Source organism: Tympanuchus pallidicinctus, unplaced genomic scaffold, assembly GCF_026119805.1.
Source record: "Tympanuchus pallidicinctus isolate F22 unplaced genomic scaffold, pur_lepc_1.0 scaffold5, whole genome shotgun sequence".
Taxonomy (NCBI): Eukaryota; Metazoa; Chordata; class Aves; order Galliformes; family Phasianidae; genus Tympanuchus; species Tympanuchus pallidicinctus.
The window spans coordinates 8,912,293-8,983,760 of record NW_026294769.1 but is presented as its reverse complement, the minus strand read 5'-3'; the positions used below and the strand labels follow the sequence as shown (position 1 = coordinate 8,983,760).

The 71,468-nt window shown below is 40.3% G+C and overlaps 3 protein-coding genes across 5 annotated transcripts in view; 2 read left to right on the top strand and 1 right to left on the bottom strand.

Annotated features, from left to right (window-relative positions):
• UBE2QL1 (ubiquitin conjugating enzyme E2 Q family like 1) overlaps positions 1 to 14,467 on the top strand; it is a 16,846-nt gene extending 2,379 nt beyond the window's left edge. Inside the window, exon 2 of the mRNA XM_052703550.1 lies at positions 13,147 to 14,467. Coding sequence (XP_052559510.1) covers positions 13,147 to 13,278 — 132 coding nt within the window. The 3' untranslated portion in view covers positions 13,279 to 14,467. The remainder of the gene's footprint in view (positions 1 to 13,146) is intronic.
• Positions 14,468 to 38,510: 24,043 nt separating this feature from the next.
• Positions 38,511 to 54,099, bottom strand: NSUN2 (NOP2/Sun RNA methyltransferase 2). 2 transcript variants are annotated; one of them, XM_052703504.1, is made up of 19 exons: positions 54,020 to 54,099; positions 53,567 to 53,724; positions 53,392 to 53,496; positions 53,184 to 53,289; positions 52,158 to 52,229; positions 51,678 to 51,762; positions 50,717 to 50,909; positions 50,341 to 50,415; positions 49,083 to 49,213; positions 47,736 to 47,809; positions 45,674 to 45,804; positions 44,973 to 45,069; positions 43,865 to 44,034; positions 43,263 to 43,355; positions 42,705 to 42,840; positions 41,491 to 41,571; positions 41,127 to 41,265; positions 40,115 to 40,154; positions 38,511 to 39,287 (listed from the first exon to the last, which is right to left on the bottom strand). In XM_052703504.1, the coding sequence occupies exons 2-19, from the start codon at positions 53,620 to 53,622 to the stop codon at positions 38,882 to 38,884; spliced, it is 2,190 nt and encodes a 729-aa protein (XP_052559464.1). In that variant the 5' UTR covers positions 53,623 to 53,724; positions 54,020 to 54,099; the 3' UTR covers positions 38,511 to 38,881. The 2 variants fall into 2 exon arrangements, with proteins under 2 accessions (XP_052559464.1, XP_052559463.1); XM_052703503.1 differs by lacking the exon at positions 54,020 to 54,099 and adding an exon at positions 53,795 to 53,994.
• Positions 54,100 to 54,161: 62 nt separating this feature from the next.
• On the top strand, positions 54,162 to 70,902 carry SRD5A1 (steroid 5 alpha-reductase 1). 2 transcript variants are annotated; one of them, XM_052703555.1, is made up of 5 exons: positions 54,162 to 54,547; positions 56,521 to 56,687; positions 64,400 to 64,501; positions 66,031 to 66,181; positions 68,458 to 70,902. In XM_052703555.1, exons 1-5 carry the CDS (start codon positions 54,234 to 54,236, stop codon positions 68,522 to 68,524), a joined length of 801 nt encoding a protein of 266 aa, XP_052559515.1. In that variant the 5' UTR covers positions 54,162 to 54,233; the 3' UTR covers positions 68,525 to 70,902. The 2 variants fall into 2 exon arrangements, with proteins under 2 accessions (XP_052559515.1, XP_052559516.1); XM_052703556.1 differs by lacking the exon at positions 54,162 to 54,547 and adding an exon at positions 54,809 to 55,026.
• Positions 70,903 to 71,468: the final 566 nt, after the last annotated feature.

Genomic DNA, 71,468 nt, shown 5'->3' with positions numbered 1-71,468 from the left:
AAGTTCTGTAGGTCACCTTGGGATATAAAAAACGCCTTCCAGGAAAAAAAAAAAGCAACCTTTATTTACGTGGAGCCCATTAAGGTGTACCAAAGTTCTGCAACTTCTCCTACTGTGTCACACAATTTTATTAACTCATCTCTTATTACAGTAATTATACTTGTTATTTTTAACAAAAACCTAGGAGGACAGTGCTAAACTCTTTTTTTTTTTTTTTTTTTTTTTTTTTTTTTTTTTTTTTTTTTTTTTTCCCCCACAACAGTTCAGTCCATTTCTGGAGTATCAGATGTTGAATGTTAAATGGTTAAGATTTACTGACATCATAAAATGACTCAGTTAAGAAAAAAATTGAGTTATTGAATTATATGATATATAACTACATATTTATTAATATTTCTTTCAAAATCCTGTAAGAGTTTTCCCCAAAGTCATAGTAGTTTCTGATACCGAAGGATGTTTATGAGGGCATCGTTAGTAGACACATTTAATATATAAGAATTTCAATAACATTCTTTCAGAAGTTCAAGATGTTAATTATAAAAAGTACAGTGTGTGTGGGGTGAAATAAAAGGGTGAAATAAACGGCTGCTGGTAACTTAGTAGCTCACTAGCTGTGAGATGCGTGTTCCTAAGTCTCACAGTGTGCGTTCCAAGCTAATAGGTGATATTAACAATAAATTCAATTTCTCAGTTGCAGATGTGTAATCTGCGATGGGCTGCCGCTCTGTAACTGTAGCCAGGCTCTGTGTAATGGGAGCCACATTTCTGTAATCACACTCTGGTTATGTAATCTTGACTCAATTGCATAATACGGCTCAAAACACAGCAGACACTCCTGGATCCCTGTTTTGGTTTTTATTGTAAAGGTAATATGCTTTTGGCTGTAATTTTTAGAAAGAGAATACAGCAGCAGAAATAGAGCAGTCGGAAGTAGAGGGTACTGTATTCCTCTGAGCTGCGGGGCTGGTTTTAGGTAAGTCCTATCATGCTGTAGGCAGTCTCACTGCCCGCAGTGGCTCTTCCTGAACAAACAGCAACGGCTTCAGTCAGGGTCATGGATGAATTTCTGAATTAAAAATCAGCAGTAGTTAATGGTGGGTGCAGCACAGCTCGTGCTGAGGTCCAGGGCAATCATCCTCAGAGGCAGCCTTGCCATGTGGGTCCCACTGGGAGCACGAGGCTGTGGGGACCTTTGGGAGAAACGTCACCCACGCATGGAGTGGTGATGTAGCATGAAATCATCATAAATAGTCAAGGCTGTGACACATCTGAGGGTGCGTGTCTGTAACACGAACGCAGATGTGAGTAGGCAGGGCTGAACTTTCCACCAGCATGCATCTTTCTTTTTGACAGTTTGAATGATAAATTGAAGGTGGTTGATTTCATTCACTATTTCTTTCCATTGCCATTTTGCAATACTAACTACAGCACTGCTGTTCTGTGCTGGGTTTTAGTTCTTCAGAGAAAACTGTAGCTCTTCTTGGTATATCAAATTGTTGACCTCTGAATGTATAGAACCTTTTTATTTATTTATTTATTTTGTTAATAAAGTGGTGGAAAAGCTCATGGAGCTGGCACGGAAAAGACATCTTGAGACAATCAAGACTCTCGACAGTTTCAGATTTTTTGACATATTGCAAACCTTTTCGCAGAGCAAAAGAAAAATTGAGATAAATTGTTTTGATGTCTCTCAAGTGAAACATCTAATTCAGGAGTTTAGTTTCTAGGAAGACTTCAACACGGATGATCCACAGCTTGAGAGGCTAGGTCCCAATTCCCAAACTCGAGCAGGAATTTTAACCTGTATTGGATTTTTGTGTAGCATGGGTGTTTCTCCAGGTTCCCCAGACAGGATCCAAACACCTCGAGTAACATTGCTTGGAAAACGTTTTACATTATGGGATGCGGAGGCACTCGTATTGGCCCAGTAACTATTTTGGGTTTCTCTCCATACCCTTGTTTCCTATTGGAAACCTTGAATTGCATTCTTTTAGGTAGCTTTTGTCTGGAAGAAAATATTTTAATGGAAGAGAGATAATTTCTGTTTGAATGAAACAATTCACCAACCTCAAACTGTGCTTTTTTCAGTTTTTAAGGGAGGAAAAAAAAATGTTAATTGCCAAACAAGTTGGGGTTTGTTTGGTTGGTTGGTTCAGCTATTCAGCTGAATAAGTCAATTATTCACACAGCCCTAGTCAGTATCTTGAGGGGAATTCTCAGTACATCAAAGACCTAAGCCTGTTTATCTGTCTGGAATCCAGAATCTTATTTTATAAACTTGGTGTTGTCCTTAACTCAACTGCAGCCTTGGATTCAAGGGGGCGGCTTTATGTTGAGTCAACCCCTCTGTGGCTTCACCCCCTTGGGCAGACACTTGGCCCCACTGAGCCCCAGTCAAGGCTGCCATCAGTCCGTGATGGGGCTAGGAGCTAACCCAAGGAAATACTAACCTGGGGTGATGTGAAGAAAGTAATGTGAATGCCAGTTGTTGGTTATCTCGAAGGCAGCTGTTCAGCAATCCTGCTCAGCAGGACCTGCCATGTCTGTCCTCTCACCTAGGCTTTGGGAATGGCCTGCCGAGTGGTGCCCTCACAATAGTCTTTAATTAGTCTTTTAAACCCTTCTCCTTAATAGAAATTAAGGAGAGGGGTTTAAAAATGCATCTGTCGCTCTCAGTTTCCTGATAACAGTGTAGTTGTGATGGTAAGACTAATAACATGAGTAGCTGGGTGAAGGCAGTGGCAGCAGCGCCAGTCATATGAGAGCACTGAAGGAATGGTAGGCTGCTTGTGATCCTACTGACTGACATGTGTGACCCAGGCTGGCATGGGGCTCAGGAGCTGGCTTGCATCTGAAGATGCTGTAGATGATACAGTCCCAAAGGAAAAACAGACTTTGTCCAAAAGTGGAAGAGGATTTTAAGTCTTTTAATGCACTAAACAAAATACTAGCACTTTATATTTAGAAGAAAAAGATACTGCAGCTTGTTTCCTTGGATAATGTTAGCAGGCAGTTGGAAAAATGAAATAAATCCATGTTGTTTCTCTTCAGAGAGGAATAATTTGACATTGGCTTGGTAGCAGCAGCTTCAAAGAGGACAAAACAATTTTTATTTTTTTTTTTTGAGAACAGCTAATACAGCTGCATAGGGTGCCTTGAGGAGTTTGTGCCTAAGCTGGCAACTGTTTGGTGCAGGCCTTCTTGTCCTTTTTCTGAGTTTCCTGGCTCTCTCCATGGAGGCTCAGGTTAGGTCTACCAGCTGCAGGTAGCTGTCAAGTCTGCAGGCAGGCTTGTGGAAAAAGCTCTTTCTGGAAAAAGCCCTCATTCTGCCGTATTACAAAATATAAGGAGTGTAGGGATTTTCCCAGGGCATACTGAATGGGGAATCCGTAGTTATGAGTGCTCTTACTGATGTGAACCTCTCTGTAATGTTTTAAATCAAAGCCAAATGTAGGCTGTGATTTAGATGTAATTTCCTGTAGCAAAATTTTTTGAATTCAAATAATTTTTATTTGTGCATTGTAATGTTAGATATATCTCAGTGTAGCCTCTTTGCTTGAAGAGAGATGTGCCTTGCATGAACATTAAACTCATCTCTCCTTCCATTTTAAAAACACTCTATCATAGCTGACTTCTACCAGGAGAAGTGGGCTTATTTTATGAAAAAACAAACACAAAACATAGCTGTTACTCATAGTCTAAACTACTCCCTCTCCATCCTCCCAAACAAAAGTGTGAGAGAGCAGATAGCAGATGGGACTTGCGTGGTGTCCAGGATGTCAGCAAGCTCCAGGTCTTTCAGATACGTATAGCAGAAATTAATTGCAAATCCATGAGCTTTCCTACTCCAGATACTCAGTTTGAGGACTGTAGCCTTGAATAAACCAGCTGATCTCAAATGCTGCAGAAAGTTGTAGAGGACTCAGTGGCCTCTCAGTTATTTGGGGCCATCTTCATATTAGGACCTTAAAAATAAAACTGTGTTGCTTTTAGCTTTTGATTTATTGCCTGAGTAAATGATGCCGGTTGCCTTCAAGGTTAGGACTGCCACTGAATATATATTGACTAATATACAGAGATTACAGAGGAGGCAAAGAATATATTACAGGGTTTGTTCCCCATGAAAAGGTATAAATGCTGTGTGAAGAGGTAACAAAAAATATTGTTTAGTTATAGAGAGGAAAATCAGATATATTGGCCTTCAAAGGTTTCTCTTTTATTGCAATTGAGAAATCCCTCATTTTCAAGCTGAAGTTTAAGAGGGAGCATAATATTTGCCACATTGAGGTGTTGGGAATGATGAATGGGCTGGAAAAAACACTGTTCATGTGTACTCTGATATATTGCTCTTCTGAGTATAGACTCTATTATTATGCAAATATATTCTACTGAGAGGAATGAAGACACAAGAATTCTAACTCGTTGAAGTAGGAGGCAGCTTTAATTCTTCTAAAAAGCAGAGGGAACATAATCTCCATTTTACCCCTTCAAAGCACAGAAAGGGAGATTTTCAGACATTTTAAAATACGTTTAGCTATCATTCTCAGTGTTAAATAGTCATCAAATAAGAAAAATCACTAAATTGAAACAAACCGCCCATTTTAGAACATGCTTTTATGGATAGTGGAACTGATTCTTCTGTGCAGTACTTGGCTGATCTTTTGAATCAAAACTCAAAAGAATCAATGCTGTGGTTTGTAGCAAAATTAGACTTGCTCAGGAGAGCCAAATTTTTCCTTAAGCTGTAGAAGGAGTCCTCGTTTTCTTAAGAGAAAGCGTGAGGTAGAGTGAGCTGTAGTGTGTGCGTGTTCTGTCAGATACTTTGTGGAAGATTTGTATTTTTTCAAATGCAGAAAGCCTAGTCCCTGAGGGGTGACATGGTGTTCTCACGGAGGAGTAACCAAAGCAACCTACTTTCTGCTGTGTGGAAGATTGTTGTTTGTTTTTGTTTTTTTTTCTTTTACAGGCTAGACTTGAAAATAGGCTGTTTTTCTAGCATCTGCACAGTGCCCAGGGATTTCCGTGCATGACCAGAGACTGCCAGATTGAAGATTTGTAACTGAGATAATTCTGGTCCTCATGGTAGGCGTCTTACTGTTAGGCATGTCCCCCAGTGAGAATCCGCAGTCACAACGTGGGGTACTGGTTAGGTAATTTAATAGGAGCTGTGTTTCTTTTTCCCGCCTGAGCTTTTTTGCACTGATGAGAGACAGTGAATATCTCTTTCCTTGACACATTCAGTCTTTCACATACGGTTTCCTGTTCACAAATCATCTTTTGCAATTGTCAAAAAAGGTAATGCTGATGTTAGGCACCGGGGGGGATGTGAGGATTGCCAGGTGCAATCACTCTGCAGTTAAACAGGGAGAACTTTGGAGGCTGTGGTGATTATCCTGTCTGAATGGCTCAAAATATATGTTAAATTTAATATGTGCAGGATCCAGTTGTCTGACTTGTAAATTGGATGCCAGTTTTCTGTCGTGCTATGAAGAGCATGTGGCTTAGGGCTGCCCTGCCTGACACCTCATTCAGCCTCATGCTGTGTTATCATTTCTGCAGAGCACTGAACGCTCCTCCTAGCAGGTTTTAACTCTCAGCAAAAACAGTGGTAATCACACGAGTTTGGGAAGTTCCAGGACAAGCTGCATGGGATGGTGCATAAGCTAAAGAGAAACATAAGTATGCCTCAGCGAAAATAAGTATGAACTCTGTACTGATCTGTGAAGAGCAGGCAAGTGGGCACCATGCTTCAGATTCAGAAGTGCTTCCTGTTCTGAAATAGGATCAAGAAGCCAATCTAGTTTTTGCCCATTTCTGTTAAACAGCGGACTGAAGAGTGGTGCATCAAGCATATCTGTACTCAGCTGTGTGCAACAGATGTGTGCTACATGCCTTCCTCTTGCACATGCAGAGCCTGTCCTTGGAAACTGTCGTCTTATCCCCCTTCATGGATTTGTGCATGTTGTTGAAATTGAAGCTCCTCATTGATTTCATTCTCTTTTCCACGAGTCTTCAGAAGCCCTGGGATTTCTGCAGTGACTTCTTGGTAAGGTTAAAAATCAGTAAAGATCCCAGATCTGCATGCAGAGATGAGTGAAAGTAAACCTGAGGAAGGAAGAGTATAAGCCTGCGTTATGAAATGGCCCAGAGCTCAGATGTTTCTCATACTTAAGTTTTATGAGCTGTAGAATGACTGTGTTTCTCTTGTTTCTAGGTTTGTTATGAGTGGTAGCAACCCTCATCCATTTGCTGTAGGACTTGTTTCCTGAATATGCACCCTTACAAAAGAATCACAAGGAAAATGAAAATGTTGATTTATTTTGTCAGATTGTCTGTGAGATTCTTTAAACATCAAATTTCCTATAATTTTGACAAAATTAAGTATTCCTATAAAGTATACTCAGAGTTGAAGTGTTTAATAATTATGTGGGAGGGAAATTAGTCTTCAGTTAATGATTTCAATTTCCTTGTTAGAGCATTTAAGCTGAACAGTGGAGATTCAAATCTAGCATTTGGGTTTTGGGGCTGACTTCAGGTGCAGCTATGGGGAAGTCATAGCTTTTCTGTAGTCTTCTCTCCCATCTGTGAAGTACAGATAACCCTTTTTCCAAAGGTCCTTTAAGGATATGTGCTTAAAGCAGTTGGAAACAGAGGTTCTGACTAAGATGTCCATGTGCATCAATATGAAACGTATCACAGTCAGGAGATGAAGGAACAAGCTCGCTGGCTTGTGACACTGGTCCTACCCAATTTGGTCTTACATCATTTAAATGTTCCCAGAGGTAGTCTGCTTTTTACGTTTGTTTGTTCAGTTTCTATTGCTATGGTGTACCTTTGTAAAACGTGCACTGTCAGTAACTGTGCAGCAATAGCATGGAGAGAGGTACTCCAGGGAGCTTGGCAGAAAATTGACACAGAAAATGAGCCTTCTGCATTTGGTCTAGCAAGTTCTGTGTGGTGGCATGGCTGTCTCGTGATGGAAGCCCACCTTATTTCTGATCTAACTTGTGTTGTGACTTCGGGGCTGGAGGCAAATTTCAAGGATGTAGTTGGCTGACAAGATTTTCTTGTTCTTTTGCCAAAAGAATGTTTGTCTGACTCTTAAATGCACAAAATTCCTTAACCCTCAGCTGTGCTGGAGCCGTGCTACTGACTGCTGTCCTTAGAGAAAGGCAGGGAGGAGCAGCACAGTGTGCTGTAGCAGTCAGAGATAGGACGTGTAGGTGTTTGTATTGATTAAAAGATGCTTGCACCAAACAAGAGAGTGTTAATAATTGCCCAGCTGAAACTCAGACTTCTTTTTCCTGGACAAAAAAGGTACATTCCCAAACGGAGCTATTGATAAGATGCTTTAAAGCTAGAACTTGCTGAGTTTCTACTTCTTTGTATGGATTATCCTTAAAAAGGAGATTAAAAAAAAGACAAGGAAATACAGCTTCAAAAACCATACATTTGCAGAAAAACATCATGCTTTTAATTCACTTACTCTGCAGCAGTAACACTATTTGTCTGCATCATTTGCTGTAGTGCTTTGTTGTAGCTATAGGCAACACTTACCTGTTAATGCAGTATAAGTTGTTTGCAGTTTCTTGGACCTGATCAATTGTGTTTATGTGAAGGAAAAAAGAATTAAACCATGTAATCAAGAGGAGGAAGTGTGTGTATTACAATTTAGCAACGATATGGCAAATTGCAGTCGCTGCCCTGAGAGCATTGACAGTAGCCCACTTGAGCATTGCTCTGCTTTTGAATGCTTCTCTAAAGCTGGTAGAAATGTTTTCCTCTGGAAACTTATTTAAACATTCTAGAACAAGACTGGTTCAGTCTTAACTGTCTGATTCCTCCACTGCTTATCTGTACAGATTTGACTGTGTTTGCACTGTAAGTGGCTTTGCACAGTTGAGGCCCAAGGCCATTAATCAGTCACCTGAGTGGAGCGTGTTACAGACCAGAGGCTCACACTGTGCTCCAGCTCTCCAAAAAACCTCTAGTTTCGAATAAGCTGTGGAGGACAACAAGGCCATGCGGGCACATCCTTCCTGTCCTTGGAGGGATCACCATGGATGTTGTATGTGGCACAGTGACTTGCTACAGCCTTTTGAAGTCTAAACCTCTACTTTTTTCTCTCTCTCAACATTTACCTAAAAGTGATTCACTACAGACTGCTTCTTTCTTGGCATGGAAAGCTGTGGTATGGCACAGCTGATGAAGAGAGAAAATGCAATTTTGGCTATGCAGCCTTGTGCTGACTCAAACACATGGACTGCATTTAACCCTCTGTACGTAGAACAAGTATGATTTTTCTTGGAAGACCAGTCTTAAGTTGTTTGCATATTGAGGATTAATGGATGGAATGCAGGACCAGGGGTTTGTGTAAAGGTTAGTGCTAACTCAGAGGCCTCTCAGCTTCTTGAGTGTATTAGATGTGTGCTGTTTGTAATGAATGTTTCTTGTTAACAAGCAAAGAAAAAAAAAAGAAAAAAAGCCTGTGTGTCACTGAAGAGTTTGCTTTGGCATATCAGAGATGTGTCAGGGCTTGAGGCTGTTTTCAGAATCACCTTGGTTATGAAAGGACTGGTGTCTGTTTCCAATGAATCTCTGCAAAATTGAGGCCCGGTACATGGGGCCTGCATCGCAGCAAGACTGAGTGAGACCTCTGTCCTGGAGGACTCAGAACATGGCTGTGCAGTGCTGCTGTGGGCTGGGCCTGTGCTGGTGGTTCAGCTCAACTGCTTGCTTGGGTCTGGAGACCTCCAGAGGTCCCTTGCAGCAGCACGTCTGTGACTGACTGACCGACCCTGTAAGAGGCCAGTTCCCTGTCTGTAGTCAGATAGTGCTGAAATTGATACAAGGTGGAAGAGCACCACACTGTGCTGTGCCAGAGCTGTTGAGTTTCAGTCTGGGAGCTACTCTATTTGGTTTGATGAGAGAGATAAATCCCTTCATTGCTGCTAGAAAAATTCCCTTGAGGCCATTCTGAGACTGGAAGTAACAGAATGAATGTCAGGACTATTTTTCATGGCACATAGGCTAGAGGTGGGCAGATAGATGGTTGGAGTTGGATTCCAAGCTGGAGAGCTTCACGTTTGGGATCTCTGTACAGGGCTTAAATCTGTCTGCAGACCACTTCATGACATGATGCTGTTAGATAAGAAAAGATATGGCACATTTCTGATAGTGGTGCCAAGGTGACTTTAAGCAGCTACTTGACATTGAGTTTAAATATTGGTGAGGATGTGCGTCACTGTCACGCCATGTCCTCCAGGAGAGGACGTGCTGATTGTGCTGATGGTTGAGGAGAGTGTGGAGGCTACTGTGGCATCACTGAGAATTAGAAAAGCTCCAGGATTTGCCCAAAGCAGCTTGCAAATGTGGATGCCAGACTATACATGAGGCTTACTTATGTTCTTCTGCTGCATATGGAGGAATACTCAATATGTCCAATATCTTGTGAAGGTGACCTGCAGCACCTGCCAGTTACCTGGCAGTTAGCAGGGTTGTGGACTAGATTCTGACCAGGTTTTTAGTCACAACTTGTGAATTTGGACGAAGAGTGACACTGAGAGCCTGGCACAGCAGGAGCACAGATTCAGGAGGAGGCTCAGTGCAGCACATGCCCTTCTGCATTTCAGCATGGCTGTGTAAACCATGCTGCGTCATTACTTTCACCTTTCATGTTTCTAGCTTGTTAAAATTGCATCTCGGTAAGTACATGAAGTTACAGCAGATGGCAAAATCTGAAATGTTCTCTTCAACTCTTTATTTTAATTAGATTTTCAGTTATTCCTTTATGTAAAGCTCTCTGTGAGTGTCTGAAAGTATTGCGAGTACTTAAATAAGCTCCTGGTGCGACTTCTCATAGCTGAAGTTGACATTAATGGCTTTATGAAAGGTTTTCTTGGATTTTCTCTGTTTTTAAATCTTTTGTGGAATGTGCTGATCTTGTTCAGCTATCAGTTTGATACTTTTCTTGATTGGGTGCCAGGCACCTCAAAACATCAGTGATGCAAATGATCTACGTGCCCTGCCACGGCAATAGTGACGCGTGTGGTTTGGAAATCAGTCACAGTGCAGTTGTGCACAATTGAGCTGTGGCAGTGCTGTATTTGCGTACTGTATTTACCATCCTTTTCATATTTACATTATGCAGCAGCTCACAGTCTCCTGACCAGAATTAACATGACTGTACATTTAGATAGCAATTGGAAACCAAGTTGTACTCAGAGCTGGCAACAGTGTCTGTTAAAGTTGTTTGATGATATTTTATAAATATGCACAAAATGCCGCTTTCAGTTAAAACTGAGAAGAGTTTTGTGGGCACAGCAAAAAGGTAGAAGTCCTTAACATGGTAGGTACCACTCTAGCGTCAACTTAAAATCATCCAAATTATTTCGTCTGACGTTCCACCCTTCTTTCTCAAATTTATTTGAGGCACCAGGAAGGGAGACTTTCAAACCACAAGGTTAAATTTTAAACAAATTATAAACACCTGGCAGGTATTGGTTAATAAGAGATGGTGGTGATCCTATTTGCTGTATAAACTTATGGGAATGAGTTGACTGCATGCAGTACAATTAGGTGGTCTTTGATGGCACAGTTTACACTTAACCTGCATGCAGTACGTGATTGTGTTTTTGAAATGGCTCCATTTTATTACACTAAAAGGAAGTATGAGAAGAAAGTCATGGAACAATGCTCATTTTGTCTCTTGCAGCTCCAGTGACGTTTTAGGTGGCACTACGTCATTCTGACACCAAAGAATTCTTTCCTTTTTCAAAGCAGTAAGCAGTTGACACTGAATGTGAGTGGTAGCTGTTCTGAATGCCAAGATCCTATTTCTAGGTATGGAGTAGTATTAAAACTTGCTTAAAACTGAAGAAGACACAGATCGCGCTGTGCTAGATGCTGTGCAAACAATTCAGAGAGGTGTAAAAGCTTTAAAATTGTAAGAAGTTTTGCGTGTAAGATGAGATGGCAAATTGATCTAATCTGTAAACAAAGTACTGAATCAGGTTTATATATACATTGAAAAGTATTTAATGGGTGACATTTTGAAGATGTAATTTCCCTTGCTAATTTTGTCTTCTGTTGCAATTTGCGTTTACTTTTCCTATATTTCTCCAAGCGTGCTTCCAATGGAAGCTTGGAGTAGGAAAAAAACAAACAAACAAAACAACAGAAGATGTTTTGTAACTACTGCAGCATATGGAATTTAATAAGTCAATGTGAATGCGTTGTGTGTGCAGCACCCAACTGGAGCAGTAATGCTCCAGGGAAGAGCAATATCAAAAGTAGCACTTGTGAGATTTTGAAAATGTTACCTAGTTTTATTTAATTACTAATTGTGTCAAAACTGAAAAAGGAACATTTTTTAAGAAAACTTGTTTGCAGGATTAAGTGATTACCCTTCAGACCATCCTTATTTGCAAAATATTAATCCCCAAGTTAGAATGGGGATAGGGAAGTTGTCTTGCTGTTTAGCCTAGCAGGTTATTTGAAGAGAAGGTATACTGCCAATTTGTAAGTGGGGGATAGGAAGAAAAACATCAAAAGGTAAAACAGTTGTATCTGAGAAAACCAAGGTGGTATAAATCAACAGTGAAACTGAGTTCCTAATCTCAGGTTTTCTGGAAGAGAAGTCAAAGCACACAGGAAAATGACTTTTAAGGACAGGAATATGAAACGGCTTTTTTTTTAATGTCCTGCATGTATTGTTTAGTTATAACAATAGTGGTACTGAACAGAATGGTATCTGTGCATTATTTTGACAAATGATATGGCTGCGGAGGAATCTTATTTATTTTTATACTTTGAGGATAGAGCTCATTGTTTTCTTTTTTCCCTCCATATTGTATTCTTTTTCTCCCCACAGCTAGTCATTTTCTCAGTAATAATGTTTGCATCTTTCTGAGTGAGAGTGCAAAAAATAGGAGCATGCTAACTTGGATCCTATGGTATTTGCTCATCAAATACGATATATTCTAAAAAACTGCAGGCTGACAAGTTGGAGAAATTACTGTACTTGATTTTAATGAACATCTATTTTGTGACAAATCCAATAGGCATAAATGCTTTCAAAGGTATTAGTGCGGTAGAATGGAATAAATTTACAGCTATATTTCTTTCTTCTGCTGCTTTGTAATTGACACAGACCAGTGTGCAAAATAAGGTGGGCTATTAATAACACACTAAATGTCTATGTTGCCATGCAAGGATTTGAAATTATATACCGCCGTGTGTTTAGAGGTAATATTTAATTGCAAAGTAATAAAAGTGCAGTATCGTTAGATGCGTGTGTATTCAGGTATTATCAAGTCAACGTGTTGTGAGGCAGTAGTATGTAAATGGAAATTCTTTTATGTAGGTTGGAAGCAAGCAGGTGCTCCTGCCTGCAAGAAATCCTCGGGCTGTTTGTTTCTGACAGGTCAGAGGAGAAGATAAATGAAGCGTGTTTCCCGGGAAAGGCACATTTTGTAGTGACGTTCTGCATTAGCAGCAGAGTGCGGTGTGTTGGATATGGGTAGCACGGAGATGGAGCAAGCAGAAATGCATCACTTCTGTGGTGGTTTTCCAGTCATCAGCTGCCCCGTAGTCAGTCTCACCACAGACCGCTTTACAAGCCTGGCATAAAAATTGCTCGGAAATGTCCGTCTGTCTCCTCAGCCCCATTCTGGTTCCTGGAGCATGGGGGTGACCTGCAGAGCCCCTCAATTTAGCAGCAGGAAAGGGCCTGGGGCTGCACATTGCACGGAGCGCCTGCTTAATGCTGCTCTTGGACTGCACAGTGAGGGCTGGCACAGCGAGTGATCTGGAGCAGGCATCCCTGCCTTCATTTGCACAGTTCACATGCAACAAGAAAGAGCAGTGAGCCCAGAAGGGCAGTGCGCCAGCACAGGGGCTGGCTGGGGAGAGAAAAGCCCCGCAGAGGTTGTTTTGTTTTGTTTTGTTTTTTCTCCATTACCGCATTATAATGTTTAATGATCTCTAATAGCGTATTTGCCTGCCCCACTTCCCAGTTTGGGAGCTATGCTTTCTGGGATCTGCAAATGAGCGCCTAATGCCTGGAGGTGTTGAAAACTTAAGCTGTGGTTTCCAGCTGCGTATATTCACATGCTTAATGAAGGTTTTCTCTTTTGTTCGGTGCAGGGCCGTATCTGCAGAAAAGCTGGCAAATCAAAAAAGTCGTTCAGTCGAAAGGAAGCTGAAGCAACATTTAAGAGTTTGGTGAAGACCCATGAAAAATATGGGTGGGTCACTCCACCCGTCTCTGATGGCTGATGTTAGCAACCCGCACTTAACACAAATGCTGAACAAAAGTACTGTGACATCTCCTCAGTGCTGTACACCGCCCATCCTTTTCTACTTCAGCTTCAGTTACATACCATGAATGTCAAGGAGACATCTAAGTTATTTATGAACAGATGTGTTTACAGAGGGAGAGGAAAAAAAGATGCTGTTTAGGATTATGTTTCAAGACTGGAGAATGGTCGTCATTGAAGTCACTTGAGAGGATATTGAGATTGCATCATTTGCCCCCATACAGCCCACATTGTCTTCAGCTTCTTTCCATGACAGCAGCACCAAACAGCAGTACTGGAAAGTCTATCCATTACTGCTCAGTTCATTTAAATGTAAATGAAACAGTTAATATTTAATAGGGAAGCAGTGCATTGCAGGTACATGTTTGCTGTGCTGTTTATCTTTGTCTCCTAGCAGGTCAACATAACTTGAAGATTTGTCTTTATGTGGAACTGTGGTCTGCTGTGACTAAATTTAGACCTCATTTGTGCTCTATATATGACCTTTAATTCATAAATGAAACCGGAATTAAAATGCTGAAAGGTTCTAGTGTTGACAAATTATTAAGTGGAATCACCCAACCAGTTACAATGTGCTGTCTATGCTGATACTGTGATGTGCTGTTCAGAAATAAAGCAGTGCAGTTAGCTGAAGGTTAGGTGGCTTTTTTAAACACATCCACACCAGGGTTTGGAGTGGTTGGTGGTAGCAGAAGCATAAATACCCTAGCAGAACCTTCTGCAGTCGCATGTGGCCCCTCAGTTCTTCAAAACGGCAAAACAAACAAGTGGAAATGGACAAAGCAACCTTAAAAATTGTCTGCTTACTTTTAAACTGATATGCCAGTAACGGAGTAAAAATTTTTGAAGCAAATGAAACATGGTTTGTAAGATGATTTGCATGACTGGATTTTTCTTTTTTCTTTCTACTCAATAGACATTGTATGTACTTAGAGCCCAGTATCTGAGAAAACCCACTGATGTATATAAGTGTCCTATTATTTAATCATTAAGATTTAAGTTTTCTGGTAAACAAATGGAAAAACTTCCTTAAGGGACTCCATAAGCTGAAGGTAATGTTTAGAATGGTATAAGAAAAGCATTAAAAATGTGGATTCTGAATGGAAAATCATATTGGACACATGCTGAATAAAATCACCAGTATCATTTTTGTTGCCTCAAGAATTTAATCATTTTGGCCAACCTTTGTATTCAAAATAATAGATTTCTTATTGTGAAATTTTGTGATGGCAGTATTTTAATTGAAAGCAGGACAGTATCCTTTGTAAGAATCTAATTAGGAGGGGGAAGAAGTGCATGCTTGAAAATGCTTTCCTTTGCATGTCTAATACAAAGCCAAGTAGAAGTGGCTGATGACTGGGTTCTGGTTGTGTTATAGCAGCAGCAGAGACCATACAAAGAGTCCCGGGGCTTTGATGTAAGACTGCACACAACAGAGAAGACCCCAAAGAGGAATGAAGAACAAAGGAACAAGAGTGCAAATTAAGAATTAGCAGAGCAGATAGATACTCCTGCAGTATTGGTGCAGAATCACTGCTCAGTTCATCTGCTTTGCCAGTGTGGCTGTTTGTCAGCTAGATGAAGAAGAAAACAATCATAGCATTCACCAAAATGGCTATGCAGGTCAAAACCACGCAGTCTTGTGAACGTTGCTGGTTTCTCACACTTCCCCTTTTTGCCTCTTCTTTCTCCTCTGACTGTTTGGGACACCCACATGTTGTGCCTTGTCTCAGTTATAACTGGAAATGCTTTCTACCATAGATCTACACAGATCTTGCTGTGATTTATCTCACCCTGTTTTATACTTGAAGACAATGCTGTAATTCAGTGTATATGTGCTTTCCCTCTCCAACTGGGTGTCGCTTCTGTGCATCCAGCTGCAGAATGTGTCCTTTGAGAGAGGAATAACATTTCAAGTAATTTAGTTAGCCATTTTTAAGAATACTCTTTTGCTCTCTGCTAGGAAGAGGAAATGAGAATGTTTAGTTAGGCATTGTATAATTTGCAATCCCTAGTGGGAGTTACTGAAAATGTATAGAGAGATCTATCACGGGAAAGCTGGAAAGGTTTATTTCCCTTCTGAAAAGCTCTTGTCTCATCAGTACGGTAAAATACTGTTAAAAGCAGCATGAAGGTGTGGTGAAATCTTGGGGGGGGATGTTTCTTTCTCTGCTGTGTTTCAACCTGTCTCATTTTTTCTGCCAGTGAGTTATTCCAAATCTTCCTGAGAACCGTATCTTTAATATTTAATTAAAGGGTTAGCTAAAAGGAAGATAGTGGGTGGATCGCTACCACTTCCCTCAAACCTACTTATTATGTATCTTCTTAAATGTGCTTTAAATAGTTAGAGCAAACGTTGTTGCTAAAAATCAGAGTTGCTTTCTGGCTGTAGGAGGTTCTTTGTATCACTCTGAGTCTCGGAGCTGCAGGAGAGGCAAATCAAAATGTGGAGTGCTTTGAAGCTGCAGCAAAAGGGGAGCAGAGCGTGTGTGATAAGCTACAGCAACAAATAGTCCAAGGAAGAAAGAAGCAAAAGTACACTGCATGAACTAGGGCAGGATGAAGTTCCTGCCGCACCAAAAATAAAAGTGTTCCTATTGAAGAGACAGCTTACAGCAGGAGCGACTTGTGCTAGGGGAAGTGCAGGGAAAAGGGAACAGCAGGGAGCACAGAAGCATTGTGCTGCTGACCGGGGAAGGAAGGCAGATTGCTAGGAATGTAGGTAATTAAAAGATTTGGAAAGAGGGTTGAACTATTTTAAGGGAAAATACTGTATCGTTATTGGCTAGCTGTATCAGTAGTTTATGCCTCAGTGCTATTGCTGAAGAATAGGTTTTAGGTTTTTTTGTTCACAACAAGCCAAAAAAAAAAAAGATTTAGAAAATCAGGAAAGGAAGGTGTGTGGAAGAAAGCAAGGGAGCAAGATCTAGGGGAGAGGGAGAGAAATGTGAAGTGAGGATATGTAATCAGACAGCTGAAACACCAGAAAGAAGTAGCATGGTCACGGAAGGGGGTAAAATGGAATCAAGGGAGGAGAGCACAGCGTGGAAGCAGGAGGCACCAGGCAGGAGTGCTGGACAGCCATTTACATAGGACCAACTAGCTGAGATGGGACCTACTGCAGGAGTTGACTGCAGAGTTGCTCCTGGTGCCTTTATGTTGCAGGAACTTCAGTGAAAAAGATCCTGAAATGTCCTTTTTGTTTCCGTCCTAGAAAGTGCTGGCTATTTCCTCCTCATTCTATCTTCCTCCTGGCAGCTGAGAAGGATTACAAGTTTTGGAGCAGTGGTGTGAAACTCGAATCGGGCCATCAGCTCACTTTCATGGCTGAAAAATAGATCAAGTGTCATTCCAGATCCTAAGCTTGGAGAGGCCAAAATCAAAACAGATTGCCAGTCTTCTGCTTTATCAAAGTTTCTTGGTAGTCAAGAATTAGCAGCACTTCTTTTGCTTACAGTAAATGTCAATATTCCCACTCAGTCCAAAAACTTCTCAGGGCTTCTTGCAAAATCAACAGTCAACACAGGTCCTTCAGTTCTCATTAGACCCATTTAATCAAGAATATTATTTTCCATCTGCTGCCCCCAGAACAGATGATTAATTTGAACGTAGCATCTGGGGAGGTGTGAAATGACATTAGGAAATTGCTTCCTGTCTATTTTAGAATGTGTCCTTTTGGAAGACCTTCTTTAAGTCTGGAAAAGCTACTCAGCTGAATGCAGGCATGGGATGAAGAAAGCTTATGGTAAAAGGAGGAAGTTGGCTCTGAACATCTAAATGCTGAAGGATATCTACAAAGAGCAGAGCTGATGATTTATATGGGAACATGGTGCATATTAGGAATTTGTCCTAAAATCTCTAAAACCAAACCACAACACTCAAAGACTTCTTGAACTTGCCTTATTTTCTCTCCCAAAGGCAGTTTCTCCATTCCAGACTGCACTTCAGTCCCAAGTTCAAAGAAAGATAGTATATATGGGCTGTTTATTTGAAGCTCTATCATATAAAAAAGGAGCTCAATTAATTCTCTTTGTCCTAAGCAGTAAATAAGATCTTAAAATGGTCCTTCTTATATAAATATCATAGTTGGGACAAAGGCTTTCTGGTATGACAAATCCAGGTGATATGACTGCATAATACATATGTGGTTTTAGAAAACTCCATTGAGATGGCTGAGTATGAATGCATTTTTCTTGTTGGGGATGGTTTTAGAGCTGAATGCTGGGCTGTGGAGCTTTGCGGGTGTTCTGAGGATTTACTTTTTAGTGTTATGTGGGCAGGTGTGATGCATGCTTAGGGACCTGAAGGCCTAGCTGTCTGACATTGGGAAGCATTTGCGTAGTCAGTGTGAAAGGTCTGACCCTTCCACTCAGTAGGCAGATGCTGATGAAGGAAGGTCCCTCTCAAAGTGTACAATGAATTACGCTAACAGAATTAAGCAGGCCAACCTGCCAGCACAGTGGAATTTTCCAGTCCTGCTCCCTCAGCAGCCAGACAAGCACCAACCTATATTAGATGGTTTCTACTACACACAGCACATTTCAGAAGATGGCAGCCAGTAGAGACGCTGAAGAAAAACTCCTGGACACGTACCTTCTCCAGCCTTTCCATCTGGGTGAGCAGGCCTCTGAGCCTATCCAGGCAAAGTGCATTCTGCTTTATATCCATACACCAATCTTGCAAATACTTTTCAAGCATCTACATTAGCTGGATTGAGCCAAAGTGTTCAGTGCATTCCTGACCTGGGTTCTGCTCTGCAGAGCAGATGGGTTACTAAATTTGCACCGGAGGTTTTTGTGCGAGTTAGTGACACATTTTAAAGTTTTCCTCTGCTCGCTCTGAAGAATAAAGTGGCTGTCAAAGTAGGTCTGAGGACAAATAGGTTGAAAGTGAGTCAGCTGCTATTATCAGCACAACTGCACCAGAGAGGCGGTTTCATTTTGTACATGAAAGGCTAGAGGTGAGGGACAGCCGCAAGAGCAGCCAGTAGGGACACTGCAAGAAGTTAGAAAGGCAGAGTTGCCTCCCTTTCTCCCCTACTGTATTACTGACTATTTAATTGCATTCTCTTGAACTGAAATTGCTCTACTTTGCAAATGTTACCTCTCTGTAAATTTCTTCAGAATTTTACTAATGTGCTAAGGGAACCTTAAAACAAGTCATGTCGATTGACGTTTAAAACCTGCCTTTCACTCTAGCAGCATGCAAATGCCATGCTGACACCTGTCATATTCCACCAACAGCTTCCTCACGTTAGCATCTTGGACAAATCGGTGATGACGGCAGTTAACACACAAAAATAGAAACTGCAATTTGGGTGTCTGAATTGGTCTTGTCCCTGATTGCTTTGTCTTTCAGTTTGATTGACTTCAGAACAGAATGTCAAGAATACAGCAGTGAAACTGCCGTAGTGTTATTTGTTTATTTATAACAGCTCCTTTTGTTCACGCTGCTAAATAAAGTGGTGATAAATATTCATTGCAGTTCTGTTTCACCAAACAGGAATTGAGAGATAACTCCTCAGACTCAGAAAACGTTGCATTTTATAGTAAGTGTTTGCCACCACACTTAGCATGCATTGTCTTTTGTTGTCAAATACTCGTGTTTTCTTACCCAGTGACCTCATGTGTTTTAAATTACATTAATTTACTAACAGAAATACTTGAAGTATGTCTCAGTTCTCCTCACAAAATCGATGAAACGTAACTGAGCCAAATCTAATTGTTGTCTGCATGATTTAGAAGAATTCTTCATTTGCCATTTGCATAAGAAAGATTCATAGACTTTTGCCAAATATTCTTCTTTTGAAGTTTCTCATCACAACCCAGAATTCAGCACAGAAATCCATGCTTTCACGAGTTACCACACATCTTGGGAATGAAAGCCCTAGGAGGAATTTGAACCATTTCCTCATTGTTGTTGGTACTGTTTGTATCATCATCTGTGTGCTGATGGAACAAACTACAAACCTCATACGGGAGGTGATTTTGTAACTAAATATAATCATTAGATGAATATAATTTTGTAGTATAATAATAGAACTTATGATGATCTCACCAAATTTGGATGATTAATGTTCTGGAAGGCAAAGCTCAGTTCAGAGGAACCTGAACAAACTCAAGGAATGGGCCAACTTCATGAAATTTGACAACAGGAGCTAAGTCCTGCAGTTTTGGAATGGAGCCATCCAATTGATCAGTGCAAGCTGGGGACTCTAGCTAGCTCCCACTTTATAGATTTAGAGGCACTGGCGGGCAGCAGATTTGCAAGGGATCAATAGCGTGCCCTTATGTGAATGAGGGCATAGCCAAATGGTCAAAAGAAGCAGTTCTTTTCCTTTGTTCATCATTTATGAGGTGACATCTGGAATACTCTCCAGTTTGGGCCCCCTAGAACAAGACGCTTTTTGACTAACTGGAAGGAATCCAGTGGAGAGGCACCAAGATAGTTAGGGGTCTGAAGCTTGTGACGTGTGGAAAGAGGCTGAAAAGGTTCTGCTCATCCAGGAAGGAGAAGGCTGAGGAAAGTCTGACTGCAGCCCTTCACTGCCTAGAAGGTAGATGGAGCCATGCTCTTCTCTGAGATGGAGAACAAAAGAGCAAGAGGCAGCAGATAAGAGTAGAAATAGTAGAAATGAAGCAGAGTTCTAGCTGGATGGAGGGAAAAGCCTCTTCACCACACGCAGTTAAGCTCTGCAGTAAGTTGCCCAGAAGTAATGGACTGTCTGCTGTGGGAGATTTTGGGGCATCAGCTTGACAGTGCCCTGAGTAATCTGATGCAGCTTTGAATTTAGCCCAACTTGAAGCAGGAGTTTGGACTAGAGAGCTCCGTAGGTTCTTTGCAAACTAAATGTATCTATGATTCTATAATATTATTAATTTTGCTGTTCAGTAGTATTGGGCAAACAAACTGCATGGCCAAAAATACGTCTGCCCTGTATTGCTCTACCTAAAGCTGCTAGCTATGCAACTTCAGGTCACTTTCAGGAGGCTGCCTTATTTACAACTCACTGAATTAAATGATTATAATAGTGATAAATAGCATTTTCCATCCTGTTATGCTTGAGAAATAATTTGTCAACCACAATCAAAAACACAGCTGAGTATAAATGAAAAGAAGCTAAAAACTTGCATACAAGCAAATTCAAAAATTAATTACGCTGGCACAAATGAAAGGAAAACACCTGGTGATTCGTGAATTACCGCATTAGCACATGCTTCTTCCTGAAGCTGCAGAAGAACTTCATGCTATGTGACCTCCTTGATAGTTAGAAGGTTGGAAGGAGGGTGAACAGGCAGAAGGTGCTGCATATGGTATCATAAAAGCAGAAGATGAGTCAGCTACTTGAGCACTCCATGCATTCTCATTTACCCAGAAGCAGTCAAGCAGCACAGTTCTTCAGGCTTCCTACCTTCTTCTCTCGGGAGAGGAACCTCCAGGAAGAGCCAGCTGTTTGTGGCTAAGTACCAAGCAAGGCTGAAAAGATGTCGGTAGAGAATACAAAGGGAAGCATGCAAAGCAAACCTGGAGCTTACAGATGGCATCTTCTGTGGGGAAATGTTCTGAATTCTAATAAGCAGGTTACCATACTTGAGGTTGCCTGATGTTGCAAGGCTTTCATGATTGCTAAGGAGAGCCAGTCTTGAATTCCTAAGGCCAAAGCCCCTGTCATTGGTGTTACCCTTGTTTTATAATCTGCACCCTGTAAAACTTTGCAGATACATGTTTGGGGCAAAACAAAACAAAAGGAAGGAGATTTTGCTGGCATTTCTGACAGGGATTTCCACCTGGAACGTGCTATAGCGTGGCACATATACTTGTAACAACTTTACATCATGCTGCTGGACAACACATCCCAGTGTGGTTTATACACGCGGTTCTCCTGCCTACTTGGTCAAAAAAGAGCAGTGTAGGGACCCAGACTCGTCTTTCCTGCTCCCTGATGTGCTCTGCCTGGCTGTTCCCAGACGAGAAAGCTTTCTGTGGATGCATTTATTTTGACACCAGTTCTGAGATAAAGTTGTGTTGTCAAGTGCCCCTCCCTCACAAACACTTGGAAAAAACAAAGAGACTGAACAAAGAGCTGATGTATTCGAAGTGACCAGCCCTAGAGCACAGCTGTTAACACTGCAACAGTGAGTAATGTTGTGATTCAGCGATGTCCTACTGGGAGCAAAGTGGAATAACACTGGAAGCGCAGTTGGTTTGGCCACTAAGCATTGCACAAGCAGTGCAATGAGAGCACAACTGGTGCCTGCCCTGCACATGGTTTCCTGCAAGGAAGGTGTGTGGAGTTGCTTGCCTCCTCTCCATCACCAAAGAAGAAAAATCTGACTCTTGGCCTGACCTTTTGGCCAGCTCCTCTACAAGCACTCAGTTGTTATTCCCAATGTGTGTGTGTTTGTATATACAAGGGAAACCTGGACCCAAATCAAGACCAAAGCTGAAACAAACCATTCTGTTATTCTTTCCACTGTAATACCCATAAGGCTTTCAAAATTGACACATAACTACGTCTACATTTTCTGCAGCATTTGAGACTTTATCTCAAAGCCATTTCTGCTTCTTTCTGTACTGGCAGTACAAAGTTGGAAGTAATCTGAAGAGAGAACATATTTCTTGACATGAATTCTACTAGAAGATGATGTGATCAGGTTGCTGTCTGCTCAAAAAATCATGCACCAGTTCTCAAAGAGAGAAAGTTGGACATTGCCTAATTCTGATGCAAGAAACTGGGTATGTATGGTGAGGGTCTGCCATGGTGGTGAAGGAGGCACCAGAGACAGTGCCCACAGCAGCACACACGGTGATCGTAAATCATGGCAGGTAATTGTGGTCTGGGAGAGCTTATGGTTTCACTGGAAGGAAAACAGCAGAACTTATTGAGGCTTCCTCAGGCACAAACTTCAGATTATCCTGCTCATTTCTTTGGAAAGCTACTGATGGGAGAACACGAACTTCTGGTAGGTAAGCAAATCAGGCTGGCAAAGACGGGAAGTCAAGTGCCTAGAAATTTAAAAGATTAACATGAAATTCTTGTTTGTACCTTTCTCCTACATTACTTCACATGCCGGGAGCAGCCAATACGTACTGCACTTTTCCACCTTCCCAGCCTTTTCCCAAGAGATTCTGGAATCTGTCTGAATTGCACCCAAGGGACCTTGTCACTGGCACTATCAGGGGCCACAGTGGACTCCTTTTAAATGAAAAAATGGCAAGTTTAGGTAGGAGGGAAAGCATTCATAAACATCTGTATTCCCTCCATTCCTGGCTAGGCAGGAATCTGTAAACTTGTCTGACTCACTCCTGCTTTGCATAGCTGCACCTGGTGATGTCTGTTTCTAGGTAAGTTTTGTACAACATACCAGCTGGAATGAAAGTGTGCGCTTAACTTAATGAGCACAAATACTCATTGCTTTCGCCATTGCATGAATCAAAGAGCAGACAGCCCTGCTTTACAAGGCTTTTTTTGATTTTGTTATGTGGTGTGTAACAACAGAGAAATTAAGAAAGTATTTTGTTTATCAACACCTACATTCTTTTCTCCTCTAGTACTGATGCTATAAAGCAAATGATGAAACCTTAAATATACTCATTACCTCATGAAGTTAAACAGCTAGCATAGCCAGCTTCCTATGAACAAGGCCAAGCAACAAGTTGTTTTGTTTTGTTTAAATCTTTTTCAAGATTTTTCTCTATAAGAGAAAAAAAAAACCAGCAGGATAGGACCTCCCGTTATCCAACTGAAGAATACTTCCAGAAGTTCCTTAAGAATGCCCTTTACTTCTCAGAGGCCAGATTTATGCTGAAGGAAAACAGTCTTTAAGGACATCGTTTCCACCTCCCATGGCCTTTTCTGCCCTTGGCTCCCTGTCACGCACAGGCAGACCAAGAACACCAGAGCTCCATGAGTGACAACGCTGGCAAAGTTGAGTCAACATCAGTAATGTAAGAGGTTGATTCAAGCTAGTCAAAACATAATCCCATGTAGGCATTCATTCAATTAAATTATTTCAATCTGGAAGAGAAACTTTGAGATATCTTTGGTGGAATCCACTCAATTGTGAGAAAATAAGAAGTCTTACATTGTCCTCAGGAGGAAATAAGCAATAGGAAATTGTTTTATTATTCCACAGTTCCCTGACCACTGAGACCTCTTTGTCTAAGAGCTACATATTGAAAAGAGGTTTATTCTTCCCAGATCAATTGTCTGCTGCTGCCTTATGGATAAAGCAACCAGATTGCTTGTGGTGAGACAGAAATGGAGGGAGGAGAATAGGACAGGGTAGGGGGGGACAGAAAGCAAAGTGGCACCAGCTGAGGTGTTATGTTCTAGACTGATCGAGCCAAAAGGAGCAAATTCAGAAGGCCAGCTGGCAAGAAAATGTACTCCTCTGAGACAGACAAGCACCTTCACATCGCTCCTTCTGTACTCTGTTTTCCACTTTCTATCAGTAAGGCAAAAATTCAACGTAGTGACTCATGCAATTAAACCTCAGATCATAGGAAAAAGCCCCACCCTCCCTTCATACCTCAGTCTCTTCCGAAGCAACAGAACACTTTGAATTGGACTAGAGAAGTTACTTAAAAAATAATTTCCTTGTTCTTCCATTTTTAAGGTCAAAAGTAATTAAAAACAAAACGAAACATTTAATCAGCATTAGGCAACTCCTCAAGTTGTGCCAGAGGAGGTCTTGTTTGGATATTAGGAACAATTTATTTTCAGAAAGAGTGGTGAGGCTGTGGCACAGCTGCCTAGGAAAGTGGTGGAGTCACCATCCCGAGAGGTTCAGGAAACGTGTAGATGTGGCACTGAGGGACATGGTTGGTGGGCATGGTGGGGACGGGCTATTGGCTGGACTTGATGATCTTGAAGGTCTTTTCCAACCCTAATGATTCTATGATTCTGCTTAAACAAAAATAATCTTTAGTTTAGTATAAAGGGATCCAGATAATTCAGAAAGTAGAAGGTGGCCCTGTGGAAACCAGTTGGGGTTAGCTATGGACTGCCAGGAGACACAGCGGCTTTCCCATATCTCTCTGAATGAGTGTGTGCAGTGCCTCAGAGCCATGTGAACCCAAAGAAGCCAGAGATAACCAGAGATGAGGATAGCCCTCACACTTTGCAGGAAGCTCTGTTTTGTCTGTTACTGTCTGTTTTGTCTGTTAATTCCAATGGAAATTTTATCATGCTTAATGCTTGTCAAAAATGCTGGCATTCATACGGTGTGCTATGTGTGGGGCAGCTTCTGTTGGTCACTGACTTTATTGCTAGGATATTCAATGGCTCTGAACATGCTGTAAAAATATACAGGAAGATACACTGCTTTTCCAAAAGAATGTCTGACAATATTCATCTATTGTACCTCATAATCTTTCAATATTGCTTGCAAATTCCATCCTGTGTTCTTGATGTGCTGTGAAAACAACTGTTTCATCTTGTGCTAGGCAAGATGTGAAGCAGGCATCTGTTTCATATTTTTTATATGAGATAGAAATGTCGAGATCAGTACAAATGAGAATTGTGCAGCTGGATGAGACAGCCATCAAAATGTATCCCAGTGGGTCAGAGGAGAACACAAGACTGGTCTGAGGGGTAAGGAAGACTGAGGCTGGCGTGAGGTTATCTACCTCAGTCTCTTAATAAGAGAAAGGCCAGCTCTGAAATCAGATCAGGTTGCTCAGGGCACTGTCCAGGTGAGTCCCAAATATCTCAGGAGGTGGACATCTCACCACATCTCTGGGTCTGTGTATGGAAGTGCCTGTATCTCTATAAATACAGTATTATACATTTAAACTCTGAAGTGCTTAACAAGTTTGCTGTTTTCCCCCCAGCACTCTTTCCTTTGCAGTGAATATGGAGGGCCGTTCGATACATCATCATTTATTTGTCTTTCATCACGCTGTTCATTAGACTGCCTTGTGGTATTCTCAGGTTTAAACTAAAACAAATGTCTCTGTAGCCTCAGCAAATTCTGCATTTCCACTAATCCCAAACTCTTCAAATTTTGAAACATTTAATACAGATCAATTGTTAAGGTTACTGTTTTTAAATGCTTGACATTCCTAATCTTTTATCTTCATGAGAAGTGATTTCTCAGTCCTAGTCTGCTTTCTGTTTCACGGAGAGATTTTTAGCCATAACAACATTCTGCATTTTTTATCGCTGCTAGGAAAGAATTTCCTCAAAGGTTTTTAAGTAATTAGTTATATTAAGTTCTCCCTTATTTGTCTGGATTGTTCTGTTTTGATTTAATTTCAGACGATCAGTTAAAACTGTCAGCTAGAGGTGCAGGTCTTACTGGCTTTTGGGTATCTAGATCACTCAGAACATTGTTTTTTGGTTTGTTTTTTTAATCTGAAAAGAAAATCAAAACAGAACAAAGCAGATGCTCAGCATTTTGATTATCATTAAGCACAAAATCACATTCAGTAAGAAATTAAAATGTTTACTTCCATATACATTATTTTATACCCTACCTAACACATACAGAATGCAACATATGTAAGAACTAATAGCTAAACATTCACATTACAGAACATGTTGTATAAAATATAAATATTATATTCATTAATGTTACTGTTAAATAACCTATGAATAATTATCTTACTGTATGCTTATATTGTATGCTGAGTTACATAAATATATACCAAAATACACATTTAAAGTACATAGAAAAATCGTAAGTATTAATTTGTCAGAATAAAATTTTAAAATATTCAAGGCATAAACAAAACAAGCATTTAACGTACATTCAAATCAATACAATGAAATGTTAGTGTATTTGTACATTAACTAATCCCTCTCTACTCTGCCCTTGTGACGCTCCATCTGGAGTACTGCATCCAGGATTGGGGTACAGCATTGATGCAGAACTGTTGGAGCACTCCAGAGGAGGGCCATGAGAATAGTCAAAAGGCTGCTGTATGGGAACTGCTGCATCACAGCCTGAACCTCCGATTGACCACCTGAGGTGAGCAATGAGTCAGCCATGGGAGCACAGCTGAAGGCAATTCACCTGTGCTGCAGGAAGGGCTGGAGCCTGGCTGCACCTCTCTTAGACCCATTTAAGAGCTGACTGCCAGGGGGAAGGATCTCTTCTGGACACCCTTCTTCTGGAGTTTTGCAGCAAGCCCAGAACGTGGATAAGCATTCTATCCTTTTTTTTGTTATTATAATCTGCTTTCCCAAACTCTCTTGGTTTTTTTTTTTTTTTTTTTCATAATTATAACATCTTTATATTCACTGATTATACAGCTGGAGTACTTCTCCTATGAAGAAAGGTTGAGGAAGCTGCCCTTCTTCAGCCTGAAGAAGAGAAGGCTATGGAGAGACCCAGTTGTGACCTTCCAGTACTTAAAAAGAAGTTTAAGCAGGAAGCAGAGTGACTTTTTACATGGTCTGAGAGTGACAGGATAAGTGGGAATGACTTTAAACTAAAAGAGAGAAGATTCAGGTTAGATGATAGGGGGAAATCTTCCACTCAAGGCAGCAAGGTGCTGGCACAGCTACCCAGAGAAGCTATGCCCATCCTTGGAGGTGCTCAAGGCCAGGTTGGGTGGGGCCCTGAGCTGGTGGGTGGCAGCCCTGCCCATGGCATGGGCTGGGGCTGGGTGGGCTTTGAGGTCCCTTCCAACTTGAGCCATTCTATGATGTATAATGTACACTGCATATAGAGTATGCATTAATATAATTCTATCTGTATATAGTTACGATATGTATCATAGCTTCGTTTGCAGCCCTTGAACATCAGTTTTATGTCCTTCACAAGCTGGTGCATGCACATCCAGTGGGCCTTTTCGGAACAAACTACTCAAACTGTTTGGCTTTGTACCTGCTTTTTTGTTCATTAGATTGCTCTAGTGCTTCCTGTCCTCCTAGGACTTCTTCATCATTACTCGCAAGCCCAGAACTGGCATGCCTTCAATGCAGTCTGCAGAGAAAGTTGTGATTTGGAAATCACATAGCTTGCTAGCAATGTCCTTAATCGCTCCTTTAAGCACTCAAGGGATCAGCTCTCCTGTGGATATGTTTCCCTCAGGAGCTGAAATACAACTGGTAAGCGCATCAGTGACTAAGTATACACTCATGAAGAGCCATTGTTTTAGTGTTATGCGTACACACGATGCCTCAGTTACATCTCTTCCTTTTAACATAGGATATTTGATCTTCAAAATCCCTCTAACGTATCTCTCATCCATAGCCGTTGGCAATATCTGCAGTCGTTTCTTATTCCAACAGGTTGCAGTATTTCTGTTTCCAACATAAAGCTTCTCCAGCTTTCCAGTGCCCCCTTTGCCCTCACACCAAACAATTCACTGAAAACCAGTTTCACTTTTTTGCTTGGAAGCACCAAACAGTTTGTGAATGGAAACATCCACATACGAATGAGCAGATGCTTTTTAAGAGGATGTTGATAGTCAGACCAGAGAAGCTCTTCTGCTAAGCCAGGAAGGAATCAGTTTTCATTCGGTATGTGCAGTGTTCTGAGAAGGCTTCTCTTGGGCACGCTGCTCCCATCAGTCCCACACTACCCTGCTTCTCCAGTGCTGTGGGCTTGTGAAGGCCCAACCTACATCCTGAAGCAGTGCTGGGAGGCAGTGTTTCAAACAGCTTGCTGAACAAGGTCACCCCCCCTTGGAAGAAAGCTTTATGTAACGAGAACTTGTGGAGCTGTCGTCATGGGTTGCATATGCTTTTGTTCTTCTGACAGGTCGTTTCTCGGCCTTCTCTTGAATGGTATTATCCATAGGGGCAATTTATTGCTGCTGGGAAATGAACAGCTCTAGAGCTAGAGTCGTTCTTTCTATCTTTGACTTTCAAGCTCTGGAGGCAAACATACTGGCTTTCCAGTAATCATGATGCATTTGTTAAAATCCTGTTCCCAGCCCATTGCACAGAAACAGTGGTTGACAGCTTTGCTTGGTGCTACCAGTCATAACTGCAAGTGTTGTCCTCACTGGCTCTTTGACTTCTTTTTATAATCAGCATCCACTGTGCAATTTTGCTCAGTAAGGCCCCTCCAGTGGCAATTTTTGCAATTGGCCTAACAAAAAGGTATCATTCATAGAAGTCTCTGTACATTCTCCCTGTAAATCAATGGTAATTTGTTGGCAGTCGCTCATCTCCTACTGGGATCTCTCTGTTCTCCCATGTATTGGCTCTTTTTTTTTTTTAATGGTCTTCAACAAGCACAGTGTTTATGAAAATGCAGCACTTCAGTACAGCTCTGTAAATTGCTGATTCTACTTCCCTAGGTTTTGCTGAACGCTTCCCTGCAGGAATGGGCAAGTGCTGGTACAGCTGCCCCTGGAGGTGATAGAATCTCTACCTTTGGACATTCCTGAGACCCAGCTGGGCCTTTAGCACCCTGCTCGAGCCTTGAGGGCAGCCATTCCTGGTGCAGGGGCTGCACTGTGTCACCTCCGCACGCCATTTCCAACTGAGCTTGTTCTATTACTTCCATGCTTCTGTTTAGCAGACAGAGTCGACTTGAAATGTAATTCAGTTTAACTCAGATTACATCCTGGAAATTAATCTAGAGGGGCAGAAATTTATTACAGCTTTTTGTAGATGTTTGGCAAAGAATATTGGAAAATACTCTGATTCACGATGTTTACCTTTTCAGATTGAATCTGGCCTGCAGCACTGTTTTGTGACCTTCGTGAAAGGATTATGCTTTCTGCTCTCCTTTCAATAATGTTCACTGAAGTCAGCACAGTTATTTTGGTTTTGTCACCACGTTGCACCAAGACAGACAGAAAAGCCCCTCCTAATTATTTTATACTACTGATATTACATTACTCCTAGTATTTCTTGTCAGTGATTTTAGATCATTTAACCCTGCAAAGCTTATACATGGCATTAGTTCTTAATAAAGCATGACACTTCCATGACCTGTTACAATTTGTCACAGGAAGCATTAAAGAGTGGGTGAGTATTTGAGAGTTTTGGGTCAGTTATTTTGTGAGCTGTCCTGAACATTGTGTGCATTCAAATCCTAACTGGATGTGAAAAGCACAATAACTATAGGGAACAGATAAATTGTTTCTGTCATGATGACAGCTTTTGTTATTTGATGCACTTCTCTTGGTTTTTCTTTTGCTCATCTTTTTCCAGTGCATGGTATAGCAGTGTCACTTGAAAAGGTTTTGTTAATAAAAAAATAACCAGAACAATACACTCCCTCCTCAACATTTTAAGAAAGAACACCTAGATTAACTAAACTACTTCTGATATTATCTAACTGCTGAATTCTCCCCAAAGGGAAGTAAAATTCAGTTGCTGTAGCATCACCTGTAAGACATTCTATTCCAGAGCATCAGCAGCGTCTCCAGAGGGCTGGCTGACATCACGCAGGCCCTACAGGAGACTCAATAGCACACACGTTACTTTTCTCCACAGACTATTTGTTTTTGAGTTGGTCTCATGGGCCGCATAGGAAAACCCAAAGCATGCTTTCTTTCACCACCTTCCACCAGCATTCCTTTTCAGAGAGGAAAGGATTAGTGCCCCATGGCCTATCATTCCTCCTGTGCTCAGACTTCTTTTCCAAAATACTGAGAAACTGCATCTCTTGTGCACTCCGATTTGATCCACGTGCCGTTCATTCAATGTTCAAAATCCCCTCTGGTTAAAGTTCAGGCCCAGGCATAGCACTGGCAAAGCATACGTTGGGGTGGATGACCACATCCTTGCCAAAATCAAAGAGAGCACAGGCTTTCCTGTACTGTCTAGTAACCAGATAATCCCACCCTGGTTTCAGGTTTTTACAGGAAAATAAGTCCTAATGTTGCTCAGATGTGTCCTGAAACTCATAGTCATTACATACAGTTCATACTCTGCCTCTAGAGAGGACATAACATTCACAGCTGAGCATGTCTTCATAACAACAGGAACAATTGAAATCTGTAGATATCTCAGTGTTCGTGTACTGCAGTTCTTTGGGTAAGAATGCAGCATTCTGAAGCACGGAACATGGCTGATGCCAGCCTGACACCTTCCATGGTGCTATTGTAATTACAGTGTGGTGTAGCTATTTGGAGGCAGGGTGGAGGCTCTAGTGACCCAATCTAACATTAACAATGTAATCTACAGTTTCAACTCAGTTACGAGTACCTTCATTCCTGAATAAATCCTTTTGTATTCCTTCTGTATTTTGGCACATTCCACTGAATTAACTCACATGACAGTAAATGAAAAGGACCAGCAACATTCAACTACTGTACAGTGAATCAAGGGATCAGTGACTGTGCTGTTAAATCCCAGTCCTCAGGATTGCTACAATTTCATGTTTCCCTAATCACAAACTGCAATATTTGTATGTCCAAATTGCCAGAGGGTATCTGAACATAGTACAGGGTGCTCTCTAACAGGTCTGTGTGTCTCCTGTACTGAGGACTCCACGGCTGGATGCAGCTCACTTCAGGTGAGGTCTCACCAGTGCAGAGTAGAAGGGCAGGATCATCTCCCTCAACTTGCTACCCACACTTCTTTTGATGCAGCCCAGCAAATGGTTGGCATTCTGGGCTGCAAGGGCACATTGCTGGCTCATGCTCAGCTTGCCACCCACCAGAACCCTCAGATCCTTCTCAGCAAAGCTGTACTCAATCCTTTAGTCCCTCATTTTGCATTGATTTGTATTGTAGTGGAAGACAACAACTAGACTGTACCTGAACAGACCCATTTCTCCCAGCCTCTCCTCACAGAGCGTGAACTTCATACTTTTAACCTTGTAGTAGCGCTTCGCTGGTGGATTTATAAGCAGAAAAAGGAACGAAAGTGAGTGGAAACTTTCCGTTTACTACAGTGAATGTAAAAGAATTATGAGATTCAATTTAGCAAGAGAATTACAAAATAACAGGAAATCATTTTGTGCAGTTTGTTCTTGCGTTATTGAATGCCCAGAGAAAACACAGATATATATATTCAAAGGAAAGGAATGAGCAGGTGATTTCAAATTGGACTGCCTCTTACTTCCTTTGAATCTGTCTTCCCGAAAGAGTATTAGTAATTAATGTATCTAAAGAGATAAACTAGCCCTGCGGAAAGATAAGACTGCTCAAGCACATAATCTTAAATGAAAAAGTATCAGGTATCAGGAAGAGGATAGAAAATAATGAAAGAATTTAGATCTAATGAAATAAATGAGACGTCTTCAGATTAGACAAACTTGGTAAGTATCATCTACAGATAGCTGGAGAAGTGGCTCCCCCTGCCTCAGAGCTCTCAGCAATCTGAGAAACCAAACTCATGGGAGATTAGAAAGGAGCAGAGGTTTTTGAGAGATTGAAAGAGAGAAGCCAGAAAATAATGGAATAATCAGGTTATCTTCAAAGCTGTCATTCTGGCACCTTCCACAAGCTCTGAAGTATTTTTTTTTTTTTTTACTGTAACAGTAAAAATACATAAAAATTCAAATAAATGAAGTAATTTTGCAGCAATTGATTAAAATCTCACTCCCAAAGAAAATATTTACTAAGGTATAAAAGAGAGCATATTTCTAATGTGCAGACCAGTTCAACTGAGCTTAATGCTTACCTTTCAAGATTTACCAACTCGGACTGAAAGCCAGGAAATCATGGCATAGAGAAATAGACCTCAGTGAGGTCTGTGCCTACAGTCAACAGACACTGCAAAATGTGAGGTGGTGCTAAAATGTCTGCAGGAACAATTAATGTTGCACAAGATAAGTAGTGATGTTAAACCCATTCTAAGGTGGGGTGCTGCTTTTTGCTTCATCCTTGTAAGTCATTATTCAAGGTGTCAACTCATTGTTTCATGTGGTGAATCAACAACCACTAAGAAATGACTTCACAGAAGATGGAGGGTGCTTTCCTCACAGAAGGGAGAGACCTGATTACAGGCCTGTAAAATTCAGCTCTGCCTGTTGTCTGTGAGAGAAGGTAAAAGCTCTGAGATCTCCCCTTCCTCCCCAGTTCAGAGAAGTTTTAAGTTTTCATTAACGTGACAGGTAACCTGTTGCAAAGAAAGCCAATAGCATAGCCAGGACCTTACAGCAAACAGCACACATACCCCGACTGCCTGGAGGCCTCTTTGCAACAGACCAAGTGTAAGAAAACACACCACCTTCTATCCATCCCTCTATCTTGATTCCAGAAACCTGAAGGATTTGATTGGATTCCACTTTCCTGGAGGAACTCCATTATCTGAAACCCAAATCTTGCAGGTTGGGCTGCACACAACTTTGCATTAGTACAGGTGAGGGGCTGACCTGTACTAATGTAGGGCTGGAGAGAAACTACAGAGAAGGACCTTGGTATCTCAGTGGACAGCAGGTTGGCCATGAGCCAGAAGTGCACCCTTGCAGTCAAGGCCAGTGAGATCCTGGGGTGAATTCAAAAGGTCAGAAGGTCAAGGAAGTTGACCTCCCTCTTCTCTGCCCTGGTGAGGCTGCATATGGAGAACTGTGTCCCACTCCAGGCTCCTCAGCTCAAGAAAGACAGGGAACTTCTAGAGAGGGTGGAGCAGAGGGCCACAAAGATGAGGAGGAGTGTGGAGCATCTTCCTTATGGGGAAAGGCTGAGAGAACTGGGACTGTTCAGCCTAGAGAAGACTGAGAGGGGATCTCAGCACTGTTTAGGAACATCTAGAGCAGGTGTCAAGTGGATGGTAGCAGGCACTTTTTGGTGGCAAGCAGTAATAGAAAAAGGGGCAATGGGCAAAAACTGGAACACAGGAAGTTCCATGCCAACACAAGGAATATCTTGTTTATTATGAGAATGACAAGCACTGGAACAGGCTGCCCAGAGGCTGTGGAGTGTCCTTCTCTAGAGATATTCAAGACCCATTTGGACACCAACTCTGTGACCAACTGCGTGGAACCTGCTTTAGCAGGATGTTGGCCTCAGTGATGTCCAGAGATCCCCTTCAACTCCTACAAGTCCATGATTCTGTGATCCTCTGAAGAAAACTATAAACTAAGGTAGAGAGAACCCATCATAAAAGCAAGAAGGGCCTTAAGCAATGGGATGAGCCACAGTTGGCATTGCTGTGTCATCAATACTGAGATCCATCGTACATCAACCTAGACGAAGCTCCAAGGCATTCAACACCCCTTTGCTTTTAGGATATCTGTGTCTAAGAAGCGGATGAAGCTAGAAACTTCTGCTATCTCCCCCCCCTTTTTTTTTATTATCTTTGTTATGATCTTTGACTCCATGCTGCACTGCAGACAGAACTGAGGAACACGACCTCTGCCTGCACGCAGGGTATATCTTGAACACATAACTGATACACTGAGAGATCATGAAACGCTCCCACAGGTCCTTGCCCATTTCTGCATTAAGGCAGACGTACTTTTGAGAAAAAAAATACACGTTGCTTAACATTAAAAATGACACACTGCTGTGCCCACTGTAGGTCCCCATGAGAACTGTCAGCAAAGCAGAGATGCTCACTAGAGAAGATTCACCAAGAGGGTTAGGAGGCACCGTAGCCTCCTATGTTGAATGAGGAGATGGCAGCTGAGCTCACATAACCAAGAGAACAGACTGTTACAGTCCACCATATCTGAAATTTTATATGCTCCTCACCACTGTCCTTCAGAACTGCCAAATCAACAGTTATTGGGAAGTGAAGGTATTAACGTTAGGGCCACTGCATCAACAGCAAGCTGAAGGTCAAACAGGTGTGCCTACCAATGCAAGGTGAATAACTATGAACTTTCATAGTAAAAGCATCTTACATGGGTAAAACATAATCAAAATGCTCACATGAGTAATTTACATTTTCCCAGGAAATGCCAGTGTCTCCAAGTGACACCCAAAGAACTGGGACATGAGCAGTTAACAACACCATGTTGGAATTGTGATGACTGATTTCTACGTTAAAAGAAATAAAAGAACAGTTGAAAGTCAAAAAACCCACTTACCTGCTTCATCTCTGCTTGCTTCTGAATGCCAGCTCCAATACTGTATAGGGTCTTCATCAGTTCCATCTGCTGACTTATTATTTCAGCATGTTCTTGGAAGCAGAAGAGGTTGGTTGGAAGAGACCCCTGGAGACTTCTGGCCCAACCCCATGCACAGAATGGGACAGTAATAAACACTCATCAACTGGCTTTGCCTGGCTGACTCTTGGTAACCTCCGTGGATGGAAATCCCATTTAAATGTCACTACATCAAGAAACAGTACACTGTAGAGTTGTCTAAACTATTATTCTCTTCGCCAAACAACTTGACTTCTGTGCATTTACTGTAACGCTGGAAGACAAAAATCCTAATGCTTGAGTAATGACTGCAGATGAGGCATTAAGAATGCTAGCTACATGCAGAGTTATGCTCTGCTGTTCTATCTGGAAAGAAGCCAAACAGCAGATGATAGAATAAATATATAAATGAAAGCGCATATTTTCTGATAACTGAGATGGAATTGCTCTGGGTTACTCATTTAAAGAAAAAAAACATGGTTATAGACAAACATATAGCCAACAGCATGCATAAATGTAACTGAATAGAACTACCAAGTGCAGAAATAAGAATTCAATTTCATTCAAAACAAGTAGCTACACTGCGAGAAGCAGACAAGTCTGCATTAAAAAAAATAATCCTTCGGTTTGTTTAAGCTCAAGACATTAAATGATTAAAATCTCATTACGGCTTTGATATGAGGCTCAGCAGCAGGCACAGAAAATGCACCCCAAGTTGCCAAGCCTCAGGTGCTGGTGCTGCTCAGCCTTGTCCAAGGCAGGCAGCACTCACCCAGCTCTGCTCCCAAGGCCCAGCACACAGCAGTGCAGTGCATTCTGCCCACCTGCATGGCACCCATCAGCCACAGGCTGCCAGGTGCTGCTGCTGTGGTCACCCTGCCCACTTTCCATGCTGCCCACACTGCCTTGCCAAAGCTGATTACACCTCATCTTGCAGACACCAGGGCATGGCTGCATGCTGACCTCCACTCAGTCAGCAGTGTGGCAGGCACACACAACAGCTTTGTTTTCTCCAGGCTGGATTTTCTTACTGAAAAAAGCAGCGTGCTGGTTCTCCTTTGCTGCAGCCAAAAACAGACAGGAGATCTCACAGGAGCTGATTTTGTTTATTGCTAAGGCTAAATCTGACGTTGGCAGGCAGGAGCTTTTCCAAAGGTCTGTATACACAAACATCTGAAGCCTATGATTTCTCAGATGGCTAAGAAAAAAAAAAAAAAAATCACCCTGGAGCCAAGAGACTGTGGAATATTAATTCAGAAGCAGACTACATTGTCAACATTCTAACAAACTTCCAGAGAAATGACTAACTTTTGGTAATTACTGAAGACAAGGCTACAAAAGACAATCCACATGGTCTTTCCTTATCTTCCTGTGTTTTCATGCAGAGGATAACTTTCCAGAGTCTGGCAGATTCTCCACAGGGCAGCTCAAAGCAGAACCAAATCAGAGTATTCTTTAAGATGCAAGGCATTTATTTCCCCTCTATCACAGGATCAGAATCACAGAATTGCTCAGGTTGGAAAGGACCTTAAAGATCATCAATCAAATCCAGCCACAACCTAACCAGAGTACTCTAACAACCCTCTGCTAAATCACGTCCCTGAGCACCACATCCAAACTGTTTCTAAACACATCCAGGGATGGTGACTCAACCACCTCCTTGGGGAGCCTGTTCCAGTGTTTAACAGCCCTGTCGACTTCTGTAAAGAAGTTTTTCCTGATATCCAACCTAAACCTCCCCTGGTGCAACTTGAGGCCACTTCCCCTCATCCTGTCACCTGTCCCCAGTGAGAAGAGACCAGCCCTGCTCTTGCTGCAATCACCTTTCAGATACTGGAGGAGAGCAATAAGGTCTCCACTTAGCCTCTTCTTCCCCACACTGAACAGCCCCAGTTCCTTCAGTCGCTCCTCATAGGGCACATTCTCCAAGTCCTTCACAAGCCTCGTTGCCCTTCTTTGGACCTGCTCCAGCACCTCAGTGTCCCTTCTGTATTGAGGTTACCACATATAAAACACACTGCCACCAGCACAAGCATCTAGCATTTCAGAACATTTAGAAACACAGTCCTGTCTTCCTAAAAAATGGCAAATTGGAGAAACTCACAAATTTAATAGGCTCTATTTAAGAGGATTGACTCAATCATTTGAGAACTATAAACCTACCTGTTTTAAAAGCTTTCACATTCTCAGCCTTAATACAATAACTTATCACCTCTCTTCATCCCCCTTCTTTGGCTGTTCTGTTATTTGCAGCAACCAAGGGCCCAATGCCACTCAAGTAGAGGTGCAGCCACCTGACTGTTTGTGCCACAGCAGCACATACCTCACAGGGAAAGGCAACACACAACGTTGTCACATTTCCAGCCTGGGAAGCTGCAACAGCGTTTTCAGCCACTACCTAGTTTTGGGCACCTTGCTTCCTGATAATCAAGACAAGAGTGACTGGGACAAAACAACTAGCACAAGCCAACTAGCAGTATTTAAACAAACAAAAACCATTATCTGTCTTTTTTTTTTTTTTGGAGGTATGCATTGTAAAACTGCTGGACAGTTCAAGATCAGACACCCTGTTTCTTGGCTTAAATCTCCCATGTGCACTTAATAGGGAAAACAAGAAAAACCCTCCAAAAAGCAGAAGTAAAGCATTATCTGCTTTGTATGTAACGCAGGAAAACAGGACTACTCAGAGAATTTAACGTTTCAGACATGAGCTCTTCTGTTACTACTGTTATATCTGCTTTTTGCTACATCACGATAATCTGTATTAATAAGCATTCTCATCAGCCTAACCTTCCACAGAACTGAAACCTCTGCAGTCATCAACTAAAAGAGCTTTAACAGCTGCTCAAAGGCACCAACAGATGCAGTAACAGCAGCCACCAGTTCTGATTTCTTTACGTAATTGTAACATTTGACCTTCTGATAATTTATGGAGATCATTAGAGCATAAAAGTAATGGCTATGCTATAATCGTTCTTCCTCAGGGGCTGATGCAAAGTTATGAGAACCAATGCTAATTTTCATGCTTTAAGTTTGATACTGTTGTAAGGATTTTTTTTTCTTATGCATGTTGTTAAAAATTCAAGATTATACACCATACATACCTCAAAATCAAGAGAATTCCACTGTGCAGCTCTTCTGCATAAGGAACTGTCAAAAAGCTACCTGTCCAATCACAGCACTTAATACATGGAACTCAATCCTTTGAATACGTACATACAACAGAGCACTGAACTCTAACAAGCAAAATACAAGGGCAAGAACTATGGCTTTTTTTTTCCCCCCCATTAACCTATTTTGTGGACTCTCAAGAGGAAAATGAGTCCTGTCAATGTTTTTTCATTGCATAAGACTTCATATCTTACCAGAGGTCATTATTTCAGTTTGCATCTCTCCCTCAAGAATACTTTCCTCTGATGAAGTAGTTCAAGGACAAGTCTGTTGTAGCAAGATATAACAAATGGATCCAAGCTATGTTAGGACTTCATCAGTAAAAGCACACACTGTAAATTTACTTTGACAAGCAGGACAAATATTTGCATCACATGGCCCTACTGGAGGACAATACCGTGTACCACCGGTCACTTTCCTTTCAGGTCAACTTGATAAAAGTAAAAACTAAGCTATAAGGGATAATTATATCTATTATAATTAGGGTAAATTATGAACTTCCAAGACAGCCAACTATGTTTTTTTTAATAGTCAGATTAAGTAAAACAACTTTTTGAGTCTAAATAACATCATCTAAAATACTATATGACAAAATACTCACTGTAAAAAACATACTATACTATTATTTCAGCCATAAACACGCATCTTGTGACAACTGAAAGCCAACTTGATGAAAGGACAGAGAAATAGAAAACTACTGTCACTCCAACTGACAGTCAGCCTCTCTCAGGCACATTCCAAGACATGAGTCTGCACACAGCTCAGCACAGCTGAAGATCTTGTTAAGGTCAATCCATCTCCCTTACAAAGAACTTACAACTCTGAAAAACCATCTCAGACACCAGACTCTGACAAAATGCATTCTGCATTTCCTTGCCAGAAAGCTGGGCATTGTTTTAATTTCAATAATTGAAACGGGTTTCCAGTTAGGCATCTCGTATGTGTATTTGTATGCATGCTTGCCATGATACCCTTACCCATTAAAAAATACCACACATGTAGCAGTCAGGCTGAGTAGTTAGCAGGCTAAACAATCTTAAAAGAAAAAAGGTTACTTCTAGAACTTGCATGCTTTGAATGAAACTTCAGTTGTTGTTTTGCTTTATTGTGAAGGAATTCTTCGTAAGATTCTGACCAGTGCCACAGCCAGTTTATTTGTACATACCATTTTTCTATTTCAAAGACAGGCTTCAGATTTTACTGGTGCATGGTCCATTGCCAGCAACAGACACACAAACCCACCAGTGAAACCGAAAAGTAGTAACAATAAGACACGCTTGAAGAGAATTTTTTTTAATATAGTTTTCATTTAAAAAATAAAATAGGTGAAATTTTAAAATAGGAATCCCAACTGAAATTTTAAAATATTCTTCCATGCTAAAAGCCAGAGTCTGGATGTGAGCCTCATGGAAGCCACACAGAAGTAACATTGAAAGAAATTTAATCTTTCACATTATTTGTACTGATATCTTTACTTTCTTGGCTTATGTGACTGTTGGTATTTTTACTAAATTGATCTGAATCCTCACTTTTATTTTCTATTTCCATAGCACTGCTTTCCATAGGACGGTGGTGAGATTCTCCACCTACTTCTGCTTCCATTTTAGTGACTGCATCCCGTTCTTTATCTTCCACATCCATTCCTTCCTCCATTTGTGCTGGTCTGCACTGAACTTCCTCCTCTGTTTTACTTTCTGATTCCCCCTCTTTCCTCTTTGCTTTAAACACTTCAACTCCCATCATCCTCAGGTAATGAAGTCTCTCATTCTTGGGCACAAAGGCACGGAGCGATGTCTTTCCTTGCCAGCCACAGAGCACTACAGGACACTGAAGATCATCAGGTTTTCTACAAACAAGCAGTTACTTCTGGTCAAGTAGGAGAAAGAATCTTGAAAACAATTTTACAGCCGTAGCTTGAATGTACAACAATTAACAGCAAACACAGCTTATAGCTATTTCTTGAAGAATCATAGAATGGCCTGGGTTGGAAGGGACCCCAAGGGTTCATCAAGCTCCAACCCTCCTGGCACAGACAGGGCTGCCAACCTGCATGTGTAATATTAGAGCTGCCCTGGGCCACATCCAACCTGGCCTTGAACAACTCCAGGGACAAGGCATCCACAACCTCACTGGGCAGTCTGTTCTTGTAAGATGTATGTATATTGTTCTGAACTTCAGTATCTAAACACGTACCTGCTTGTCCCAGCATGCAAAGCAGCAGAAACCAAAACCAAACCAACTTCAAGACTATCCACTTCTACAACAGGTAAAATGATTTTCTGGCTCTGACACAGTTTCTAAAACTAATTTAAGCAACAGTGCGATGAACTTCACATTTAGAAAGATTACTCACAGAGCTTCCTAAACTGCTTAGGCAACAAAAACGAACAAAGAAATGTTTATCTTTTTCCTATTTCTTAAAAGAGAAACAAAAGCATCACATGCAGTGATGCTGAACATCTGTGGTAGAACAAGTAGCTCTCCTCCATAAAGCTGAACTCTGCAACTGTTTTTGAAGGGGCACAGGCAAAGATAGCCTTAGATCTTATTCTATCTGGCTTTACTGCTGACCTCACTACATCTCTACTGTTGGGTTTTTTCCCCTGACTCAAAATAAACTGCTATGCCAACAGCAGTTTAAGTAAGTAAATGGAAAGCTACATATGTACTTACTCAGGGTCTGGCTCATACTTCAGAACTATACTTCCCATTGCTGGAGTACAGGGAGAGAGGAAAAAAACAAATGGATATGTTACTTAGTACAAGGTTAGTGTCAAATGACAGAAATCAGAAAAATTTTGAAGAAATCAAGTTTCTAGACAGCCATACAGCATGACTTCAACAGCTGGTTAGCAGCTACCTGCATCAATAAGAAATTACAGATACTACCAGTGGTTTGAGGTTTGTTTTTTGTTCAAACCAAAATATGCTTAGGACTTACAGAAACATCTGCCAAAAAAAAAAAAAAAAGCCCCTAAATCAAACAAATTAAGATTCAGAACCACAGCATATTAATTCACTCAGTAAATGTAACAAGGAATTTTTAGATAAAATAAAGCAAAATAGCATATGGCAGCCTGAACTTCAGAAAACGTGTTTTTCTCCTATTTTGCCTCATCAAACCCAAAGTACAAGAACCAGCAATCACTTGAAAGTAAAATGATATAAATAAAGTGAAAAATGTCTCAATTCCTTCAAGCACTCAGCACAGAGGAGAAAAGTTCAAGTACACATTACTCCCCACATAAGAAAATGAGACGTGTACCTAAATTTGATACACAGAACCATGAGAAACAATTGTATATGACAAAATTTCAACTGAGCAGCAAAGATTCGTAGAGAACCTAAAATCTTTCTTCTGTTATTTCCTGTGCTCCTTCACAGGACTGCTGCATGAAGTCACTAACCTGGCAACTCTCCAGCTCCCAGGAGTTCATAAACCTCAAAAGCTGTGACCAGAAAGAACTACAATTTCTAGTGGCACACTGGGCTTCAATAACACTTAATTACCTAATTAACAAGTTTTAGGATAATTTTAGAGGGTTTTTGTGTGTGTTTTGTTTTACAGCAGACACAGTTTACACGTCAACAATTTTTTCTGGTTTTCCATTTTAAACAAACTAAATGATCGTTTTGTCATATCGCAAACTAGAAGATATCAAACTGGAACATATCGCAAACTTACCCATGTCTTTGACTTTCCTCTGTGTTTCACTGCTGAATTTGCTTAAGAATGGATTTTCCTGGGTTAGCAGTATTTTAACATCTTCTATGCAGACATTTATAATCCTTGCATGAATGAATGGGTATAGAGTATATATTCCCTGTTCAATAGATAGATATAATTATTTCAAAATGTAGTTTCTACTTCACAAAGAAAAATGTTCAAAACAGCATCTGCTTTAGCCAATACCAGAAAGTATTTTTTTTAATTTTAAAACATACTGAAAATGCAAATTACTCAATCTGACGAATTCAGGGCCAGCTGTGCTCTAAGCTAAAGAGAAAACCAAGGTATCTCCTTTGAAAATGCACAGCTTTGTAATTACCTCCTGTGCTAATCTGAAGGCACATCCAAACTGCTCACCATCGCTGTTGCGAGACCAGACTTTTATTCCTGTGTTGATAACCTGCAAAAGGCAGAGCCAATAAGCATTATTCAAAGGTATAAATTGTAAATTATCACTCTGAGCTTTGTTTTTCCTCCATTGTTTGACAAAAACTAGGAAAAAGGTTGACTTCACATTTGCTCTTTGGACTGGATACTCATTTAAATTCATATGAAAATTCACTCAAGGGAAAAAGAAATTCCCACCAGCAAAATACAGCTCTCTTTCAAGACAGATAATTATTACTCCTTTCCATGTTGAAAATACCACAGTGAAGAAAAGGTAGGCTTAAAATGAGGGCAGCAACTATCGAGATGTCATTTTAATCAGCGTTTGAATCAGAATTTTCTATTTTGAAAACAAGAGATGCTTAAAATTAGGATGCCATAAGATCTGTGGTACCCAAAGACTTACTGTCTAAATAGTAGACTTTCGTTCCTTAAAATTTTGTCAGTTATGCAGCCATTTCCTGCATGTGGAATAAAAACATAAGTATCCATCTTGAAGATCTGATGCAAATGTTAACTGAATACACATGGGGATTTTTAGGATTCAACTGTATGTGGCCTTGAACAGTATCTGATCTATCTGATCTAGGTCAGTACATTTTATTCAATGACTTAAGACAAATCTTTAGCATTTGCAATGCATTTTTGTGGGGGATTTTTATTAACCACCACAATGAATAACTTTTGTGAATTAGACATCTCATTACTGTTCAGCTTAACAGTTTTTCAGTTTTTTGAAATTACTTTCAAACACTGTTTCCATATAACAGGGCCAGGTAATGGACAACTTGAGTTGAATTATTATTTTTGGTAAGCTTTCAAAAAACTTGTACTGCTTCCTAATATTAAGAGGATCATATAACTACAGCAGCATCAACACAAGCTTCTGATTATTTGTGAAGGTACCTGAAGACCACAGAACATTTCTGAGATGCCAAAAAATAATATTGATTTTGATCTTGGAGAATTACATTTACCTCCCTCGAGACAGTACTTCATCTCTTAATAAAGGAGGAAAGAGAGGCAAACATTCAAAGACAAGGAATATCTGAAGGCTAATTCTCTACATGAACAGTTAAATCCACAACAAAGTTAAAGGACGCAATCACTGATGTTTTTGATCTTTGTTGCAAAGATGAACCATACCTTCATCTTCTCACTGTTGTTGAGAAGCACATTCCTCAGCTCCTTAGAAACCATGTACAGCTGTCTCTTCTTTCCTTCTTGAGTTCGAGTTAATAAATTCATCTTGGGAAATGAAGGATCCAGTGCATAAAACTTCCTATGGCCGTAATACTTGTTTTGATTAACTGAACAACAAAATTACATACACAAAACACACAGATGGGTGTCGTTGTTTAACCTATCTCTGCAAAAACCTTCAGTTAGTTGACATTAGCTTCAGTACACAAAGATCAGCATTTCAGAGACTCCTGCCATCAGAAGTGATTCAGTGTCACAGACTGTAAGATGCACTTGAACATTTCCAGAGCCAACTACCATCCACGGCCTTTAGTTGACTACCCTCTTTTAAGAAGAGTTTGAGTGCTGTGGAGATGGGCATCTAGTGCAAAGACAGGGAACAAGTTTACCTATGACCAACCAGACCCATCTTGTGTGATCAACTAAATTGCTAATATTCCTCAAACTGTTTGTTAGGAATCTTACTAGATTAAAAAAAAAACAACAACTTTTTTTTCTTACTGGATAGGAAGGAACAATGGGTCATCTTCAGGGAGAAATACAAAAGGATCTTCTTTAAAACCAAACAACTTCATTTTTTTAGATGGTGGAGGTCTAAAAAGCAAATACCATTGTCAATTTTAGTAAAAGTGATTTAGCACTGGGATATTCAACTCATTTAATCAACACTCGCTCCTATGATACTGATAATATGCCAAACTTAGTAGTGGCATTTTACTGTTCTTCAGTAAGACAATAATACATACAGTTGATTTTGTAAAATGAGGAAGCACAAGCAGTTCCTTGAGAGCAGAAGCCACACAAAGCAGACATTTGTGAGAAAGAAATTGTGGAGACAGTTTGAGATCTTTCAAAGGTCAACTTCTGAAAATAGTTATTTCCTTACCAGAGAAGAACGAACTATCAGACTTCTCAAATGCTGATACACCAGGAGGTTATTCTCCTAACTCGCTAAATTCGCAGATGTAGATGGAAAAGTACGACAACTGAGAAAATTCACTAATACTTACTGATCCACTTCTAAGAGTGAAAAACCAAAAGAGCTGAATACAACTCAGCAATTATGATGCTGTCACAGGACAAATATTTAGATAGCCTCTTACCCGCAAACTCCTTTTTTGCTCTGCTCAGTGTCTGAATTTTGCTGTTCTTGTACTTTCTTAGACTCTTCATCTTCAAGTGTTGGCTTCTCAGTAGTATCTTCAGAACCATCATCTGCATTTGTTGCTGTCGCCTCAGTATCTCCTGTTTTTTCTGGTAATTTCTGATGAACCTATTTCAAATACAGCATTTTCAACAAAGCCAAAATAGTACCTAATGAGTAACAGACGGTATCTACACCTGCTCTTTGCACACATTTAGTTCTTTCAACTACTTCTATGGAAGTGCTTAAGGAGATCCATTTAGGGAGTCTAATTACTCGAGTCCAGACGCAATCACAGGTTGCATTTACCACTAAGTATGGCTCTGAACTACTTGTGACCAAAGGTGTTTTTGTACCATGTATAAAATCACATTCAAACATTCACAGAGAAGATCATTTTAAGCTAGGATCTGCTGCTTTCCAGCACTCAAAATAACTTACTGTACATTTCCTGCAACAGTGCTACAGAGTTAAATTTAGAACAGCATCAACTATTTGGAAGATGTTTGCTTACAAACAAACTTTTCTTCTAATTGCGACAGAAGTTTCACTCAATTCTTGAAGCAAATCAAATAAACAGAAGCAGCTAAAAGGGATTGAGACAAAGTCTCTCTCAGAACAAACTGAGATCAAATGACTCATGTCAACATACAGTGCTGACGGCTGAAAAACAAAACTGACAGAAAGACATTGAAGTCAAATGGCTGAAGCTGCTGCTGCTGCTACTAACAGTTCTACATACAATCCTGCTGCTGACATCTGCTGTACTGATCTGCTAGTGAATCACTCCTGAGCAACCCTTCATAGAGTAAGATATATTGAAAACAGAATTAACTTAGAGAATAAGTAGAAAAAACAGTGTCAGCAGACAGACCACACACAACTAAAGGAAGCAACAGCTTTAGCTACCCAATCTAATCAGTGCCTATAATTCTTTCAAAGTCTTAGCTTCATATTTAACTATAATCTTGCTATTTTGCTATGAATTATTTTTTATCCTATGTCACATAGTAAATTCCAGAAATGTTACTGAAAGTTTGCATTTCAGCTCCCTTAAAATAAGTTACCTTAGGCTGGCGTTTATTCCATGGCATTGGAGATTTTTTTATTAACACAGCCACAAAAAAGCCTCCTGTGTTCTGGTGATGTGGCAGTATTCTAATGCTAGGAACAAATAACAAAACCGTGACTGCAGTGTACTCATCATCAGCTTTTGTGGCTCTCACAAAGCATTAGTGATGTCATATTTACTTTCAAGGTAAACTTAAATATCCGTATTAGCATTGCACAGATTTAATTTATCAAGGTAGAAACAGGATCTAAAATAGAGCATTCTGACAAAATAACTTGCATCAGTGCCACGCATTCATTTCACCACTCACATCTGATCTTTAATGACTCACATCTAAGCACTATTTTTAGAATAGCTATGCAAAATCTTTCATTGAAAATAAGTCAGTGTTGAAATGTTAATATTTAACACACTTTTCTGGTAATTTCACTATGCATCTCTATTGGTTGCAAAGAATCTGACATGCTGTATTAATATTTATTCCTGTAAACAGCATTCACTGGAATGTAACTATTGTGCACTACCATTACATACAAAGCAACCAAATCATATTTAAACCTGCACAAGCACAGAGCTGTACTACAACACGTTCCTAATCTGAACTCCTAATTACAATTTGTCCATCACCATATAAAGTTAAGAAATCAAAACCTCATAAAATCCATTCTGGAAAAAAAAAAAACAAAAACAACTCACCAGCGCTCTAGATTCATTGCCTTTAGCTTCTCCTCCTCTTTTATAGGAAACATTGTGGGACGTATTTGTGTTTGTCTATTTGAAGGCACGTCTTTCCACTCTTCAAACCACTGTCCATCTTTCAGCATGACCTTTAAATGAGGAAATACAAGGTATTACAAAGAACACGGATACCTTCTGAATATTATCCAGGACTTAGAATGCACCTATAAATCCACTCTAAGTTACAGCATATATACAATACTACTTTATACCACTGAAGGTTCAAAGCTTTTAAAGGACATAAGTGAAAGATTAGAGGCACAACTCTTGCAGTATGATATTCTGAATACTGTTCAAGCAAGAAGACCAAAGTGAACAACAGAAGCTTCAGAACCCTCCATGTCTGCTTCCATAGCAGCCACTAGGTCTGTAAGAAAGATCATGTGTAGGAATGCATTGGGCAAAAAGTGAAATGAAAGGTCTTCCGTGGTTTTAAGGCAGCAAAATAGGACACAGGGATGGTGACTTCAGGACTGGTAGGTATACTGAAGTGTTTTCTGGAAGCACAAACAAGTCCAGAATTACACTAAATACCAGGATAAATAACAGCTCTGTTCTGTTAGGTAACTGCTGGAAAGAACATACTGAACTCCTTTCTACTGCATATTTTGCCAGCATCTTGTCACAGCACAACAACAAATAAAAGAGATGCAGAAGTCAATTGTATCTGAAGTTAAAAGGTTATTTTCTTCAAAATTCAGAGCTAAATCACTGGAGATTACTCATCATCTAACCTAAGGACAGAGTACCAAACATCACTTGAACAGAACCTTGTTTTCCTTTTGCTGTTTTCAGAGATTCACAGCTAACCCATGCTCAGGAATATTCAGTGCAATCACTGAGTCACAGAACTTCCACTGAACAGATGTTTCACCAGGAAAGAAAAGATTGTACCCAGTGAAAAGAGTACCAAAGCAAGCTAACATGCTGAACGACAAGCTAGCCAGTGAGGCTTGAAATAATATTATAGCAGCAAATAAAAGACAACTTCCAACAAATTTTACTAGCTTAATTTCTAAAATACATATTATGGAGACTTGTATTTCAATTGCAGTCATAGAAATAAATGTCACTGAGAACAGAATATACTCTTTGCAATCTGTGTACACATTTTATAGCCTTACACAGTAAAACAAACTAAAGTAACTATCATAGAGCCACAAATGTGCATTTTACATTTATCCTTCAGCTATAAGCATAACATTTAAAATTATGGAATAAAAGGAGAGAAATCAGTCAGTTTCTAGTCTAAATTTCTAATGGCAGAGCATACGAAATTCTCTACTCTGTGCAGCCTGTTCATTACCTTGCATGCAAACACAAACCTGCAGATTATACTGTTGGAAGAGACTAGCGAAACACTGGAGAAAGATATAAACAGTGGTGTTGCAAAAGCACAGATTCATAAGTCAAATTTAATCAGAGCATCCTACTACCAGGATGGCTGCCTACTTCTTGATTATAGTGTTAACAGGAAACGAAAGAAGCTTTGGGCTCATTTGTGCCTCCCTACTCATCTGATTTAAATTCTGGAAACCCAAAAGGCCTGGAGAAAAATACAGGATTTCTATTAATATACTAAGATTACTCACACCACTGCAATTTTTGTAGGTTATTTCCATACAGAGTTTAACAGCTTTTACTTCCAAATGATTCAAATGGAGCAGCTAAACAACAGTAATATCCTACAGTAACAGACAGTAAAGGCAGAGAAGGCAGGCGAAGTTAAAAAGTGGCTGAAATGATGGCGCCATCTACAGGCCACGAGCTGAATGCAGTCAGAAAGGGAACACGTTTGAAGTGGAGGCGATAGAGCCAAGAAGAAAGCTAAGGGAAAATGAGAGCAGCTGAGGAGAGAGGCACTTAACATTGGAAAGATTTTTTTCACCCTCTTCTTTAATACCATATAGTTTAAAACTCTAAACAGCAAGTCACTAACGTTATTTCAGGTCAATCTAATCCCTCGGAATTTCACTCCACCACACACCAAGAATGTTGTAGAAATACCATATAAAAGTACCTTCCATTTTGTAATTCCTGGCATCCTCTTCAGACCTGGCAACTCAGAAGAGACATCAGCAAGTTCTAAGGCACCTGAAATCTCAGATACAAATATATATATATGTATATATATACATATATATAGAAACCAGAATTTGAAAATTGTGATCCTAATTAACTTTTATAAAAACAATTTTCCTTAAAGATTTCGGATCATTACTTTTCATGACTTCAGAGGAACAAAATATAATGAAATCACTACAGTGTAAATTGACAAGAAAGATGGTTAGAGCTGCTCATTCCAACTAAAGAAGTTTGCAACCCTACAAATCAGCCAAGAACCCATGGTGCTTTTTCTAACAGCTGCATAGAGTAGTTCTCCACAATCTATATCATTAAATGTCATTGTTCCAGGCAGCACAGTCATAGAACAGCTTTTATTTTTACTTAGTATTTGAATTCACTAAACTGGTTATGTATTTTTCAGAGGAGTGCTCTTTTGGGATGACTAAGCCTTTGAAAATGAACTGCATATTCTGATCTTATGGACTTACAACCTTAATGCATTTCAATGTGACTGGAAAAAATATTAATCAACACAGAATTATCACTGTTTAATCTACTGAGTAGAAAGTTTAAGCTAACCTATGTCCAGAAAGTATTACATAAAAATTGACTAGTGAAGAACTATCTTAACATGTCTCTTGAGATTCTGAATGGTTATTTAAATATTAGGACTACTCTTCCCCATGTTTGTTTTACACAATTTAACCATCCCTTCTAAATGAGTAACCATTTACTCTTACAGTAGCTCCATGTGACAGCTGAAGCACCTCTTTGAAATAAGTGAAAAAATGATATAGGTATGCACATCCAGAATGACATTTGAAAACTGATTCTACTTGACATTTAGGTCTTTCCTTTGAACGTTGACTACTTACAGCATGACTTCAGCTGATGCCTCAAGATGACACCAGATCAGTCAGGCATTAAAATTAAGTGTCAGAAGTACTACAATTCCAGGCAGAGGAACGGGGCATTTTCCTTTTTCCTTAAGGAGAAAGGAATCGCTAACTTGCTATCTAAGTAGCAATACTACAAAGTAACAGGTTCTCAGATAAGACAGAACCAACAAACCTTCTGGACAAACCTAAGAAAATTTTCAAGCTCCAATGCTCAAAGCAACAGGGGTAACACACTTATTCACTAGGACACCTAAATAACCTTCAAAGTACCTGTACTGAACAGATACAAGATCTGTGTGCCAAATGCAATAGCACAGTTAACATCCTTACTATCAGTAACTATCATCCACATTTTTTTTTTTCCAGTTGAACAGTAGGAAAAATGTTACTTTTTATCTCACCTTGACTCTTTTCCAGCAGAGATGCAATCACAGCTTCATTTTCAATAGGATTCAATGAACACGTAGAATATACCATTCTCCCACCTTCTGCCAGCTGTTCAACACCACGAGTTGCAATTCTTAGTTGCAATCTAAAAGAACAACCTTGGTCTAATGAAGTATCATTCAAGAACCAGAAACATTTATCATTAAATCTGCCACAGTTGAAGTTACACTACAGACACACAGATCTCCATGGACTGCAAAATCAGCACATGCCAAGCTCAACAGCTGTCAGCAGTACACCAACTAAAATCAGTTTTAAACTGTCAGCTATCTCCATACTGCAAACACACACACAATTACACCTGTTAGAAGAGCAATAAGGTCAAACATTAGCACTAATGCATGGTAGGCTTTAACATGACATTCTGTTATTGGTTCCATCTAGTGCTCCATCAAATCTATTATACAGCATACAACACTAGAAAAAATAACCGCCCAAGCCCTTATCTTCTCAAATCTAGAATTTAAAATGAAGCCTAATCTGACTGTTCCAAGTACTAAAGACAACAGAGTTTAATATTGGCCCTTACTTCAGTAAAAAGCATCACTGAGCTGGACAACCACCTCATGGCTCTTGCTGCATAGTTACAACTACAACAAACCCTGTAATTACAAATGAGTCACTAAGCAGTAACACCTCATCACAGGTCACCTGAATCATTCTAGTCGACTGCTCTCTCAGCTTGCAACAAATACAAATAAAACATTCTCAGTTTTTCAGCTGCCTTTTAATTAATGCTTTTTACCATGCACCTGTATTCACTTTCATTTAACATAACTTGGTCTTAGGTAACTGAAACCATGTAAGAGCTAAGGTTTTAAAAGATTTTATAACATCACTATTAAGTTTTATGAGCTTCTGTGATTACATAAGTTATTTTCTAACAGTATTTCACCTGCCTAAACATCATGAATCCCATTCAACTGATCTGTTCCCTACTTTGTTATCTACTCTGTAGAAATTAGTCCAGTGAATGTGAGTGTCATATATTCACACAAATACAAGAGATTTAGATTCACACACTTCACTGGAGGTTGGCCTCACATCTGAGATACTAAAACTTTCTCAGAATAACGTATGAACTCTTGATTTGATGAAAACTAAAAACCCTTTGTCATATATTAACATACAAATTCACACAAGTACTAAAAAGAAGGGTGAAAAGGAAGAGTAGAAATGAAAGATAAATAGATGTACAATAAGCACTTTTACCCATGGAGCTGCAAACTGTTTTGTGTTGTCCACTTCTTCCATACATCAATGTTTTTCCTCATGGTTCCATCTCCACTAGAAATGAAGTTGAACACGTATATATTACCTGTGGGTAAAATTTCTTCCATACCCAAAGGACTTACAGTTGAAAAGTTAACACTCCTCTCCATGGTAACTAATTCCCTTTTGCAGTACTTTCATTTCTACACTATCTTTGTTGTTCGGTAACCACATTTAAGTATCACTTGGAATGAGAAAAGGTCTCCTTGATCTGGTATTCCCTTACCTAAGACAGTTTAAGAGATCCAGCTCTTCTGGAATTTAGTAAGCAGGATAACGCTCTCGGTAACACAAAATTCTAGTACACAGAAGATACCTGCAGGGGACGTCACACAAAATCCTGTCATAGAAGAGGATCTCTTTTCTTCCATCCACATCTATTTGTAGATTAGGGATACTGGAGGCATCGTGATTTACCACCATGATACACGGACTGTTTAATCGTTTAGCCTGATGAACCAGCAAGTAGCAGCGCTTGTTGTCAACATCATTAGCAATTACAAAACCCTCTGTGAACATAAAGCAGTAGAAAGAAGTTTCACTATTTAACAATTTAATAATTTACAGCTTATTGCTCATCTTCACATTCACATAAATCTTTCACCAGATATTTTTATTTAGGAAACTACTTATGAACAGAGGACACTCTCCTGAAAGTAAATTAAACATGGTGAGGTTTAATAACTATGACCAAGACACTCTCAAATTTTCTAAGTTCAGTGCAGCTGAAAAGACACAGATAAAGTTCCTTCCACTTTTCATTCTCTGAGTAAAACCCCTGGAACAGAGATAAAGCCTTCACTGCCACTGAAGACAACCTCTGTGCACCAGATGTGTAATGCAGAAAGAACCCATCCCCAAGCTCACCAGTTCTATGGACAGTGTTTTCTGTGAGCATTTAACTAAACGTAAGTATTTGGAAGTTTAAGCCTGAAGCAACTTAAGCCAAGCGTTTGCAGGAAGCCACTAAAACATAGAGGCAGATAAGATACCACCTTCTAAATGCACTTCTTATGTATAAAAATTAAGCTGTGATCACATCTACTACAGTCTGGACTGTGAAGATAACCAACGCATCTCTCTCCTTCAAGCCGAAGAAGCCCACAGAAGTTTCAAGGACAAAGACATAGGTCCTTCCAATCTCATACAATCAACAAACTACAGAATTTAGTAGGTAGGTAAATGCAATTGCTTTCTGGGATATTAAAGGTAATCTACAAGAAAACAAAATGAAAATTTGAAGCCCCAAAGGTTTTTGATAGTTTGTCCAAACTTACTGGGAAAAGGAACATTCATGTCTGCATGCAACATTTCAATGAGCTGAGCAGTCTTAGATCCAGGTGCAGCACACATATCTAGAATCTAGAAACACAAATGGTTAAAAAAAACAACAACAAAACAAAACAAGCAAGCTATGCGCTTGAAAAAACTTACTGTGTTGTTGTTTGAACAGAATAATTATAACCACTGAGGACACTGATCATCAAGAAAAAACACAAAACTAATTCACCAAGGAATGCAGTTTTAACTCAAGTGGCTAAAACAAACGTAAGTTCTTTACCAGGAGGGTGGTGAGGCACTTGCACAGGTTGACCTGAGAGGCTGCAAATGCCCCATCCCTAAAGGCATTCACATCCAGGCTGGACAGGACCCTGAGCAGCCTGATTTTGCCAGCACAGGACATCAACGCTGCCACTGTAGTTTCCAGCTTATGAAGCAATATTCTATGAAGATGCCACATTGTGTTTTTTAGTTACCTTGTGATCAGGGTTAACGTTAAGCAGCAGAGGTGGGATCATGCTAACAGCCTCCTGACGACTGATGTTTCCCTTAAAAGGAGAAAAAAATAAAATCATTTAACAGGAGAAAGCATTTCTTTTGTGACAGATTTTTTAAAACTCTGGGAACAAAAATAATGAAACAGTCAAAAACACAAACTTGGCTTACAAACTCAGGGTTAAATTTTAGCATATAAGTAGTATCTCATCAAGATGAAGTTTCTGAGAACTTCAGATTTACTCCATCTGCATTAACTCTACAGATCTAATTTCTGCTCAGATGAAATCAGAAATTTACTTCAACCAAGTAAAAGTGAGAAACACCCATCACTAAGGGGAACTTTTTGTAATACACACACACAGCATTTACCATACTCAAACACCTGCCTGTTTAACAAGCAGTAGTTATAAGCCGGGGGTGTTCACTAGGAAAAGGGTCTAGGGAAGGATCTCAGTATGTAAAGGGTAGCCATAAAAAAAAGAAGGGAACAGACTTTTTAGCACGGTCTGTTGGGACAGAACAAAAAGAAATGATTTCAAACTGGAAGATAAGAGAATTAGATTGGATATTAAAAAAAAAAAAGAAAAACTTTTTGGTGAGGCAATAGTACTGGGTTCCCAGAAAGGTGGCCAAAGCCTCTTTTCTGAAGGGGCTTTCCCTTTCAAGGTCAGGCTAGACAGAGCCCTGAGCAATCAGACCCAGCTGAGGGTATCCCTGTTTACTGCAAGGGAGTTGGACATTTTAGGGTCCCTTCTCACTCAGACAATTGTATTTCGGAGGCATGAGATCTCACACCCCCAAACCAACAACATGGTTGCTTGCTCAGGAGAAATATAACTGTAGGGACGTAGCAGAGGTACAGGATGAATTGCTGTCAACAGCAACACAAGACTCCACTTTTTCTGAGCTAGTCAGTTTCTGATGGGTATCACTGCAATTTCTGACACCGCACTGAAATAAAGATCTGCCCGGAGTGCAAAAGAAGTACCAAGGTCTGAACTTACACACTCTGTCTCGCTAACCAGAAACTGATGAAACCTCTCCAGCTGCGGTGACTTACGCAAGATTTTTCTACTCAGGTTGGTGTGCCACGCTAACTCCTCTGGATACCTGCAGAAAGGAAGGGGAAACCAAAGGCAAAAGGCTGCAGACCAGTCTGGCACAGCAGTTGCAGAAGGCCGGATGGGTGCCTCACCCCAACAGCGGGCTTACCAGCTCAGCGCCTGCGGCATTTCCACCTTCTGTCCGTCGACCTCCAGGTGCTGCAGCTCCCGGAAGTACTTCTCCTTCAGGCAGTGCAGGATCTCCCTGGCGTGGCTGCAAGGCACGGCGCGGTGTCTCAACGGCCGCTCCCGGCGCGTCCCGGCCCTCCCCCGGCCCCGCTCACCTCTTATAGCCGGTGATGCGCAGCGTGGCGGGCAGCGGCTCCCGCAGCGCCGCCATGAAGGCGTCCCACTCGCCGTCGGGCACGATGCGCTGCTCCCGGTAGTACCGCTCGAACAGCTCGTTCTCCTTCACGATCTCAGGGTAGCCGCCGGTCCAGCCCTACAACCAGCGCGGCCCCGTCAGCACGCCGGCCCACCGCGGCCCATTCCGCTCCCGCCCCGCCTCTCACCGCTTGGTCGTCGCCGCCGCCGCTCCGCTCCTGGCGTTGCTGCGGCAGCAGCTGCCGCCGGCGATCCCGCGCCCGGCGGCCCATAGCGAGCAGACGCCTGCCGACCCCCGCCGTCGGCGCGGCAGCTCCAATTCCTCTTAGCGACTCTACGGGGCACCGACCGCACCACGCGCCTCACGTCCACGCGCGCCCGCCAGCAACGCGCGTGCGCCAGCCCGTCCCTACCGCTCCTTCCGGGCTGCGCTACCGCCGGCCCATTTCCGCTCATGGGAACCGCCGCGCCACCTGCCCCGCCCCCCGGCTCCTCCACCAACCCACGGCCGGCGTGAGGCTCCGCTCCTCTGCGCCGATTGGTCCGCGATGTCGGTGGGCGTGCCGCGGTCTGCCCGATGGATGGAGGCGCCTCGGGACATCTCGGCTGGATCGGGCATAGCGCGACATGGCAGGCGGCGGCGCGTTCTGCGCGTTTTGGCAGCGGGCAGCGGGCCCGCGGGAGCAGCGCCTGCTGGAGCTGCTCTCCTACGGGCTGGTGGCGCTGGGCGCTGTCTCGGCGCTGCTGTTGCGATTCATCCCCATGCCCTACGGGCGCTACTCGTCGCGGCGCTTCGGCTGGCTGCTGCCTGCCCGGCCCGCCTGGCTGCTGCAGGAGCTGCCCGCGCTCCTCGTCCCGCTCGCTCTGGCTGCCTGCATCCCCGCCTGGCGGCTGCCCAACGCCGTCCTGCTGAGCTGCTTCATCCTGCACTACGTGCACAGGTGCGGGCGGTCGGGGCGGCGCTCCGGGGTGCCGCGCGCTGTCGGATCTCGGCGGTATGGAACGGGGCAGCGATACGATAAGGGCTTTCGGCGCAGTCCTGCTTACAGCTGCTGTGCTGGGCTGGCAGTTTTGCCGGCGCTGCGAGCTTGAGCCGTGCCGTGGGGTTGATGTGGTGGCTCTGCGAACGGGACTGCGCCTCCGCTTCCCGTCCCTCCCTTTGTAAAAGCATGAATGGCTTTGGAATGGGATCTCGGCGTATCGTTACTGTATAGGAAAGCTGGAATCAGCAGGCAGATGTGTGGCAATATCGTTTTTGTGATTACATAATGCCGGTGGGACTGTTTCGTTAGTGGTGGCGTACTGAGAAATAGCTCTCGTCGGCTTCGGTTTGTCGTAATGTGGTAGACTCGGCATAATCAGGTCAATTAATGAATTCATTATGCTTTTTCTTTCAAACCACTGGAGTTTTGCTTCTTCTGTAAGTAACTGGCGATAGGATGAGAGGGAATGGCTTCAAGTTGCAAGAGGGGAGGTTCAGGTTGGTTGTTAGGGCGAATTTCTTCTCAGAGCAGTGAGGCGATGGCACGGGCTGCCCGGGGGGGTGGAGGAGTTGCTGTCTCTGGAAGTGCTGAAGGAATGTGTGGATGTGGCACTGAGGACATGGTGAGGATGGGCTGGCAGTTGGACTGGATGATCTTCGTGGGCTTGTCCAGCCTTAATGGCTGTGACTCTACTGATGCTTTGAGGCAGGAGTCCTCAAGTCAGCTGGCAGACACCTGAAGAACATTCACACTTCTGTGATCCCAGTCCTGTATTGTTATAGATCCCAGTTAAATCAATACGTGATCAGGAGTTGGCTCGCTGTACGGGGTAGAGCACGTAAACATTCACTTGCTTTTCTTGTCTGGAGTTTGTTTGTTTGCTCATTTAATCCTCCAGGAAGAGCCATTGGGATTTCTTGCCCAAATGGAATGACAGCTGTGGATTTGTCATTTCTGCAACAGTTTTCTTGGGGCATTCTGAGACTGTCAGAGTGAAGCAATTAATATATTTCAAGTGACTTCTAGGGCCAGGAGGCAAGAGAGCTCTATTAAGTTACTTTCAACGGGATTCTCTTTCTCTTTTCTTTCAAAACCATGAATATTCCACACTTGACAATCCATCTTCTGTGAATGGTTTCATAGGCCATATAGGTAGAGAAGCTGTCAAAACACCTGCTAGATTATCACATTTTACGATGAAGCAATAGTATAACCTGAGAAGCTAAGCAGGTGATTCACCAGTTGTCCTGTGCTCTGGCTTCCCTGCAGAAGTGCCTACAGTGTGTAAAAGTACACAGGTGTGCCCCTACGCTTGTTGGTGTGTTGTCTGGTCTAGCTATAATTATTGTTTTTATTTGTTCTGATGTTTCAGCTCAGCAGTTTGTAATGCACTTGTCCATTTTCTTAGTATCTTACTCACTGTATGGTGCCTTATTCCATACAGATAAGGATGACAGAGCTGTTTGTTGAGAGATATCTTGGTTAGGTAAAGTATTATCATCTACCACAATGCCTTTCACGTTGATGTTGTCACCTGAAAATCCTGATAGGCTTTGCGTGTAGGGTTTATGAGACCGGGTTCATTTCAGAATACTTGATTATGCCACTTAAGGTTGAGGAATAAAGCAGGAGAACATTATGTTGTGTTGAACATCATTTGTCTTTGCCACTCCAATCAGAGTAATTGCTTTGGATACAACGCTCAAAATTTCTGCTGTAAGCAGCCGGGGGAGGATTGATCTCTTAACTGTTGTTAGACAACAGATTGAATATTTAGGTGCTAAAACAAGTGTAACTTTCCACCTGAACTGAGATCAAAGACTGCTGAGAAATTGGCAAGCAGGATATGGTTTATGGATTGCAAGTCTGGACGCTGAAAGCATCCTTTAGGTTTATTTATGCAACAGATTTTCTTTCCTTGTTTGTTATAGGGCACTCATATTTCCTTTTCTGATCCGGCAAGGAAAGCCAACACCATTTTTCACCTTCCTACTAGCACTTCTCTTCTGTATATACAATGGATATCTGCAAGGCCGAAGCTTAAGCACCTATGCAGAGTACCCTTCAGACTGGTTAAAATGCCCTTGTTTCATTGCAGGTAAGTTAAAATATCCTATGAGAACATTAAGAGTAGAAATTTCCCTTTATCTTCACAGGTTTTTTTTTTTTGTTGTTGTTTTTTGTTTGTTTGTTTTTTTAAAGCTGAAGTTATAATACCTTCAATCACATTTTAGATCTTTTTTTCACAGCATTCCAAATAAGCTTAGATATCTTGTTTGCTGTAGTATAGCTGAAAGCTTTCTAATCCTATTTTTTTTATTTTATTTTATAGTTGTGAACTGAGAATTTTTTCTCTGGTGTCAGCACTAGGTGAGCTTACTTTGTTCTTTGACACCAAAGTGAATAAGAATATATTATGTCACTATTGAGGCCGTAAGTGGAAGTTGCAGTTCATGGGTTTAGAACAAATCAGAGATTTTCCACATAACATACTGATTAAACTAAAATTCCTTTTTTTTTAATTGATGTCACAGATATTGAAGGTTTGTACATGGTCAAAAAAAAAAACAAATTAATGGAGTTATGGCAGGTGATGAATAGCAGCATACCACTTTTAATGTCAAAAGACTGTCATAATGCTGATGTACTTTGTCAAAGAGCAAAACTGCCCCACAATGATAAGTTGATGGGGTTGATCATTCAGCCCTATGGGGAGGTTAGGTTATAGTTACTCTTGGAGCCAAGCATGTAATTAATAGAGTAAGATGACCTCATTGCAGCCTTCCAGTTCCTAAAGGGAGCCTACAAATAGGAGGGAAGTCAACTCTTTACAAAGACAGATAATGGCAGGACAAGGGGAAATGGTTTTATGTTGAGAGAGGGAAGATTTGGGCTGAATATTGAGGGGAAGTTCTTTACAGAGAGAGTGGTGAGGTGCTGGAATAGGCTGCTCAGAGAGGCTGTGGATGCCACATCCCTGGAGGTGTTCAAGGCCAGGTTGGATGGGGCCCTGGGCAGCCTGGTCTAGTATTACCTGTGGAGATTGGTGGCCCTGCCTGAGGCAGGTGGGTTGGAGCTTGATGATCCTTGAGGTCCCTTCCAATCCTGGCCATTCTATGGTTGAATCACCCTGGTGATTCTGTGTTTGCATGAAGTATTCCTTGCCATGTTTTTTGTTTCCTAAGCATCTACTTTTACTTACTGTCAAAAATAAAACCATTTTCCAAGGTAGTCTTTAAAGAAGGGTCTCTGTGGTCTGAAGATAAGCCAGAATATTTTCTCTTCCAGAATCAGAGCAAGTTAGTGTTTCTCACAGATTTCTCATGCCTTGTATAGCAAGAATAAGGAAGTTTGGCCTTTACTGCAGAGTTATTGTGGATGGCAACAGAGGATCGCTGTGCTAAATGCTGTAATGACTGCGATTAATCTATTTAAATTTCTTCATCTTGTGAAGAGTAGGAAGAAGTACTGTATGTGCTCTAAAAATGGAGAATGTGAGGTACAGGGGAATATCTTCAGTGGGAGGTAGGCAACTAGATGGCTGTATCTGTAACTCTCTCGGTACTTTTGAAACTTCAGTCTCCTTACATTTGGTTCCAAAAAAAAAAAAAAAAAATCGAAAAATCAGCTGATCAAAACTTGAAAAGACAAATGCAATACAGAGTATAAAACTTCAGCTTCCGGTATGCTAATCCAGTACCTTAATCAAAAGGTGATCTCAATGCAGTGCTGTAAACATGAGTCATGAGCCATAAATTAATGCCTCCTCGCTGCAAGATCTTTTAAAATGCTATGTGATAAGCCTTGCTTGATCTTCCTTCTTTGTTTTTTTCTTTGTGTTTTTGCTTTTTTAAATGCTCTTTTTTCAAAGATTTTTGAAAGATACAAGTTAATAAATGGAAATATTTAGGTTCAGCTGCCTTCAGTTGTGAACATTTCTGTGTAGGAATTTTGTTTGCAAGTAGTACTAGTTTAGAATATATTTTTATATGTACTTCCTGTACTGCTAGTCATAAGACGTGTTGCTTTAATGACTATAAGAACACCTTTTAAGTCAAAAATATTGCTTTAGATCCCCTGAAAAGGGGGAGGATGTGGGAAAAGTGGATATTTTTTATATACTTTGCATTTCATTGCAGTGCTATCCCTCAGTAGATCTTATATGAAGTTATATAAAGAACAAAAATGGCAGTGTGTCAGTATGCAGCAAGACCAATTAAGTTCTGTAACGCGAAGCTGAAATGAGATAAATTTGCTGTGAAGACAGAAATTAGGAAAGGTCAGGCTAATTAAACACAGTAGTGGGAGTTTGCAGGGAACTGATGTGTTTTCTATTTGTGCATCCTTACTGAGTGTCTGTTTGCAGGTCTATAAGAGTTCATTGATTTGGAGCAGTTTCGTAGCTTTTAATGCAGTTCCCATGTTTCTGTGATTTCTGATTTCTGTGAACTGCGTTGGCTTTGTTCAGAGCAGCAAACTAGTCTGTTTTGAAAGAAAACTGGAATGTTCTGCTTCAAACGTGGTACAAGACTTGATAAAACCATTGAGATGCAGAGCAATATGGGAACAACACTATGATCCTTATGCATATGTCTCATGCCAATAAAGAACTTGTGAAAAGCAGGAGTACTCATAGTACCTTGAAGTGGTTGATGCTATTAACAGGGTCCTATGCACCTGCACGTGTGATCAGTCATCTGCAGACAGTTACCCTTTCACACCAGTTCTTACTAAAGTTGTGTGTACTTCCGGTCAGTAGATCCTTCCTTTCTTGCCTTGCTTTAGCTTCATCAAACTCTTGCGGTGTACCTTATGCTGTTCTAATTATCTAAATCCCCATTCAATTGCTTTCTCATGTTGACAGCTAACTCTGTCAGTCAGGCAACACGTTCTTATTCTGCTCTGTACACAGAGTAGCCATGGAAAGAGCATAGGCAATGCCATTATCTGGGTCCATGGAAGCTGACCTAGCTGTTGTGTCTATACAGCAACTTGCTTTACGTATTCTTGAAACCTGAATGGGGAGGTGAGTCAGAAGGCACTTACCATGCTGTCACTCTGAATTAGCCTGCAGAGCAGGAGTACATTTTTTTGGAAGATAGATCCTATGTGGGCAGAAGTGATTGGGAAAACAAGAGCAATGAACACGTAGTAAACAGGAAACTGTCCTTATGCACGTGTTTTAGTATTACATGAAGCCTTAATTTCCAGGTTAAATACCGATGGATGAAAAAATCCTTTTGAATCATAGAGTGTCCTGAGTTGGAAGGGACTCATAAGGATCATCAAGTCCAACTCCAGTTCCCATGTCATGTGTCTTGAGAGGTCATCTGTATTTCATGATGCATCCTGTAGATCTGAGAACCTATTGATGTACACTGACTCCTTCCTGTTTACCTATCAAGACTTACCTTGGGCAGAAGCCAAGTCATGCAGATCATGGCCCAACTTGTAGAGTCTCAAGATTCAGCCATGATGCAGACATGAGAATACGGACAGTGAAGTACAGTGCTCCCAAAAGGCAGCATTCTCAGAATTGTACTTGCATTTAAGAAAAACTAAAGGATTCTAAATTCTAAAACTGAAGATCAGCATGGAACTGATTATAACTTTCAGTATAGAGGTTTTTTCTTGTGTTAATACTGGATTGTATTAGTAGAAATACAGTTTACACTTGAGTACAATTAATTTGTGTGCTATTCAAGAAAATTGATTTCAAATTACCGTATAGATAGAAAGATACACATATCTTACAGTACAAATTAAAAAATCCCTTATTTTTCAAGGTATGTTTTCATTTTCTTTTCTGGCCATTAGCAAGTTGGTACATAGCCACTAATGCAAGAGAAGCAAACGTTTTTTTATACTTAGGTATAGTAAGAGTGGAACACCCTCTGTCTGGATAGAGATTTATTTTTGAAAGAAAAGACATTCAAATGGTATGCTTTCCTAAAAACATTTGAGTTGCTCTGTACTTTTGAATCTTGATATTTGAATTCATCTGTGAATTCCTTGTGTTGATCTAATATATTGGCATCTAATCTATCTTGAGTAGTTATGTTGAATTTATAGTTGAAAGGGTTATGATAAATTTTAGTATAAGACATATAGCATTTACATAGCTTGATTACTAATGAAAACTTTCTGCTCTGTGCTATGAGTAAGAGATGTGCGTGTTTACAGGTCTACATTCTGCTTGTAAGCAGAATGAAACAAGCTAATCAAGCAATATTTTAAACTTACCGAGGTAAATATGGAAAAGACTTTCACACAGCAACTTTAGTTTCTCTTTAGAGCAGTCAAATCTTTCTTCTTAATCAACATGGAAGCAGGCAGCAGGCAACAACCGAAAAGAAAGCTGGCAATCAAATTCCTTTGGTTTTCTGTGTATTGATAGTGAATAGTCTGAAAGACCTAACGTGTTACCTTTACACTCAAAAATTATATCTAGAGTATGAAGTGACTTGGCTCAGAAGCTCCAAAAGTAATGCCTCTTACTTATTTCCATGGAAATACAACAGATACAAAAATACTACTTAATCAGATTCTCAACTGTGAAACATTATTTTGCAACCCAGTCACCACCATTAGTTGTGCATTTTTTTTTGCCAGCAGTCAACAAGAGCTTGCATGCCATGCTTTTAACAGTCTACCCTAGCAGAGGTAACCCGTCACCCTTGCTGAGATGCACCACCCATCCCTCACTGTGAATACATCCACTGTTTGGTCTCCAGGAACATTCAGCAAGTGCAGATGAATGTCAATGGGTGCAATTTTTTCTGCATGGAGGAATACATTGACAAACTTTTGCTCTGTAGGCACTCCCATGTCAGACACCGTTCTGTAAGATTGCCCCTCTGCTGCCATCTGTTGCATGACAACAAAATGTAATGGGATATTGAGGGGAAAGTTCAGTCTCTACTGCTATGCCAGCATCTCTTTGATGTCATGGACCAACACAATGAAAAGGCATTTCTTTCAGAGCAGCCCTTGTGCTTGATCCAAATAAAATTCAGTATTTTTGCAGGTGGGCTCAATTCAATTGGCCTGTGTGGAAAAACTTGAATCTTGTCTATTCCTAGCAATTAAGGAATACTTTTATCAAAGATGACATATAGCCAGAAATTTAAACAGAAAGGTGAAAACTGTGAATTTCAATACTGGATTTTTTTGGTATATCATGTGCTTTATTGCAACAAAACCTGAGGATGCAGAACACTGTAACCTTTATACTACAGTTTTTATTTCTATGAAACCTTGGATTAAGTGGGTAAGCCATCCTGCTGAGTGACACAAGATAACAATAAATAAGGTGCATCAAGCCTAGAGTTTTCTTGGTTTTCTCAAAATGTGTTCTTGCATCAGGGCCGGAAGTTCTGAATCTGAGGGATCAGCATTCATGCTTGTTACTGGCAACTGTGCTCCACAAGGTAACAGGAGCAATGGTTCTGTATTTTGGTCAATAAAGACAAGTTGATTGGTGCCTGTTTGCAGCTAAGGCTGGAAGAAAGGCAATCTCTTTCTGGTTAATATGAAGTTCATTATGCGATCGCTAAGATGATCAGAATGTAACTTTCCCAAAACTTTGTTTAGGTACTGTATAGAAAGGTCTGGTCTGACTGTACGTGTTTCCTTTCCCTTCAAAGCAGCGTGCCATAAGATGTAAATGGATAGCTTCTCAGAACAGTTCTCACTAGGCCTGCTGTTAAGTTAGAACTGGGATAGGATACATCTCACTTTGCAGGTGTTTCAAATAATGTTAAGGGATGCTTGTTTCAAGCTGGCTTTCAAAAGATTTACAGCTTAATTTGTGGTTACAAATGAAACTTCACAGAAACAGTGTATTCCTGAGAAAGCTGCTAGCAGCTTCTGTTCCCCAGTAGCAGCAGTGATAGCAGCCGGTTAATTATTGTTGATATTGAATTAAAATGTTGGCGGATCTTTTAATGAATGGCATGTGCTTAAAGCAAGCACAAACAAATGGGTCTTTGATCTTGCAAAATGAATTCCAGCAGCTGTGTGAAGGCAAGCATTTGCCATCATGGAGGCCTTTGAGGTTTGTGGGCATTAATTTATCAGACCAGATACATTGATAAGATTGACACACTAACAACTTTAAAAAATAAATTAAAAAGTTTTTTTTTTTTCCTGCAGTTATACGCTTTGACTAATGTAAGATGTTGTGCATGGTTTTCTTTTTCTTAATGACAAGCCTGTCAGACTCCTCAGTTAGTTTCTGTTCAGATAGTTGAACTCCCAAATGACTTAGAGCTGTTTAATGTGCCCTTCTAATTAGGTTAATGCATTTTTTTTACTGTATACCAACTATCTTTATCCCTTTTGCTAGTATTACCAAACACACACTCACAGCAAGTCAAATATGGGGAAAAAAAAAATCCCAATTAAGTGCTAACCTAAGTATGCTTTTTCCTGTTTTTCCTGTCTTGTAGCAGTTAGATCGCCACTGAAGCAACAAGCTACTCTGATATCAGTTATCTTTGTTCTGTGCATCTTTGAATGTGACAGTATTAAGTTGTAGAATTATCAAATTTGTAGAGAGTTTTGATCCTTTGCCTCTCTCAGCTCTTTATTTCACCTTCACAATAAGTCATAGAATATCCTGAGTTGGAAGGACGACACAACAACCATTGAGTCCAACTTGTTCTACATGGGACCACTTAAAAGCCACAACCTTTGTCTGAGAACATTGTCTAATAAATAGCTTTTGAATTCCAGAAGCATGGGGCTGTGACTAGTGCCCTGGTGAGCTCATTCCAGTGCTCAACCACTTTCTGGTGAAGAACCTGAGGAAGCTGTAGGTCTCCATGAGGCCTTCCCTCAGCCTCCTCTTCTCTGGCCTGTAAAAAAAAAACCAACAAAACGAAAGAAAAACAACACTAAAGCAAGGGACCGCAGCTTACCTCCCCATCTCTGTAGCCCTCCTTTGGATGCTCTCCAATAGCTTTATGTCCTTCCTATATTGTGATGCCTGGAACTGCCCACAGTTTTATGCAAATTGGGTCTTAGCGTTCATTCTTTAGTTCCAGTAATCTTAGAATAAATTTCTGGTTTAGATTGCAGAGAAATCTATTACAACCTGGTACTGAATTTAAGAAATTACAGCAGAAATTTTTCCATAATATTTAACTACATAGTTTCTTTTCTTTTTTCTTTTTTTCTTTTTTTTTTTTTTCCCTTTTATTTGGTGAATAATTTCAAGCTCAGAGTTTGTTAATGCTCAGCAAGACTAGGTTTACCAAGTTCCTACCCTAAACTTCTAGGAGTATGATGATATTATCTTTGTCAGTCTTGCACAAGAATCTACTGTATTTTTTCATTCCTATTAATTACAAAACAGTCTGCTGCAGGAACTTTGGCATATGGTCATTTAAAAAGAAGTCTGAGGTGTGTCGTTTTACATAGGAATGAGAATGACTAGTTTTCCATGTTCTTTAAAATTTTGATGTGTTTGGTTTTTGATATTGAAGTTAGAAGATATACATAATACATATGTGTATGTATGCAGGCATGCACATAAATATGTGCTTATTTTTGTCCATCACCCAAGAGTAACACTTTATACTTAAAATAATGTTTCCGTCCAGAGAAATTGCTACAAGCCTTATTTACCTGACAGCTCACTGTGAAACTGGGATTGTCCATGGAGTCACTAGAACCGCTTAGAGTGCTTTACATTACTGTATTATGACTGCTTTGAGATAACATGCCTAATATGTTACCTGTTACTTTGTTTTCTGATTATTTTCACTCAGTGTACTATAGACTAATATTCTGAATATTTCTTTTCAGGTTTCATGGGGTGGCTGATCGGCATGGCAATCAATATTCATTCTGATCATATCCTCAGAAATCTGAGAAAACCTGGAGAAACTGGTTACAAGATACCAAGAGGTAATCAGTAATCTGTATAGCATTTTTCAGGAGGAGTTCCGGGGCTGTTCAACCTGAAAAAGAAAATACTTATGATGTTCTTGTCAACAGATGTAAATATCTCATGAGAGGCAGTGAAGATAAAGAAGCCGGGTTCTTTTTAGTGGTGCCTGCTGACAGGCAAAAAGGCAACAGACACAGAAGAAACACATGAAATCCTATATGAACACACAATTCTATTTATTTCTAAGTGTGAGGGTAGTCAAAGAATATAGGGTAGATTGCCCAGAGAGACTCCGCAGTTTCCATCTTTGGAGATGCTGAAAACCTGACTGGACATTTTTCTGGGCTTCCAGCTGTAGTTGACCCTGCTTGAACAGGATGGAGTTGCACTAGGTGACCTCAAGAAGAATCTTCAAACAGAAATAGATATTCCAATCTGTAAATGTGACCTTCTAAAGCTTGGTATTATCTTTTTAGAGGTAATAAGTTATGATTTGAGAAGAAACTTGTAAAAGCAGTTTGTCTACCTTAGGAAATGGTTTCTTAGAGTTCATATTATTTTTTCCACCAAGAAGATAGTTTTATCTTTACATGGGCAGTTGGATTTGCATCTACTGCAAATGAATACTACTGTGCTGTGAAATGTTCAGAAGGAAAAAAGATGTTCTTTGCTGCTTGATCAAGAGGAGTTGTTTTTTTTAATATTACTTATCCAAATTAAGGACTGGAATTCTGCTTTTGTTTTGTCACAAAAGCAAAGTAATTAAAGCAAGGTCAAAACATGTCCTTTACTACAGTTTGCAAATATTTGTTTGGTTGGTTCCATTGGCATGGTGCTTACTGTGATGTCAGTTTGTATGTTAACTTTGGAATTAGGGTGAAAGTTCTTATTTTATAACTCTCCCATCAGGTGAGTACTGACTGTTTATGCCTAATTGGCTGTAAAATACACCTAACACAAACTGATAATTTCTGTTTTGTGAGGGTCAGTGTTGAAGTACTTATAGTTAAGATCTTTAAGTCTGATAGGATGCAAGAACAAAAGGGCAACACATCTTAAACTAGAGGACAAGTTTGAAACTTGAATTTTGAATAATATTTTTCATCATTTACCTGCGATGCGTAATTTCTTCAATTTATTGAAGTATTGTATGCTAAAGAAGTATAGGGATATTTTATGAGACTATTTAAAAGGGATTACTTTTTAATTTTTGTTTATTTAAAATAAAAAGTTCAGTTCATGGTCCATGCCAGCTTGATGTCGCTGTCACTGATTTAAGGAGGCATGAAGTCACTTCTATTACTAAGTATATTGGCTTTTTTTTTTCCCCTGTGATTTCTAAAGGATAAATGGAGCTGGGTAAGAATGAAGACTGAAACAATCCTATATAAGACAGCTTGAACTGCAAAACGCTGTTTCTACTGCTTTAAAAAATATACGAAGAGACACTGATGATATGGGTGGTCTTAGACTTGCAGTGAAAGTACTATCAAAGATCTCCTTGATTAATGTGCTTTTAAAGTAATCCTGCCCTTTCTGCCTTCAGGAGGAATGTTTGAATATGTCAGTGGAGCCAACTTCTTCGGAGAGATCCTGGAATGGTTTGGATTTGCTCTTGCCTGCTGCACTATTGAAAGCCTTGCATTTGCACTGTGTACGCTTTTCATTTTGGGTTCAAGGGCAAAGCAACACCACCAGTAAGTGTTGGTGTCTTATAATTTCTGCTGTTTCACACTTCATTTCCATTTCATAAATTATACCACAGAGATGTTGCAGAACAAGTCTAGTGAAAAGCTGTTACTGCTGTGGAGAATGAGAGAATATTCTGAGTAGTATTAAACGCGACAAGTAGAGTGAAGCATAAGCACACAACATACAATGAGGTGGTCATGGCTATTCATTAAATGAATGTAGTTCATTCTGGACCTGTGAAGACCTACTCTGACCTGCTCATAACTTCACTGCTATATCAGGTTGTCCAGGGCTTCATACATTTGAGTTCAGACTTCCTCTGAGGACAAAGATTCCAGCACCTCTGGGGAAAAATATCTTGTTTGAGAGCTTTGCCGTTCACATAGGGAATAATTCTTTTTCCTTATGTCTGGCTGGAATTTTCTGTGGTGCAACTTTTATCCCTGTCTCTTGACCATTTTCTGCACACCTCCAGGAGGGATATGGCTCTGTCTTCTCTCTAATATCTCTGTGGATAGTGGATGACTGCAATTAAATGCTCCACTTAAACTTCTTTCCTCCAACTTGAGCAAATCTAGTTAATTCAACCCTTCCTTGTGTATTGAATGTTCCAGCTACACAGCTGTCTAGATGACCATCTGCTGAACTCTTCCTGAGTTTTTGGGCATACTGAAAGCCTAAAATTGGATGCAGTAATCTAGATACGGTTCATTGACTGTTGAATAGTTGTGAATAAGCATTTGCCTTAACTTGGGGCTCTGTACATGTTAAAGCACTTCAGTATGCAGCTAGCTGTTGTCACTGCAAGGATCCATCATGCTGAACTTGATGTTCAACCTGTCCACCAGAATGTCTTTCCCCTTTTGTGCAGAGCTGGTACCCAACTAGTTAGTCTCTAGTCTGCAGTTTGGCATGAGGCCATTGCATCCCAGCTGCAAGGAATTGCATTGTCTTTGTGGTTTTCGCTCCATTATCTTAGGTCTCCTGTTCCAGTACTTGTATGCAGAAATAACCCTCTGTCCTCTTCCTCTGCAGCCCAGGTGGTGAGGAAGGAACCAATCAGGTTCTTCAGTCTTTCCTCATCTATTATGTTCTTTGGACTCAAATTCCATGGTTTCTTTCTGTGTATCTTAAGCCTTGGTAAAACTCTTTCATGTTTTTGTAATTAGAGTGCTATGAAAAACCCTAAAGGTTGTTAAAGGTATTAATTTTCATTAAGGGAAGCAATGTTTGTTTTTTTTTTTAATAAAAGGAGTGAAGTGGGAAAAAGCAAAAGCAAAAATAGCAAATCTAAGCAAGTTTCAATTTTACAAACTTGGAATAAATTACTGAAAAGTAATGTATGATATAATAGCGTAATGTTGATATCACACAACTGCAAGTAATCATGCAATGCATGCTTTCTATAGAAGTCACAGAACTTCCTCTTGTGTGTCACTAGGCAAACAGGCAACGTGCATTATTCAGTGTTGAAACTGTAAGCCAGCAACAACATCAAAATTAGTTGTGCATTATTGTGAGAGTTTTGTTCTCTGCTTATTCCAACTTCAGTCTTTCAGTTAATTTCTGTTAATGTGAACACTTGCAACTTTGAGGAGCCTAGATTATTTAACTTTTTTCTATATTAGAGAAGCAGAATAAGTACTAAACAGGAGTAAATGTGTTTGCCATAAAGTGATGTAATAGCATCTATTAGTGTAATGTGGTTTTCTTGTTTGGTTGGTCAGTTGTTCTTTTTTGGTTTGTTTTTTTTTTTTTTTTGTAATTGTCTGGATGTGAAAATAGTGATTGTTGTTGAAGGGAACTAGTAAAGCTACTGCAGTGTTTGACTGTGTGAACTCTGACTGGAATTGAGGGTTTTTCTATCCAGAACCAGGTGTAAAGTGTCATGCTTGCTTATGTAGTCATTATAAAATTTGACTTATTGCCTTGGATATCATTTTTTTCCTCTGCTTCTAAAATACAAATAGGAATCATTGCAATATACATTTTATTACAATAGGCCATTCCTTCCCTGTCTGCTCTCATCGTACTACTAGTTTGATTTCTCACTGTTGGAAGTGGTAGCTTTGTTTTGTTGTACCTCAAAATCAGATTTCCTTAGGGTGAGTATGGTAAATAGCAGTTTTCTATCCAGAGTAGGTTTTAAAGACATTATTTTCTGGCTTGGATTTGAAAAATACATATTGCTTAAATTGTGTTGTGCAGTTACTTAATTTCCTTGAAAGTATTTTGAAGATGCAATGCTCAACAGATTTGGACTTTTCTTTTTTTTTTTCAGATGGTACCTTGAGAAATTTGAAGACTACCCAAAGAATAGAAAAATTGTGATTCCATTTGTCTATTAGTTTATTACCTAAATACCATCAGGTTCTGACGGTAGCAGCATTTTTAAATGGTTACTTCTTGGAACAAATAACACTTTTCGTGAGTGTTACCCAGCTAATGTATTCTCATCACTGTGACAAAGCCTTTGTATCAGTGCTGTTTGTTACTGCTTTTCCTTGTAATGAAGACCCCAAACTCAGCGGGCATGGTGAACAGGAACAGAAGTGCTTTTGCAGTGGCACATCACCACCGTGAGTACATAAGACAAGACATCTGAATTCATACCATGGAAACTGTTGTACAGGATTTCTGATGCTTCAGTTTCAGCCTATAGTTTTCTGGTGTTCTCATCTGAGGATTGTGCTATGGCACAGTCACCCTCAGTGTACAATCTGGCTGCTGTGTTCAGTTTTCTCCTTGTCTACATGCACCAGTGGGATTGATTTGATCGCCTTTCTTATTCTTTCTTCCCTTTGCCCTCCATTTCAGGAGATCAGATGCAGACCAAAGACATTAAATGAATACAGATACTGTGAGATGAGAGATGTTCTTCATCTCCTCTGTGCAGATATGAACAAAACAGAGATAAAACTTAATGCTGTTTACATTGATAGCCATAGCAGTGCCTTTCCCAAGTAACTGATTGATTTTAAACATCTACCTCTCAAATTTCATAGCCATCTCAAATGATACTCAACATGTGTTTTCTGTTCAATATTATTTTAGAGGGCATTATTTATTAGGGATAAATGATTCTTTTTAATATTCTGTAGATTTTGCTTATTATGTAGTTGTTTTTTTTTGTTTTTTTTTTTTTAAAAAAAAGCCTTTTCTTATTGATAGTGAGATAAATTATTTTGTATTTTTAAAAAATGGAAAATCATAGGGCTTGTTTCTTGTTTTATCAATATTAGTTCTTGCTCTGATATATTTTTATTCAGAAGGACTCTGGTAGTATTTCAAAGACACGGTGGGATCTCAGGCATAATGACTCTTGAATTTGCACATATTTGTGTCCTTTCCATATTTGTGATATTCAGTAACTTTTTAGAATTGGAGAAAAGTCAGTGTTTCTGCAGAAACCTTACGGTGGAAAAAAAAAAAAAGCTCTGCACACGTACTTGGAAAATCTTCCTTCAGGACAAATTAGTAATATAATTTCACTAAACAATGAGTTTTCCAGTATTCCATCAAGCTTTGTTCAGAGCACAAAATTATTATTATTATCATTATTATTTTTTTTTTTTTTTTTGCATGAATTACTCTACTACCAGAAAAATCAAAGTAATAAAAGGGAAGAACTTTTACCTTAATTTTTTTTAGATTAGATGTATATATATTTTAAATATATCCAGGAAATAGGTGGTGGAAAAATGCTTTGCTACCCAAACTTCTGCTTAACAGTGGTTTCTTCCTGCTCTCCTTGGCACAGCATTCAGTGCACTGAAGCCATGGTATCGTTATGGGTCTATCAAGGGTATAAAGAAGTGTAGCACATTCTATTGTTATTGCCTGAAATAGAGAAAAGAGGGGAGCAAAACTGTTATTCATGTTGCAATGATAATCTGCCAGCAGTGAAGCCATCAGACTGTCAGCTGCTCCTCATAGTGAATGTGACCAATAATGCTCTCTCCCAACATCCAGGAAGCTCAGCTGAGGGAGAATCTAGGAATACCCATTCCTTTGAAGCCAGTATCTGTTGTGCACGGCTTGATTCTCAAATTGTTTAATCTCTTTTTTAAAAGACGTTTACATACACCTTTTTTTTTTTTTTTTTTTTTTTGATCACACTGTAATATCACAAGTGATCCTAGCTGTTTTGAGCACTTGAAGTGTAGTCTGAAGAGAACTGTAGAGACTGTCTTATATATCCAGGTATTTGTAAGCCCTATTGCATCCTTGTGGCAGTTCTTAAATATGGGTATCCAAAAATTCCAGCTATCAGTATCCCTTTTAGAAGAGCAAAATGCATCAACATCTAATCTAAGTGTTTAAGTGCTTGCGTGGTTTACAATGAACTAATATTTGTATTTTTGGGTTTAGTTAAAAAAGCACTAATGCTTTTTTACAAACAGTAACAAACAGCCAGTAAAAAATGACTTGGCTACAGCAACTTAATCTGTAATCCCTTCTTGTTTACTCCCTCTAATGAAAAGGTGAAGATTCAAGAGATGTGTAACTATTTATAGGTGGTAGTCTTCTATTGTAGTTCACAGGAAATTTCTACTGATGCATCAATTTTGCTCTGATTCTATGCTGCTAAATATTTATACTGATTAAAAGTTAAGCTTTTATGGTTTGCCTGTAGCAGAGTAGAGATCTGAGACACATGGTCCTCCGAGGAGATTACTGGTGTTCTAGTTAACGAGAATATTAAAATCAAAATGTAAACAAAGAACCATCTTCTGCTTTTTTAATGTTCTACTTACACTGCTGCAACCTGCCACAACTGAAGTACAGAATTGTATTTGAGGCAGTTTGTTCTCACATACCATACAGTACAGCAAGATGACCACAACTGGTGAAAATTATACAATCATTCTGGGCAAATTCTAGACCTTTTATTTAAATGCTGCTCCTTTTGTGTTTGTAATACTTCATTTGTACTCTCCTCCCATTTCAGGATCTTTGCCAGAATTTGTCTATTTGCGGGAAAATACGATATTGAGAGGTCTTTCTTGAAAGAAAACAGTGTAAAAGTGAATTCTGGTTTGCTGTTTCCAGGAGGAAATGTGTATGCTCTCTGTGAGGTAGTAAATAGCTATCATAATCTCTAACAGACATCTCTACTCACATTACCTGCATCTTTCCCAGAGAAGATCCCTACTCATAAAAACAGTTTGTGGCATCTGGCTTGATTACTTTACTGTTAGCAGTCCTTGTTCCAACATGTGGAGGGTGGCCAAGACTTTTGTACCTGTGAGTTCATTGTCCCAAATAAGATCTTGAGAACTGTGGTAGTAG

Bases quoted from the DNA above. Each gene is read 5' to 3' on its own strand.
- SRD5A1 (XM_052703555.1), top strand. From the start codon at position 54,234: ATGGCAGGCGGCGGCGCGTTCTGCGCGTTTTGGCAGCGGGCAGCGGGC. The intron at 54,548-56,520 runs GTGCGGGCGGTC...TGTTTGTTATAG, and splicing joins ATCCTGCACTACGTGCACAG to GGCACTCATATTTCCTTTTC. The intron at 66,182-68,457 runs GTAAGTGTTGGT...TTTTTTTTTCAG, and splicing joins AGGGCAAAGCAACACCACCA to ATGGTACCTTGAGAAATTTG.
- NSUN2 (XM_052703503.1), bottom strand. From the start codon at position 53,878: ATGGGCCGCCGGGCGCGGGATCGCCGGCGGCAGCTGCTGCCGCAGCAA. The intron at 53,497-53,566 runs GTGAGCGGGGCC...CGTGCCTTGCAG, and splicing joins CGCATCACCGGCTATAAGAG to CCACGCCAGGGAGATCCTGC. The intron at 43,356-43,864 runs GTAAGAGGCTAT...TTTGCTTTTTAG, and splicing joins AGCAAAAAAGGAGTTTGCGG to ACCTCCACCATCTAAAAAAA.